Consider the following 63,691-nt stretch of genomic DNA (forward strand, 5'->3'; position numbering starts at 1 on the left):
TTGATTTTCCCTACAAATTGGCCGGACGGGACCTACATGTTGTATGCCGACTCCGAACGGCATCTGCAAGGCAGATGAGTTTTCACTGAGAGCTTTTCATGACAGAAATACACCCGGAGCGCTTGCCAAACACTGCCGAGGGGCGATCCCGCTTAGAAAAATTGTCTTCAAATTGAAAAACCTTATTTCTAAAATTTTGATGTTCCTTTGCCCGGGGTGTGAACCCAGGGCCTACGGTGTGGTAGGCGGAGCACGCTACCATCACACCACGGTGGCAACGGCGAAACATTTCTTTGCCTATGGGAAAAAATCCCTCCAATATTTATCTTCTGAGGAAGTTTTTCTGAGTGTTTATTTCCTATTTGGCACATTGGTAGCCACGACCGCTAGTGCTGAAACGTATTTTGCTCACGTGTGGTGAATTAAAATCTGGCTTAGATGTACAATGACAAGGTCTGTAGTACGAGCATTCCATAGAAAAGCGTTAATTTTCGCCGATTTTCGAACTGCTCTCCTTTATAATTTTTAATGGTAATATACATATTTTAATTATATCATATCAACGCGCCAAGAAGGAAAAGTTTTAAATTGGTATTAGCTTAAGAAAAAACAAGTTAAGAAAAAAATTGGTATGGAAAAATAAATTGAATAAAAAGATTATAAAAAAATTTTAAGGACATCAAATGGACCAAAAAATAAAAGGTAGTTTTTTTTTTTTTTGATAATTTTAAATCCCAAAATTCTTTTACAAGAGCTATTGTTAAAGTTTTTTAGTCAAAATTCAACAAAACTATATCTGTATTAAAGGAAAAATTGCCTTCTCTTTTTTGGTCCATTTATATAAAGGTAGTCCTTTAAATTTTTTTATCATCTTTTTATTTTCAATTTTTTAGTACTGCCTACAAAAAGGCAATTGCAACTTTGATTAGTAATTTAAGTAATTCCTAAGTGGAAATTCTTATCTTTATTTATTTGTTCAAAATAGCTACCCGTTATTTGGCGTGGCTCGGACGTACTACGTCTATATCTATATTCGGCTTAGGTGACTGTAGAAAGATGTATGTGTGCTACATATAAATCGGTGAGTTATTATAGCTGTTCGATGTTCTTGATATTGTTGGAGCGGGTGAGTTGGACAAAGAGGATGAATGTGATGAATCATCCTTGTTGGCTATTATTCGCATAATTGGCGAAGCCGGATAGTGCAACGCAATCGTTGTTGGGGAATATGCTCACAATTTTTGAGGAAGTAACTTCAACACAATTGATGATGTGGTGAATTTTCATTGCTTATGACTGTGCATCATAACAAGAGAATTCCACCTCGTTTTTCAGCTACTTAATTTGCACAGCTGAAAATCGTGGTGAAATTCGCATACGGCTGAAAGTCTAAAAGAGTCGTGGTGATAGTCGCGTACGACTCAAAGTATGCAATAACGTGCATTGAGTTGGGCCTTCAACGAGGTGGAATTCTACAACGCCTGCAACACTCAGGAGGCTAGCCATGAAGATATGGTCTAATTTTCTAAATAGGTCGACTTGTGCGTTGCGTAGCTAAAATTTTTTGGTCAAACATTGCACTGTCACCGAGTTTTAAACTATATTTCAGGTTTCAAGTCTCTAGATATCCAAAAAGTTAGTTAAAAATCGATTGCAAGATTCCCAATTTAAAACTAGTTTTCTCAATATATCGATCCATGAGTCGATCGCAAAATTTCCCCCATGTTTAAAGGATTTGCAGTTATATTGACTAGCGCACCACCTAGCGGAACTTTGTTTTCTATAAGTTGTATTGTCACCAGGCCTCTAACTAAGTGCCAAATTTCAAGTCTGTAGGTAACCAGGAATTTAGTTAAAAATGGATTGAAAGATTCCTAAATTAAAATTTGTTTTCTTACTATCTCGATCCTCGTGCCACCTAGCGAATTTTTTTTGATCAAATGTTGCACTGTTACCGAGTTCTGACCCACGGCCCAAGTTTCAAGTCTCTAGCTCACCGGCAAGTTACTCAAAAACCGATCGCAAGATTCTCCCCGTTTTTCAGGGATTTGTTGTTATCTCAATTAGCACGCCACCTAGCGGTACTTTGTTTTCTATAAATTATATTGTCACCGGGTTTCGAACTATGTGCTAAGCTACAAGTCTCTAGGTAACCGTGTAGTTATTAAAAATGGATTGAAAAATTCCCAAATTAAAATTAATTTTCCTAATATCTCGATCCATGCGCCACCTAGCGGCATTTTTTTGATAAATTATTGCATTGTCAACGGGTTCTGACTTACGGCTCAAATTTCATATCTCCAGCTCACCGGGAAGTTACTTAAAAATCGATCTCAAGGTTCTCTGCTTTTTTTAAGGAATTTTCGTTTATCCCGATTCGTCTGCCACCTGGCGGCATTTTGTTTTCCACGAATTGTAGTGCCATCGACTCGGAAACTATGTGCTAAGTTCAAAGTCTCTGGATCACCGAGAAGCTAGTTAAAGGTCGATCTCAAAATTTCCATTTTAAAATTAATTTTCTGTATATCTCGATCCGTGCGCCACCTAGCGGATTTTGTTTTCACTTGCATTGTAATGTCCCCAGATCTGAACTATGTTCTAAGTATCAAGTGTCTAGCTCAACGGGAGGTTACCGAAAAAGACTTTTCCGCGGGTCAAAAATTCGTGTGGAAATGAGGGGACAAACATGAAAGGGACTTAATATAAAGGTAGTAAAAATCAAATATTTCTCAAAAATTCCTTAGCAACCATTTATTTTTGAAGTCGATGCAAAGATTTTCAAAAGATTCTAGTGGCCTTGCTAGGCGTCGTTACGCGCTTTTTTCAAAATAGTTAAATACCATTTTTAAGTCACCCTTACGAATTTGGTAATATAAAATTATAGCAGTGTAGTTATAGGCGCTTTAAGCTAGACCTCCATGAACGTCCTTTTGGACTGTGTCGCTTACCGTGTTCAACCTCATCACAAGAATCAACAAACACCATATAGTTTTATTTTCCTTTTAACTAATTAATAGAGCCCTACTAAAACAAAAAAAGGTTTTTTTGGGTGGCCACTTTCTACTTAATCCGTGGTGGCCCCTAATTAAATCAACCGGAAAAATCGGTATTCTAAACCCAAAAACATGTTTATGTTAGCATTGCTTAGCCCTTCATTGGTCTATTCGTAAGCCTATTTGTCCGTGGGGTCATCGTCACACTTTTGTTACAATAACTGTCATTTAAGGAAATGTATTGTAATGTATATATATGTAATGAAATTCAATGCACTACTTCTTTTGGCCGCGACTCTTGTAAAAAAATAAATATTATTTCAAAATGAAATGTAACTATGTGATAATTCAATAGTTTACGAGATATTTCCATCATTTATAAAGCTCGTGAATAATGGTATACATATTTGCTCTAAGAATATATAATTTTCCTTTATTATTGTCTCTTAATGCCAACTCATTTTACTGTCTCTTAATTTCACCACCTAGTAAAGTCACTTTTAATAAATAAAATCATTTATGAGAATAAAGCGAAAAAATAAAATTGTTTATATTTAAGCGGTAATGTTGAACCCAAAAGCCACAGGTCCCGCTGGTCACGCATTAATATAAAACGAGTGTATTGCATATCTTAATAGTCATTTACTTGCACACACAAACAAAGTACAATGACGGAAATACAGACTGCAATTGAGCCTTCATTGATAAGTTCTTGTGTACACCCAATCAACAACAAACATTAAGTTTAAAAAATGGATGTAGTTATTGATCCGAAAAAAGAAAATGTTTGTTTCCCCCAGAACATTCTATAGTGAAGTAAAAAGAAAAATAAAAGACATTTCGGATTTATGTGCTAAATTTTACAAAAGTGTTTGTTAACAGTTCGGCCTGTTGTATTGTTTACCATTTGAAATTGAACCTTTTACCAAACTCTTCTCAAACATATATTGCAACATGAGGGTTTTTATTTTCCACGGAATTAAAGTTCATGCTTGACGTTTGTTTAAGAAAATAAGATTATCTACTTTGGAACTTAAAAAATTCCCGCAATATGTTGCTATATGTCAATAGAGCTGCCTATTGCTACTTTACATACACAGTTAAAAGTTTGAGCCAAATTGAGCGACTTTTTGTACCACATATACATATGACCAAACCAAAGGACGGATATGGTTCAATAAAATATTTTTTCTATACTGATAATTTTGATATATGGAAGTCTATATCTATCTCGATTTCTTTATACCTGTACAACCAACCGTTATCCAATCAAAGTTATAATACCCTGTGTACAAGTACAGCTGTGTATAAAAAAGAGGAATCTAGTGGGCGGTGGCCTGGTTTCGAACCGACGTGCCACATATTCTAGCAGCTTGCTCTACCTACTGAGCGAACCCATCTGTGTAAATAAAGTTATCATAACGCTTTATATGTATAAGGTAATGTTTCGAAAAAGAATCTATGACTTGCAGCATTTTTCACATTAAAATTTTTTAATTTTTAAATTTTCAGCACCAAGTTTAAACTCTTGGGGTTTTTTTCTTAAACGAGACGTGTTCACAAGTTCCTATTTTTAGATTTTTTGGAAATTTGTTGGTGTTTTTTAAAACAATTTTAAGATTTTAGACTCATTGTTCAAACAAGTTTTTAATTGAAACTGAATAAAATTTAAGAACTCATAATAAATTGAGAGGTTTCCAATTTAGTACAAAAAAAAGCTCAAATGGTTTAAAATTTAGGCATACATTTCTATCCCTGTATATATATCTAGGAACTACCAAAAGATATTCAACAATATCCGTAGTCATTAATTTGGAACTGTACAAAACCGTCTGCTGGGCTCTTTTTATGGGTGGTCAGAGTATAATAAGCCAAATTAAAAATTATATTTTAAACGACACGCAGATTGTCAGCTGAATATTTTTAATAAATTATTATGAAAACATTTAAGTTAAGCTTTGAATATTCTGTTATGACGTAAGTATTATAGGTATTTATGTCTGTACTTATATATTTTAATTATTAACGATATAAATGGAAAAAAATTGCCAGTTTCAATATTATCTGCATTTGAGTTTTTAAAAATGAGTATTCATATAACATCCTTAATTATTTGGACATTTTTGGATGCTATAAAGTTATTAGCATGCGGTGTTGTTATTAACCCATTGGATACTTGAAATTATACATTGAGAGCTGTTAATGAGATCGTAGTACGGAATGATGCGCTTGTTAAGGGGAGATTTCAAAGTGGCTGACTGCGAATCAAAATTTATTTTGATGCACGGGAAATTTCAAGAGAATGGTAATCTTGGTGCGGGAATAATTTTTTGTATAAAATTAGGAACCGTGTAGATAATAAATTTGGTAAAACCTCTAATACACCAAAATTATTAAGTAATATCCTTAAATGCTTAGTTAATCTTCACGTAACTGCTAGTCCACATTTGTAGTCAAATAAAATAATCCTAACCAACAGGCCTCAAGGTTTTCAGTTGCTTCTTAATCATAAATTCTAAGTGATTTTAGTGCATAAAATAATTCAATCAAATAAAAACTGACCCGATGAAAAAACACAACCTCTCAGCCGGTGGTTTGCATTTGTAGACATCATTCGAAATACGTGGAAAATTTCATCATATTGTTGGCTTCAACTTGTCGGAATATAATTTTTTTAAATGTCATTACTACTAGCTTTAGGGGACAATGTACGCTGTTCTGCCTAGGCCAGTGTGAGGTGGAAGAAAGTTCAGTCGGTAGAAACAAATATGTATAAATATCGAAATGTCACTAGATCGCTTCCTTTTTGTGACTGATGTACTAGCTTAACCTGGACTTTGGAAAGTAAATTTAAAACTAAGTAGCCAAAGTAGGCAAAGTTAAATATGTGGCACCTATACCTGTCTTTGATATTATACCACGATAGCCTTTCGAAAAATAAACGATAAACTTTCGATAACTCGCCGATAAACAACGGAAACTTATTGATAGCCTATGTTATTGAAAGCAAATATATAACAATTCGATAACAAATCTATAAGTCGCCTATACCTCTCCGATAATAAACCTATGACAAACCGATTGCTCGTCGATAAGAAAAGGATAATACGCCAATAACCGGTCGATAACAAACAGATAATCAATAACGAAAAGGTATTCGATAACAAATTGACAATCCCTTTCCAGCAAGTTAAGGCAATGCTGTCTGATTTCGGTCGATTATGTGCTTTGCTTTCCCATTAAGCTATAGAGTAGTTACTTACTTACGCTTACATTCCGTATTCTCCATATGGAATACCAATACAACACACCACGCCTTCTTATAAATTCTATATTCCTTCATACTTTCAAAGACTATGCTTACACTTTCTTACGCTTATATTTTCTATTCCAAAGATGTTTACACATCGAAAATATAATCAGTACTCAGAAAAAATAGGATAAAATAAGCTTTACTTTTCTTAAAAAAAAAAAAAATAAATGTAAGGCGCGATAACCTCCGAAGAGATCTAAGGCCGAGCTTCTCTTCCAATTTGCATCGTGCTCCTCTTGATTTTTCCCTACAAATTGGCCGGACGGGACCTACATGTTTTATGCCGACTCCGAACGGCATCTGCAAGGCAGATGAGTTTTCACTGAGAGCTTTTCATGGCAGAAATACAATCGGAGCGCTTGCCAGACACTGCCGAGGGGCGACCCCGCTTAGAAAAATTTTCTTCTAACTGAAAAATCTTATTTCTAAAATTTTGATGTTGCTTTGCCCGGGAGTTGAACCCAGGGCATACGGCGTGATAGGCGGAGCACGCTACCATCACACCACGGTGGCCGCTTTACTTTTCTAAGATCTATGCTTTTTCACTCCTGAACGTCTCGCGCACGGCCTTGACGACTAAGCCTTTATGTGAAATATATAAGAATTGTATATCTGGCCGTTTTCAAATATTTGCCCATCGGAAGTCCTGGCAGATATATGCCTATACCAGTATGTATATACATATGTATATATATCAACACGTTTTGTTTTATCTGCACCAACACAAACATATATAAACCATTTAAATTTCTTTGGTACATCAATTCACATGCAAACAGCGCAGCGCCACTTAATTCCTGTCACTAAACGGAAATTACATTACTCTGGTTTGATATTAATTGAATGGACAAAAGTTGCAAGCGATTATCAGTTGAGAAACCACCCAAATGAACCACAATATTTAATGTTTTTTGTATGATTAATTGTAATTAATTGCTGCAATTTGTTAAACGGGCATTTTTAAACTAATTTACTGTTAACTATTACGGGTTATATGCAGCTACGATATACGAATGCGTAAATATGTATTCAACATAAAATTATAATGAATTACTTGTATCTGTAAATGCATTTAATGTTTTCCTTTGTTTCCACTTAATGAAACAAAATACTTTGGTCTCCATACACAAATGAAAACAATAAAACTTGCTGTCTTTTAAATCCCAAAATACGTGGATTTTCCTTTTATTGAATTTAAAAGCAAAGATGTATGCATGTAAATAAATGAATAATGCACGATATACACATAATAATAATTTTAATGTTGATGCTATATACATATATACATACCTAGCTTATAAGTATTTAGGGCCGAGCTTCCTCTTCAGTTGATGTGGTGCTTATTTTCACTACAAATTCAATACAATGAGACTTCGATTTTAGGAGCACGCCGAACGGCATCTGTTAGGGCAAATATATTTTCTCTGAAATACACAACATATAATTTGAGGGTGATGCCAAAATGTTATGTTAATTGTTCAATGTAAGGGGTAAGGGTAAGTTGCCACCACTTTGTTCATTTGGTGAGTTTTTTGTGAATTTCGCTTATTAAATACAGAAATCAGTTCTTGTCACAAATATTGTCTCTAATGAGAAATCTGGAAGGGTAAGGAGGTATTAATATGGTGAGTATTCCCCAAAGAAACCTATATATGTATATCGGAGCTTATGTTTCAGAAACTAAGCATGGCTGGCCCTTTAACCTGAATATATTGGCCAAAGTAAGCATGTGAGTGACTTTCATTAAATAAATCCTATATCGGAAACTAACAATGTTAGAAGAATCAAGCCAGCAGGAGGATTTTGGGAATTTACCCGGGGCTATTATCATCATTTTTTATTGATTTAAGGAATACATTTTTTATACTCAGTTGAGCAGAGCTCACACAGTATATTAACTTTGATTGGATAACGGTTGGTTGTACATATATAAAGGAATCGAGATAGATATAGACTTCCATATATCAAAATCATCATTATCGAAAAAAAAATTTGATTGAGCCATGACCGTCCGTCCGTCCGTCCGTCCATTAACACGATAACTTGAGTAAATTTTGAGGTATCTTGATGAAATTTGGTATGTAGGTTCCTGGGCACCAATCTCAGATCGCTATTTAAAATGAACAATATCGGACTACAACCACACTCACCTTTTCGATATCGAAAATTTCGAAAAACCGAAAAAGTGCGATAATTCATTACCAAAGACGGATAAAGCGATGAAACTTGGTAGGTGAGTTGAATTTATAACGCAGAATAGAAAATAAGTAAAATTTTGGACAATGGGCATGGCACCGCCCACTTTTAAAAGAAGGTAATTTAAAAGTTTTGCAAGCTGTAATTTGGCAGTCGTTGAAGATGTCATGATAAAATTTGGCAGGAACGTTACTCCTATTAATATATGTATGCTTAATAAAAATTAGCAAAATCGGAGAACGACCACGCCTACTTTTAAAAATTTTTTTTTTTAAGTAAAATTTTTACAAAATATTTAATATCTTTACAGTATATAAGTAAATTATGTCAACATTCAACTCCAGTAATGATATGGTGCAACAAAATACAAAAATAAAAGAAAATTTCAAAATGGGCATGGCTCCGCCCTTTTTCATTTGATTTGTCTAGGATACATTTAATGCCATAAGTTGAACAAAAATCTACCAATCCTTGTGAAATTTGGTACCGGCTTAGATTCTAGGACGATAACTGTTTTCTGTGAAAAAGGGCGAAATCGGTTGAAGCCACGCCCAGTTTTTATACACAGTCGGCCGTCTGTCTTCCGCTCGGCCATTAACACGATAACTTGAGCAAAAATCGATATATCTTTACTAAACTCAGTTCACATAATTATCCGAACTCACTTTCTATTGGTATATGGCCGAAATTTGACTATGACCACGCCCACGATATCGAAAATTACGAAAAATGAAAAAAAATGCCATAATTCTATACCAAATACGAAAAAAGGGTTGAAACATGGTAATTGGATTGGTTTATTGACGCAAAATATAACGTAAGAAATAAACTTTGTAAATTAGGTGTGACACCTACCATATTAAGTAGAAGAAAATGAAAAAGTTCGAGCGAAATCTAAAGCCCTTGGAATTAGCGATACCCCACAGATGAAGTTCTGGGTCACCCTGGACCACATTTTGGTCGATATCCCGAAAACGCCTTCACATATACAACTACCACCACTCCCTTTTAAAATTCTTATTAATACCTTTAATTTGACACCCATATTATGCAAGCACATTATAGAGTCACCCCTGGTCCACGTTTATGGCGATATCTCTAAAAGGCGTCCACATATAGAACTAAGGCCCACTCCTTTTTAAAATACTCATTAACACCTTTAATTTGACACCCATATTATGCAAGCACATTATAGAGTCACCCCTGGTCCACGTTTATGGCGATATCTCGAAAAGGCATCCACCTATAGAACTAAGGCCCACACCCTATTAAAACACTCATTAAACCCTTTTATTTGGTACCCATATCGTACAAACTAATTCTAGAGTCACCCCTGGTCCACCTTTGTAACGATATCCCGAAAAGGCGTCCACCTAAAGAACTAAGGCCCACTCCCTTTTAAAATACTCATTCACATCTTTCATTTGATTCCCATGTCGTACAAACAAATTCTAGAGTCACCCATGGTCCACCTTTATGGCAATATCTCGAAAAGGCGTCAACCCATAGAACTAAGGCCCACTCCCTCTTAAAATACTCTTTAATACCTGCCATTTGATAGGCATGTCATACAAACACATTCCAGGGTTACCCTAGGTTCATTTTCCTACATGGTGATTTTCCCTTATTTTGTCTCCATAGCTCTCAACTGGGTATGTAATGTTCGGTTACACCCGAACTTAGCCTTCCTTACTTGTTTTATTATTTATTTAATAATTTGGGAAAAATTTAAACAACATGACATCAGGACGGACAAGGCGACAGCTGTTTCGATTATACCTTGTAAATCTCTTCAAAGCCTTTTCTCCCGGGATTGGGAGTCGAACCGCACTCTTACGATAGTTGTGTATACACTCAATTACATGAATGAAACTTTACAAAATTCTCAGTTCAAAATTCTAGTTCGCTAAATAAAATTCTATGCGTGCGTTTGTGTATCGCATTGTCATCATCACGTTTCGATAGCTAATGTGATTTGTCTGCCATTCGCATGTGGCAGCTATGTGCTTATGGATGATGTAGGTGCATAAGTACGTGTTCGTATTAAACTTACAGTTCCACTCGATTTCGTGTACATAAATAAGAACTTTGTAGATATGATGTGAAATCAGCTTGTTTGAAATTTTGGCGTATCAGTAAAAATTGCAATACATACCTACGCAAAGGATAAACTCTTGTATGTTTTTTTTGCATTAGCGATGTTACGGAACGACTCAAATTTAGAAAAGTCACAACTTCCTTTTGGGTTAGACCGGCTACATTGGTATCGCTATATTAATAATGAAATGCTATTTAATAGGCATTCCAACAAAGGCTGGAAATCATCTTATGTGGGTGAAGTATCCACAAGTGTGTTTATCAATTGGTCGAGGAAAATAATCCCCTTTTTTAATTATTCAGTACATTTAATTCCTTGAAACCCTGTTTTTATATTTGCCAGTCTCCAATTTATAATTTTCGTACCTTAAAACATATTTTAAAACCTCAATTCCGACTATGGTTACGGTATATTTACTTCGTCAAACTCACATTCGTAACATCCCTATTGAACTGTGTATGCTTTCTGTAAATCATATCACTGGCTGGCACGTTTCTTTTATTTTGTCATGAATTCTATTTGTAAGTCATTGAATGAGTATTATGAAAAGGATGAGATTTTGTTTGCCTGCATTGGCGCCTAATCAACACCGCTATCTCAACTGTGTGCACACCTTTTTTAGATGAAATTAGCAGCTGGATAATTGGATGATTAATTTTCACTTCACTCAATTTGTCATGAAATGAAAAAAACTCTGCAAAAAGAACAACATGCATTATACTCAACGAAAGTTGTCTATGAAAATTATGGCGGTGCTTCCAAATATCGTTACCTTAAGTCAAAAAGAACCCAACCAATAAATTTAAAATATATTATGTAAGCAACAAACATTAAAACTTATTTAGTAATTTGAGAAAAATTTAACCAACGTGGCATTAGGGCGGACAAGGTGACAGCTGTTTCGATTATACCTTCAACGTTTCCTTAAAGCCGTTTCTGCCGGCAGTGGTATTCGAACACGCACTCCTGCGATGATTGAATTGTTGACAAACACATTCAGCCAAAGCCGTGGTTTTGTTGTTTTGCAACTTTTCCAAATTGTCTTCATGGCAGGGATTTATTCTGTTCATTTTATGAACTGGTTTTGCTTCCTTCTATTTAAAGAAACAAAAAACGAACCAATGAATGTATATTTGTATTATTAAGCAGGAAAAGGCTTTGAAACGCTTTTCAACGTATAATCGAAACAGCTGTAGCCTTGATCGTCCAGATGTCATATTATTTAAATTTTTCCCTAAGTACTAAGTAAATTAAAATTTAATATATGCAGATTTATCTCTCATAAATACAGGCCAAATTCACCATTTTGCTCAGTCTACAAATCGACAAATCTGAACAAGTTTATGCAACAAAGTCTTAAGGGAAATCAATTTAATTTAACAAATAAATTTAGTTTTCTGTTGAAACATTAAGACAAAGTCAAAAAACTTTTCAGGTACATCGATGCGCGGATTTCATGTTTCGGCACTAAGATTAGGTCACAGATTTCAACAAAAGCATGGTAGGTGAGTGGCCAAAAGCATATCCATTTAAGAACGGATATCATATTGGTACATGGATCCGAGTAAACTACCTGAAAAAGCTCCAACGAAGGATCGGCAGCTCCCGAAATATGTAATCCTCGCAGAACTGTGTTTGAAAAAGTTGTTGACTAAATTGTGATTTTGCTACCCAAAAATGATATTGGATGGCACACTTCGAATTGCCTCTGGGGGAAGGACAATTTGCCAAAATCTTTAGTTTTATGAAGTCTCCAAACTAGAGGTGAATTTTTAGTGATTATGTTTTTATGGCAAAATTACGTTAGATTTCCGGGCGAAAATCTTTTTACAAAACTTTTCCTGTAGCATTTTCATATTTTTTGTGACTAAAACATATGTATATGTATATTAGAGCGGGTCAAATTGTATGGATGAATTTTTTTTCATCAGGAGTATAGCAAACACGTAATCTACAGATGATTCTAAGAAAAATTACTGAAGACACCATAGCTCTAAGTCCGATTTCGAGTCCCCCACAAATAGATATTTTGCCATATGAATTTAAGATTTGGCCAAAAAATCTTTATAGCTCCTGATAGGATTATAGGAAAAATATCATATTGGGCTTACTTTAAAGGTATTTTAGGTACATTTCAGAATCTGAATAAATATCTATAGTGTTTTTGAGTTTTAGTAGAGATATCATTCTTAAATTATGAGAAATTAGCCTAAAATGAACTTTTATTTTATTTATTTATTTATTACGAGACTAAGAGCCCAGCTTATACCATTGAAGATTGTATTAACAATAGGTACAGTAGTTTAAATATATATATGTAAATATATATATATATATATAAACGAGGAAATTTGTAATTTTAGAATTAGATATATAAATTAGGAATACGTATCACAAACCAGCTCAGATCTAAATATTTATTTTATCCTGATAGATTTGATGTAAGTGTATAACCTTTTTTTAAACAAGTTATTATCACTATTTTATATGTATTCAGGTAATTCATTGAAGCATTTTAACCCTTTGTAAAAAATACCATTCTGTTCATATTCTGTTTTATAGTTAGGTAATTTGAAATCATTTCTTTGTCTTGTATTTCTTCCATGGACATCATAATTAACTTTAATATTTGTTCTTAAGTATTCAGGTAAATGTCCGGTTTTTATATTGTATATAAACTTCATGGTAAAGAAGAATATTTGTTGCTTCACGCTCATTCAATTTAAACTAAGTAGCATATCTTTTATCGGGGTATCATAAAGTTTGTTTAAGATGAATCGCATAGCTTTATTCTGCAATTTATCGATTTGCGAATCTTTCATTACAAATAAAATTTTAGAACAATAAAAAAGTAAGGTTCAACAATAGATCGATATACTTTAGTTTTATAATAATTACTTAGGTTTTTAAATGTATGTTCTTTGCATAAACCATATTTTAGTTGCTATTTTATTTGTTATATAAGCGATATGTGCGTCGAATTTTAATTTACAATCTATTACGATACCAAGGTATTTAATAGTATCTACGTTTTCAATTTCTGAATTCTTTATTTTGAGAGTACCATTATCGGAAACATTCTTTCTAGTTATTAACATGCATTTAGTTTTTTCGATATTAAGTTTAAGTTTGGCGGCCACCGTGGTGTGATGGTAGCGCGCTCCGCCTATCACACCGTATGCCCTGGGTTCAACTCCCGGGCAAAGCAACATCAAAATTTTAGAAATAAGATTTTTCAATTAGAAGAAAATTTTTCTAAGCGGGGTCGCCCCTCGGCAGTGTCTGGCAAGCGCTCCGATTGTATTTCTGCCATGAAAAGCTCTCAGTGAAAACTCATCTGCCTTGCAGATGCCGTTCGGAGTCGGCATAAAACATGTTTGTAGGGGAAAATCAAGAGGAGCACGACGCAAATTGGAAGAGAAGCTCGGCCTTAGATCTCTTCGGAGGTTATCGCGCCTTACATTTATTTATTTTTTTAAGTTTAAGTTTGTTAGCACACAACCAAATATAAAGGGCATTTAAGTCACTTTGTAATTTATTTCTTAAATCATTTTCGTTTCTACCACTGATCGAAATTAGTGCATCGTCAGCAAACAATTTTATTTCACTAAATTTCAAAATTGAATTATTATCATTAATGTAAATGTTGAATAAAATTGGAGCGAGGACAGAGCCTTGTGGAAGCGCAACCTTAACATCCACTTCATCTGACAACGATGAGCCAATGATTGTTCTTTGCTTACGGTTGCTTAAAAAACTTTTAAACCAGTCTAGTTCTAAACCTTGAATGCCTATGTCTGATAATTTCAATGGTTTCAAAAGCTCTTTGAAGATCAACAAAAGAGAGATTGATGTACCTTCCTTTCCCATACTTATGGCCTGTTTTAGATATTTCCACATCATTTTGCTATCATTTCTATTTTTATTTATATTATATTCCATATAATTAACTTTTTTGATTTTTTTCCAACTGTTTGTATTTATTTTTTATATACCGGTATTCGTCCCAGTTTCCTCAGATTTGAGCCAGTTTAAAAAGTTCATATTTGAATTTTTTCATATTGGCTAGCTCGTTGTCATACCATTTATTATGTATTTTTAAATGCACTACTTTTTCTCTAGTAAGATTTTGCATGATATTTAAAATGCTATTATTAATCAGCAAAACTTTACTCTCCAAGTCAATTTGATTAAAATTACTGAAATTACACAGACGCAGTTGGTTAAAAAGTGATTCATTATTATAATACTCCCATGAGGTTATTTTTCTAATACTTCTCATTTTTAATTGTGGACTTCTTTTAATTTTAAATTGGATTGTTTCATGATCGGGTATTTGATGTTCATCTAACCTTTCGCAAACGATATCATTATTATGCGAAAATAGTAAATCAATTTCTGTTCTAGATATATCCGTTATACGATCAATTAGTTGTGTACTGTATATGACCCAGCATATGAAAAGGTGGCTTATGCCTCAAAAAAAAAAAACAAAAATAATGCAAAAAAAAAACTACTAAGAAACTGAAGAAATCCATTGGTTATCTTTAACAGCTGTTTATTTTTTGAGTCATAAGCCACCTTTTCATAGGCGGGTCTCATATGTTGATGTATTATTTAAATTAATATTAACATCGACTACAAGAATATTGTGTCCAGAATTTTCACAAGTAATACCTAAGACATTACGTAAATAGTTTATAAAATCTTAATCGCTTGTGCTAGGTGAGTGATAAACCACACCGGCTTGCATTTTTAGGTTAAAGTGCTTCAATTGGATAAAAATATACCACAAGTTTTTATCGATGTTTTTATTATGTTTAACGCAGTATTCAGCTGAATCATGTACATAAACAAAAACGCCACCAGTATGCCTACTATGGGAGTCACAACGTATTAATTTCTAGACTCTATTTTCAACTCTTGATTTGTTACGACATTCGCGGTACATGTTTCCGCGCAAAATACTATCGCTGGATTTTTAATTTCGATCAGTCTTCCGAAATCATTTTTATTACTTACAATACTATTTATATTAAGATAACGAAATTAGATTATTTAATTGCTTCTTTCTAGTTTTGGATTTGCTTTGAATATAACTTTTATGTGCTGGGCATTCCTTACTAAATGCAGCATGGTGTACAACAGTCTCTATCAATTTTTTCTGGACTAGCTCACAACAATTTATACAATTATATACATTTGAGAAACTGATAACTACTATATTATCATTTTTAACAAATTTCTTATGGAAACATGTTTTTTCCTTACAGCATTTTGTACTTAAATTTAAAATGGATGAACCAAATCCTTCTACAACATCTGAATCCACTTTATCACATATACTTGAACACGATATTATTGCATTTGGTTTATCAAGTGAATAAAATAATCTGAATTTGCCGTCTAGTTGTGACATTTTAAGATTTTTTTTAAGTGATCATGCTAAAACTCAAATTAAAATGTTTTCACATAAAAATGATAAATAGGTTGAAATTTAGAATAAATTGAATATTCAACTAATTTATGCACAGTATTCTAAGAAAACTAAATGTTTTAATTGAAAAATATCACGAAAGCATTAAACACAGAAAAAAAGTTCAGGAATTTACAGCATTCGTACTATGAACAAATGAATTATTTTACATTGGAAAATTTAAATGCAAGTTAAAAACAACAGAATGCTCATGTAGTTTAATACCAAACCATTTAAAAGAATTTATGATGGACCAACATAACGATAGAAAATTCACAATACCTGAATACATAGATGACGTTGTAGAAGAAAAACCTACAAACATGCCAACAGTTAGTGATGATCCAACATACGAACGACTTGGAACAAATATGGAAACAGGTGAAGCAAAAATTGCAAATGAAGCAGTTGCAGAAGTATATGTTACAATGAAACGAGGACATTATACTCAACGATACGATGCTATAAATTTTGCTATGATGTGTGACAGATTGGGTGTTTCAGATAGAGTTGCTTCATGTTTAGTAACAGCCCTTTTCGAAGATATAAATTTTCGAGATGTTCGTGGTGAACTTGTCATAATGGATAAATCTAAAGTTGCAAGAGAAAAAATTAAAGCTAGAGATGAAGTGCTTCGTAAACGATACATAGATTCCAACATAACTGCATTTTATTTCGATGGCAGAAAAAATTATTCATTAACTAGAGAGAAAATTAATGAGAAATTTCATACAAATATGGTAAAAGAACCCCATTTAGTTGTTCTAATAGAGCCTAATGCTGAATTACTTAGATATGATAATTTGGGTGAAAAAAATGTCTTCCCATTTCCTCTTACAATAAAACTTGATACGTGAAATACCATTGATTCAAAACAATTTTTTGCTAAGTTATAGCTTATTATTCTAGCCTACAACCCTTTCAAACATGTTTTATATCTAAGTTGCCGTGGTCTTTAACCGATCCCGTCCGTTTGTTCTAGAAATATTTTCAGATAGAAGTAAAATATGTGCACATTTCACTCATTACGATATGTTAATTTTTCTTCGAGTTATGGCTCCCGAAACATAGAAAATTGCTTAGTCATAAAAGGGAGGTGCCACACCCATTTTCAAAAATTTTAGTGTTTTCCAATTTAATGTTATAATTCAATTAAGAAAGTAAAATTCTATTGATACAAAGCTCTGTTTTGCTAAGATATAGCTTATTAATTGCATCTACGACCCTTTTAAAAATATTTTATATAAAAGTGGGCGTGGTTTCTAACCGTTCTCGTCCATTTTTTCTAGAAATATTTCCTGCTATAACTAAAATATGTGTTTTTTTGTTACGATATGTAAATTTTTCTTCAAGTTATGGCTCTCGAAACATAGAAAATTCCTTAGTCATAAAGGGGCGATGCCACGCCCATTTTTTTAATTTTAAGTTTTGCCTATTTATTGTTATAAATCCACTTGGCAAATGAAATCCCATTGATATACGGCTCTTGTTTGCAAAGATATATCTTATTTTATTCGTCCACGACCCTTTTAAAAATCTTTTATATAAAAGTGGGCGTGGTCCTTAAATGATTTCGTTAATTTTTCTTCAAAGCATTCCCTATAGTGAAGGTAACCTCTCTGCGGAATTTTGTTGCAATAGGTTTAAAGATTTTTGATTTATGATTAATAATATTTGTAAAATTTTTTTTATCACAAGTGGGCGGGTTTTGGGGGGTGTTTATCTGTTGGGTTTATTATTATTATTAACGTAATTACTATAACCTATTACATAGGAAGATATTTTCAAATGTATATTTCGTTCATTTTTGCTTCGTTAGTTAAGGCAGAGCATTGTCATCAAATCCCCTACTACGTAAGTACTAATACTAATATATATAACTATTATTTTTGTCCACCTAAAAGTCATAAAGCTGACATTATTTGTTTCCCTCGTATCGCCAATGAGGCTCTTGAGCTATTGACTGTAGATAATTTCATCATTATCGTACATCATCGTTGTCAGCAGCAACTTTAATTTTGTCCTTGTGAAGGCATTGTTGAGCCATTGCTTCATTATACATGCATAAGTCCTGTTGAACAACTTTGTTCTTTTAACTTATGTGAGACATTACCAACTTTTCGTTTGTTCGTTAATTTGTTTGCAGCTATACATCTGATAGTACTTATAAGGTGAAGCATTTACATCCGATTTAATTTGTTACTAAATATGAATAACCCTCACTCTACCGAATAGCCTACAATGTATCTGAGCTTAAGGGCATACAAATACGTATATGAAAGTGAGTTTGCATGTATAAGTAATACGTAAAATCCATTTTGATTTAGCTTCTATCTCTGATTGTTCTTTTTATTTAAATTGAAAATTAATTGGCAGTTTGATTCTTTATCACACTTGCTTAGATATTACAAAAACAAAGCGGATTTCATACTGCTGTTTTGGAAATGTAAATAATTATGCAAGAAGCCTTTTATTTTATAATTTATCAATATTAGGTTATATGATTCGACAGTTACTCGAACGTATCATTTCTAAATTATAAATCATGTCCTCGAATATATGTAAAATATGTGGTAAAAGTAAAATTTATCTTTTTCGTGTTACACACTCGAGATTATGTGCTAATCATTGAGTCGTAATTAAGACAAAGATAAATGGTTCATGGTGCTTTACGATTTCTCTATGCCTTTTCAAGGCATCACTGCTATTTGTGCTGGGAGTGAACATTTATCATCCAATAGCCAAAGCATTAAGGGTAACTGTTCTTCTGTTATACACAACTTTGCTCGCATAAAAATATAAATAACTCAGCACGCTTCCCGTTTACACTGCAATAATCCCAACGGCATAACGAAGCTATTCTATGTGAGTATAGATTCTAGCTCAAGGCATATGTAAATCTACAAATAAATTTTTGATGTACGCGTTGGATGTACGATGCACACGTCCTGGCTTAACCTCTCTAAGGGGACTGGGATTACTTTTGGTTGATGGTAACGTTACTGCTATATTCCAAACGTACAAATAACTGCTACACTTGCGTGCGGGTAACCTGCGCAAAAATCATTTTTAAATTCACAAAAATCTTTACATATTTTGAAACAGGAACTATGTATGTAATGTTCAAAAATAGTTGTTTGTTATTTGTGGCATGCCACCGGAGAAGATGAATCACCTGTAACTTAGCAAATGATAACATCGTCATCTACGAATAACACGTGAGTGTATTAACATACACAGGTATATACTAACGTGTAGCATAACGTATTCATATGCACGAGTATTAGTGCAGGTCAGATTGCAAGGGTAATTCTTTTATGTGAGCACCATACTGAAACAATATGTACAATCGTGAAATTTCCAGGGCGAAGAGAAGCTCATGGAAAAGTTTCTGTACGGACAAAGAGTGCTCCAGCGAAACAGCACGGCTGAGAAAAGTCTTAGCAAGGGGTAACATAGTCCAGGGACTTATAAATAAAGAGAACGGGGAATGGTCACGTAATAGTGAGCAATCCCTTGATGTGCTTCTCGATACACATTTCACATCGGGAGATGGTTCAGAAGAGCCAGCAGACAGTACTCACACTTCGATCACGGAGCGGGTAGTGCCGGGCTTGGTGACCGATACCAAGATCGAATGGGCAGTGAGGACGTTTTCTAAGTTTAAATCTAAAAGGTGTGCTATTACCTCTGCTGGTCATCAACAAACTGCTCAGGTGATTCGATGAGGGACCCGTAAAACTTACGGCTTACGCACATGACGTTGCAATTTTCATAAGTGGAAAGTGCTTTCCAACGACTAGCTCTTTGATGGATCGGGTGCTTCGGGATATTCATACCTGGGCATCTACTGTCGGGTTGAAAGTCAACGCGGAGAAGACGGATATGGTCTTATTTACAAAGAGGTACAAGGTCCCTATTTGAACCAGGCCTAAGTTAGGAGGGGTGATCCTACAGAGAAACCTTGCACAAAATACCTAGGAATCATCCTTGACAGTAAGCTGTCATGGAAGCTCAACGTGGGGGAGAGGGTGAAGAAGGCCTCAACGGCACTTTATGCATGTAAAGGAATGCTGGGGTGTACGTGGGGCCTATCGCCCTCTCTTCCTCATTGGATTTTTATAGCGATTGTAAGCCCTATTCTATACTACGGAGTACTTGTTTGGTGGAAAGCCACAAAAAAACCAACCTAGCTCAAAAAATTTGAGGGGATATGCAGACTATCAATGCTTAGCATTAGGGGAGCCCTGAAAACTACCCCGACGGCTGCCCATGCCATTCTGCACATCCGACCTGTAAACCTGGTAGCAAAGAACAAAGCGTTAACAACTGCAACCAGGCTCGGTGCCTCGGGCTCAACTTGAGCGCCGACCATACGGCCATAGTAGTATAGCGTCATCAATCACAAGACGAACAGACTACCTGTTTCCCTATCTGCGCTTCGAAGGAGTCCATAATAGAGATGGACGGTTGGCGCAAGAGTGCTCTAATGGCGGAAGAGGCGATACATGTGTACACAGATGGTTCCAAAGTATCGGAAGGAGTAGGGTCTGCGGTATACTGTGCTGATCCGGAAATCAACAGATCCTACAGGCTGCCGGATTACTGTAACATTTTCCAAGCGGAAACATTAGCCGTAACCAAAGCAGTAGAAACCCTGGAAGAGAATAGCTAAAGCTGTAACCGTGTTAACTTTTATATTGACAGTCAAGCAGCAATTAAGGCAATAATCTCGCATAGCACAGCATCTAAATGCGTGTTAGAGTGTAAGCAGTCTCTATAGAGAATCGATGCAGGGAGAAGCATACATCTATATTGGGCCCCAGGGCATATGGGAATAGATGGGAATGAAAAAGCGGATGAACTAGCTAAAAAGGGCGCATCCCTTGAAGCTTGCTCCGTAGACGTCCCAATTTTACTGGGCGAAATTAAGCGAAGCCGAAAGGTGCACATGACCGACCAAGCGGGAAAGGCGTGGGTTCAAGCGCGGGTCTGTAAAGTGTCGAAGATTATGTGTAGGTCTTACAACCTTAGACTAAATAAGTTGCTTTTATCATTAAAAAGAGAGGTTTGCAGACTCATGACGGGTATTCTGACCGGACTCTGCCTTCTGGCGTCAGATGCCTTTAAATTAGGCTTGGCTAGTGACAGCAGATGTAGGAAGTGCGTGTTGGAGGAGAAAACGGTAGAGCACATTCTGTGCTCGTGCCCTGCGGTTGCCAGGCTAAGAATCCAGCTACGTTATTTTGTAACATATGTAGGTCCTGGTTTTTGATAGGGTTTTTCAGTTGGGTCGTTAAAACAAACTTCTGGTAACACTACGGACTTTTTCAGTCAATGTAAGGTCCTCATGGACCGGCCAGTTCAACCTAACCCAACCTAACCATACTGAAACACTAATATCTCTCTAATGGGATGTACCGGAAAATAAAGGTGATAGAGGCATTGGTTCCACATTGCAATTTGAAAGGTGGTTAGTGTCATTTGGGGTAACGTATTGGGTATGTCGGAGTTGAGTATGGACAAGTAAGGGTTTAACCCATTACACTATCCAGATCGAAGTTGAGCAAGAGTGACTACTGGCGTAAATAGGTTTAAGAAAAAACTCTGACAGGAACAGGAAATGGAGTATTTTCCACACTCAGAAAAAGTGTAACAATACGTTTCAAGTTAAATCGAGCCCGTTCTTTTTCCGAAATATCTCATTTAAGCCTTCCTCATGCTCGACGAAAATATTAGTTCCTACACTTCTGTTTTCAGAAAAAGTGGGTTTGCTTTCGCTTTTCTTACTCGAATGCATCGATATTAAAAAATAAAATACAAAAACTATAACTCAATGGAATTACTTATTATTATTTCAGGCGCTACTTACAATGCCTTGTAAATTTTATGCAAATATGATATCACAAGATGGTTTCTTTGGAATTTTTCATGCTGAACACGAACCTTTTATTGGAAACCACTATAACTCTTTTTGATAAAATTGGATTTGTAACCATAAAACTTGTGTAATTTGAACATATTCGCATATATTAACCTGATTTCAGCCCTCTTAACCAGAGATTTTCGGGACTACTCACAGAAAAACTAATTGCAGTTTTGTTTAAAAAGCCTTATTTGTTTTTTAATAACACTTGATGAATATAGTCATCGCTGACTTCTACACTCGCTTCCACTCATCTTTCCCTTACCTTATCTTTTAACCTCTCTCCCTTTATGTTAATTTCTAACTCTTCTACTTCCTTTTTTCCCTCCTCCTTTCGCCCTCATAATTTTTTTACTCTTGCTCCCCTTTGCCCCCTCATATTCCCTAATCTTTTTCTCTGGCGTTTCTTCAAATCTTCTTTCTTCATTACCGCTTCCTTTCTGTCCCGCTCCCTTAACCTCTCCCCAATATGATTTTTGAACAGGTTGGTGCCTCACATAGTTGCCGGGAAAAAACATTAAGAGTTACCAGGGCAAAACATCTTGCAGAACGGCAAGTTGTCTTTTTACCGCAGAGTTAATTTAGAAATGTGTTAAAAATGTATGAGTTTAAGAACTCCTGTCACGCTAACTCTGAGTTCGCGCCATATATAAGAAGTTATAGCAAAGGTCCTATTCACGAAAAATTGCGTGAAGGAAATATGTATTAAGGACTTTGATTGCATTGCCACGCCCCTTATTTTTATATAATGATGCCTTTTCCCCGAAACAGGAAAAAATTTATGCATAGTGACACGACCCACCTGGTATAACTACATACATATGTAGATTTTTATATCGAACATTAATGTAGAAACGTATGTAGATACATGCGTGCGTGCTGTAGCCTCTTTTGATTTACTTCAGTTTGAAAGCTTGACTGCAAACATGCAAATGGGAAATAAATGACAATATCAACCAGCTGTACTTAAATAAATAAGAATATTTTTATTTTAACCGAAGTGCATTTTAACCCCTTGTTGACCAAACCAAGAAAAAAGGCTTTTATGTTATATGTTTTAGTATATTTTTATTCAAAGGCATGTAATATTAACAAAAAAAAAAATAAACAAAATATTTCAAGGACATTCTAGTATAAAAAAAGCATATGGTACTCAGAAGTACCGTCGGGCCTGAAGAGCTCATATTTTTATGCTTTAATGCCATGGTACTCGGAAAAACAGTTTTTTATGTCATAACAGAACAAAAATATTCTGCAGTGTTGACATTTCGAATGCGGTTTTGACTGATTTTTTTTTATACTGCACGTTTCACATCTTCCTCGACTTTCTCCAAATATTGGCCAATGTACTCCCAAATTACCTAATCGGACATCTTTTGATACTGACTCACCTTTTCCACGACGTTTTTTGCTTGAAGGTGTTGGTGTAAGACTCAATTTTTGTTTGTTGGTAACATCTTTTTGCGTCATTAAGCCTTGTGCAACGGATCGTCTATGCTCTAGGAGAGTCATTTTATCATGGCTTTGGCAATATACAATCTAGAAATTAGCGAAAGCTATTTCCAAGAGCCCCCAAAACAATCTATGCCACCATTTTGCCTTCCTATACCGTATGCACAACGCAATTGATCTGCATGATCTACGCCACCCATGAATGAATTTTAACCTTTAATTGCGGTTGGACATTGAACTTGTATTGCCTGACCTTTACCTTCTCTCCTCTGGACAGTACTTTTATCAGTGCCATGGAAGTTGGAAGCCACCAGTACGGGCTTGTTATCAATCCATTTAAAAAAGTTACGCCGTTCATAGTTGTTCGCGAATAGAGCTCGCCTCTTTTCATTTTCTTGTCCGCTTTCATGTTTGGAGGAAGTCATTTTCGATTTCCTCGTACTGTACTGCAAAACTTTCTGCGTTTGTAGAAATTCTAGTAGCTTGACAGATGTATAATAATTTTCAAAGTACACGTACTTATTTTTTCCCCCACTCCTCTTCTATGAGAGATAAAACTACTCTCTCCCAGGCCATATCCCTCGTACTTTTCTTCGACATCTTCGTCCTTTCCTTGGTATATAGAGAACTTTTTGATATATCCGCGTTGGTCCGCCAAGCACCATAATTTGTAACCACGCTTAATTGGTTTCATAGGACAATACTGTTTTATAGCACTTCTACCTTTGAAAAATAGATTCGTCAACTGATAGCTCCTTCGTTCCATGGTATACCTGAAGAAAACGTTGATTCAGACCTTCAATCATAGTCGATCCTTATTGTTTTCTGGAATTTTAGAATTATCATTTACGTGCAAAAAACGTAAGATTGAATCGAATCTGTTTCGGGACATGGTTTTTGATGCTATGGGCACAGCCAGATCTTCGCTGGTACTCCAATAATGAGATAACTTGGCAGTTGATGGTATCCCATAAAAAAAGTTTTTGCATATTGTCACGGATATTAGCATCACTAACCTATACCATCACTAAGGCGATGCTAAGGCCATGCCAAGCAGTATTTACGTCAATAATCAAATCATGTATACACATATATAAGGCAGCCAAAAGAGATGTCACACACAGATGCATTTACTTATGCGCCTATGTATACGCGAGAGACTGTAAACTGCAAACATTCACATCAATAATTCAATCATTATGAATCTACATAAACGAATAAATAATTGCGTCTACACATCTGTACGTATACGAGCAGCGGAAGCGGCAATGCACAAACACATGCATATATCTTATCTCAGTGGTCACAAGAGAGGGCAATAATTTGTGCACGTAGTTGTGGCTGGCGATTTTGTAGCCGAAACAACTAGTAACTTCTGGAAATCGAAGAGCCTAGAAGTATGCAGCGTAAACTATAAAAGCGGTGCAGGCGAGTAAGAAGTAATTCAGTTTGATTTGACTTGTCAAGCAGTTTGATTAAGACGATATCTAGCGAGCAATAGCAGTGTTATTTTGAATAGTAGAGTTTCATTGAGCTATCAATCAGTGTGGTTATTAAGCAAGCTATTCGTTGCACAGTTTGTTATTGTGAAGTACTTTAATAAAGGCCATTTTGCATTATTACAAATTGGAGTTATTTATTCAACAGTTTAGTGATTCGAACTTAGCAGAGGATTGCAAATAAGAGGATTTACAAGCAAATTCGTTACAATATAAATGCCCAAACCTCACTTTTTTGTAAATTCAAGATTTTGTTTTTTTGCACCGCATATAAATTCGAATGAAATATGATTTCTTCCACAATAGGCTCCATATAAGATAGGAAAAATTGTGTTGGCCTTTCCATATCGTCAAAAAAATCAAGTTACTGGTCCCTCTGTAGAGTCAAATTGTGAAACCACGGAGGTTTTATCAATTTTTCTCCATATTTGCAATGGTTCTTCGAAAACTGTGCTTCTCACGTTTCCTGGCAATATATTTGTCTCTTCATTTTCTTCTTCCTGAATTTGATTTAGGACTTCAATCAAAAACTGATCTCACTCCTTCGGTAAAGTCATCATCTCTTGATCTTCATCATCACTCTCGATGTCCGTATCTTGCTCATTATCGATTGGAATTTCCTCCAAAATGGAAGCAATTTCATTTTCTGACAAAAGTCTTCCGTGAACACCAGCCATTATCCACTAGTATCTGTAAAAAGCTGTGTATAAAAATCAGAAAATACAAGGACAACAGTGCCCGACGGTACTTACAAGTCTCCTTCGGAAAAGCAAAGATCACTGGTAAACAAAAAAAGTAAAGTTCTTTGTATCTTCAAAACTAAACACTAAATTCACAAAACTTACACTTTCTTTTTATTTAGAAGAGATATTTTAAGAATTTAGCAAGATATAATTAAAATAATACACCACTTCTAATTTGTGACCGCACCATGGAAAACACTTACTTGAAAGGAGTATAAAAAGCAAAGAATCCACAAATTTTATTAAAAATCCCGTTTGTAAGCTTCTATGTTTTTTATTTTAAAGTACCGTTGGTCTGCATAATGTAAGAAACTTACTGATTACTTTTAAAGTAGCAAAATCAGAAGTGGTACTGGAGAGTACCGTCAGACAACAAGGGGTTAACCAACATCCAAATAAACATATAACAACAAGTATGTAGTATGTATGTGTATGCAATTATGAGTGCGTGCTGAGAACTTTCCTGTAAAAAATCAAGATGCAATGCACGAAACCAATTTCCCCAAAGATATGTAAAGATTTATCGTTTATGTCATTGGATATCTGGGTATGCATGTTTGTACATTTGGGAGCTTTTAATTCTGACGTTGTGAGAAATTCCATTTTACTAACGAATTCTGATATCCCAGCTTAAGTACTACAAAGTTTACTTACTAGATCATGATTCCGAGCAAAATATATTATCCAACTTATCGTTTGTGATACCATTAACAAGTAAGGAAGTCTAAGTTCTGGCGAAACCAAATATTATAGGCCCACCGTGTGCTCTCACATGTATGTATATAAAGGATAATTTAGAAAGAAATATCACGAACATAAAATGATATGTAAGCTGGAATATAATACCTATACACATGCAAATATCGTCTTTGGTAAGAAGCTATAAAACCACTACTGTCACAGAAACAACGTTATTACCAAATATCGTTGCAATTGGTCGTCTTTTGTGCGAATATGTAATTAAAAGTTTTGCGAAGAACTTAATTGAAAGGGGCACTTAAACTTTTTTTTCTAATTTTTGGTATCTTGCACTTATGCGTCTATAATGGTAATGTATTTCCGTGTGATGAATATATTGCAAATTTGGTTATGGTTTATACTTTAAGCAACTTGTATTAGAATAAAGTAAAATGTTACCCAATCACTTTTACAGGAATGTCCTGAATATCTCGGTCCGTTTGTTACCTTATGAAATTTTTTTATCTCATGTCGGAGTTTTTTTTACATACATTGCCCTGTTACCAGGTATGCGTATGCTCGATCCCTAGCTTAATGTGAAGCTATTTAAAAATCGATTTCACATTTGTACGAAAAATAGGCGCTCATAAGTAATTTTTATTGGCTTTCGCGATACCGTCATGCTTATTATTATACTCCTGTTTTACTCTATGTTGAATGTTGTTGAATTTTATGATTTACGACTAATATTTCAATATTCAAACATACGTATTCGTATATATATTTGCAGGCGAAAAATTGCTAACAAAAAATTCCTAAATGACTTCAAGAAGCTCGCGGGTGTCGACAGTACTGTTCTTGGAAATTTACTTCACTCCTTCTGCTAACATCAATTGTCATAATCACTCACATGTACTGTAAGGATATACAAATACAAATGCATATTTATCTACAAAATTAAATTATTGGGTGATTAAGAAAGTGCTCTACCATTTCACGTGTACAATGTCAAAAAGTGACAAGCAAAACCTTTTCACTGGGTATTTGCTACAGATGTCGCAACTCTGGAAAATTAGTTGATAGCGCAGAATAAACATAAATAAGAAACAAACAAACAATCCGTGGATAAAGGGTCTAGCAAAGTTGCCTTGTCATAACCATATTCTTACTTAACCATATTTATTGGCGTCGGTTATTGGCGCCTTTATCTTAGAAATGTGAAAGTATCATAGAAAGAAGAATAAACAAGAATTTGCTAACAGATTTTGCAAATAATAAGCCATAAAGCGGAAACATATAAAAAAATTTATATATCCGAAAATTAAAAAAATTCACCAACTAAAATATTTCAAGATTATGGATGTAGCGAAAACCACGAACTAATTCGTTGGCTATGGTGTGGCTGTGGCAAGGGCGTTACGGTATGGTACAATTAACCAATTGATTTTCATAAGGTTGGTTCGATCAGCTGTTTTTTATGGATATGGCAAGTTTGCCACGAACTTAAGATAGCACATGATTGGCACGATGGGTGAAAACCAAAAAAATAGGCCAATAACTAATAAAATAAATTTACGCATTATCCGAATAAAAAGTCGAATTAACAATTTATTATTATTCACAAAATTAAAAATCGGGCACAAAAATAGCTTATCACAACATTGTACTGTTCTTAATAAATAGCAATTCATCAGTTCTTAATAAATGCCAAATCACTGCTGAGGGGGACCTCGCTTAGAAAATCTTATCTTGTAATTGAAAACACCTGTTTCTAAGCACGCCATGCCAGAGTACGCCACCACCACACCACGCCAGCCGCCTTCATGGAATGCAAATGCCTTTTTAATGGTCACAATTCCAAAAAGCGGAGATCCTGAAGAATCTCCTATTATAACTAAAACCCATCAATGTCAATATGTAAGAATTAAAGAAAAAAAAAATAAGTCTTATTATTATTAAATGAAAAAGGAATATATAAAATGTTGCGAGCAAGAAAGAGAAAAGGAATGACTCCGAAAATGCAAAGTTTAATAGTCTTTTCTTAGTTCTTCCCCTATCGATACTTGTAAATCGGGGCCAACATTTTCAAACACCCACTATAAAAAATGATTTGCTACAGACTTACCAAATGCGCATAAGAAAGTTATGATTTATTTGGAAAAAAGTTTCTTTTGCATTGAAGTTTAAGGAAGCAATCAAGCGGAGCTTATACAATGTGGCTTTTTCAGCAAAACCTGAACAAAAGTAATGAACTAAAAAAGTTCTTGAAATTATGTTTTTTTAAAATTTTCGCTATGCGCTTAGCTTGTATATCAAAAGTCCTGGGATACATTTCCGGTGAGGTAATGATATAACTGAGGATACTTCAGATAAGCTACTCACAGGGGTGACGACATCCTTGACAGTGTACAATATAGCGTATCAAAATAAAAATGAAAAACGATCGTTTCATTGATTTACATCAACACTCTGGTTGTTAGATGGAAAAGTAAAGGCTTGGCCCAAGATAGGCTTCAAAAACTTAAATTTTGAAGTCGCTGCGGCGTCTGAAATTTCCTTTTTTTCGTAAAGTTAGAAATATAGATTTAAATGTAATGGTAGCAATGACTAAAGTGGTTGAAAAAAAGAGAAATGTGGTTTCTTCAATAAAGTCAAGAGAGGAAAACAATGGAATACATGGTCTTCATTTCTTCAAAAGATGCGAATTTCCATCAACACCGCATCTTATATATGTAAATAGAACTTTTCCCAACTAAGTTATGCTTATAATTGGAGTGAACCAAAATTCCATAACATTTGTTTCACCGTGCGACGAGGACAATGAAGGAAGACCAAAAATTAAGACATATCTGTTGTTGCCACATGCTTTCCTATATTATTACTTCGATGGCAAGGAAAGTTGCAAAAGTTACCACTTAAATATTATTTTATATTTCTGTGGTCACAAGGCTTAACAGCACAAGTGCGTTTTTTGCGTTTTTCAGGAGAGCATTTTAAAGATTTAAATTATAATCTGGAAAAAGTTTTCGAGGGAATCGAACAAACTTTTTTTGCAATATTATATGCATCTTATGCTGGCAGGTAACCTACATAAAAACTATTAGTTTTCCAAATACGCTTAAAAATGTAATTCAAGTTATTTTATTTGACGCAAATAAGTCGTCTTGGTAAAATAACATATCTCTTATCATGTTTACAAATAATAGGAAATAAAGCATAGAACAAAGGCATAAGTTAAGTAATGATACGCATTGGAAGGAAAATATATTGAATAAAACTTTACAAGTATACTTATGTACGTTTTGGAACAACAAACTTATTATGGAATAAAAGCACAAGTTAGATATGCTATTTTTCCGCTGTTTGCCTTTTCTTAATATCTCGTTAACTATTGGAGTAATCTTCACAAAATTTTGACACAATATGAAATCGAATAAGGGGAACTCAACCATGATAATAACTCAATTTTGCCAAAAATGGACCTGTGCTGTTAAGCCTTGTGACCACAGATATAAGTAAGTACCTATGCATAAATACGCAAATATTTGTATGGCTGCTTCACATTTTTTTTAACCAAACTAATATAAAAAGCTTTAAATCTCATAACGCTAATTCGCCACTTACTCATAGCTGAAATGGCATGAATAAAAAAACTTACACATGTTCATACATAATTATTTTGCATTGCACTGTCAAGAGAGCAATATGCTTTGATGCTTTTCAAAGTGCACTTGTGGAAAATATTCGGTTAAATTTTCTTCTTCCCAAAAAAACAGTTCATTAATTTTTTAAGCTGAGAGATGTAACTATTTTGCATTTGCCGTTTTAATTAAAGAGCCGCATGTCACTCGGGGACTGATAACTTTTCCTAAGTGGGGCGATTGGCGCATAACTTGAAGCGCACAATTGCAAGGGCGTGACAAATCGGCCATATTCCGTTTTCCCATTTCAACGCCGATCATAAATAGTGTCAATGCAACAGGAGGACTGTTAGTTGCGTTTTAGATCTGAAAGTAGATTTGCAGGCGGAAGGGGAGGTGCACTTGACGTGGCCTCTTTGACCAACAAGTCGAAACGACTTACATGGACACACAAATGCATTCATAGCTATAAAACGTTAAAAAAAACCCGCTGCACTGTTTAGTGAAGCGAGATGGTGTAAATTTATGTACATATGTACATATCGCTCATTTTCTGCAACGTCGTCATAACTCAAAAAACATGACTGTTGAGATAATAACATATAAACGTACCCAATACCTTGATCTATGTTGTGTAAAAAAATTTTCGTGATCAGTTAAAAATTTAGCACGTGTTATAAAAATGAAAACATGTCTTTATATGCGCAACATATGACAGTTAAAATCTTTGAATAGCTCTCCTGAAAAATTGTGTTTTTTGAGTTATGAGGACGTTGCAGCAAATGAGCGAAATGTAGATGCTTTTACTAACTGCAAAAAAGTGTGTGGCATTTGGCGTTAGGCAAGTGAAATATGGCGATCTGCAGCAACGCATAACACAGACGTAACAGTTGGCGCTTACTAACAATTTCGAACTTTGCACTGTTTGCGACCGACTAAGCCATTACAAACAGTTACCAATGCATAGTTAAATTTGTTCACCCTACTTCTGGTTCACAAAAATCTACTCGCCTCTATCTCTATTCAGTCAATCATTAAGTACTTTCCAGTGTTCGGGCTGCAATGTATTTCGCCTAGCCGCACAACCTTGAGCAAAAACGTGTGTGCATTGCTTGCGGCGCAAATAAAAAAATGACGCTTACTCGCATTTTTTGCGTCAATTCAATTCACATCGAGCTAATGGGACTTTTTTGACTTTTCACCGCAATTTGTTGGTGGAGTTTGATAGAGAATTCCCTAGATTTATATATTTTCCACCCATCGCCCTTCAATAAAAACTAAAGCAGAATTGAGTGATAGAAAATGGCATGATTATTGAAAATATCCATTTATTGGTTGGACATGCATATTTATGTACATGTATATGTGCATATCTATCAAAAATGTGTGCCCTTTATACGTCGTTTCTCATTTGGCCAAAAGGCTAACGGCATCAGGCCTTAATTTTTGAAGAAATATTAGTTGTATGTATCAGGCATAAGGTTTATGTGAAAGATAATGCTGTGTAAGGTTATGACTCATATAAGATAAGGTTTACATTTAGTAGGATATAATATAGAAGATAAACATTGAGTAAAATTGCCTGATTATAGGATTTATAAACCAGGAAGAATAAAAAAATAGTTTGCCATCTTCAGCCAGCTCAAAAAACGTAGATATGCCATGAAAATATTCTCAATAAACTTCATATGCCATTCCCTGGATATAGGGTATAGTCGGCAAAAGGCGAATTCAGTACCAGGTGTTGTTATCCCAACAGCTGTTTACTTCTTCTCGATTATTTTCCATATAACGCCTGGTACTACAATATGTCAGTTAATCGAAATCAATGAACATTTCCTTCTGCCTTGACATTCTTCTGCACGGCGAGGTGGTTGAATTCACTTTGCCACCACTTGGTATGGATTCGCCTTGAGTCGGCATAAAACACACAATTTGTGGAAAAGATAAAAAATCACTACATCAAAAACTGGAAGAAAGCTCTTCAGAACGCGAGTAATTTAGAATTGACATCATTTGTGAATTCTTTAAAAGGACACAAAGTAGCTTTAATTTTTAAAATAAAAATAAAGTTAATTTTCCCGACTCGTTTAAAAAACTGAAAAGGCGGTGTTTCCTTAAAAATATTTCGAAAATTAATCGACTACACTTGAGTTTTATTTACCATTAATGCTGTTTAAGTTTTTTCCGTGCAAGATATAAAATACATAGTTCTATTTTGACTAAGTATTCTTTCAAAAGAGAAGCTCGGCCTTACATCTCTTCGGAGGTTATCGCGCCTTAAATTTATTTATTTATTCTTTCAAAAGTAGAAGTATTACTTACATTAAAACAGGCAAATTTTAAGTTAAATTACTCCAGTGGGAAAATACCGATTTGACGTTTTACTGTATTCGCGCTTTTGGTTATTCTCAATGTTTAAGAAATACAAACATTGTAAGGTCCTTCGGAAAGTGGAATAAAATGGCAAATTTTCATACAAAAGTAGCACATTTTGAAGTATTTTGTTATAAATACGAAAATTATGGTTTACTATACAGACCTACTAATTTTTATTATCCTTATGGATTAGGCTAATCTGTAGTGCAAATAAGGCAATTACGTACTATATTTACGTTATTACAAGATTTATCTATAAGGACTGAAATTAGTGTTCTTATTTCTCACAACCGCTTATGCCAGGTTTTGCTGGGTATGTTGGTACGTGTGTACATAAGTGGTATATATCAAAACTAATATAGCTTCATAATTTTCCGAATATATATGAGGTATTCCATCCCATTTCGACCAATTTTGAACCCGACCCCATTAGAATTGGCTGAAAGTTTTTCTTCTTTTTCTAGCTTACGAAAGACGTTTTTCAGAATTATAAAAATCGACCGTTTGGGTTTTTTTTTTTTAATTTGTTTTTAAATGTACTTTTCGGAAAAAATACAATAAAAATTTTAAAGTTTTTTTTTTGTAATTTTTCAGTTTTTCGAAATTTTTCGAATTTCGCCATTTTTTTTTTTTTTTCTCATAAAAAACTTCAATCAATTCTGCAATCATCCCTACTAATCCCGGAGTGGGCCGATATTTTTTTTTATTTAATTGAAAAAAAAACTTAAAAAATTTTTCGGTATTTTTTCCGAAAAGTACATTTAAAAACAAATTAAAAAAAAAAAGATCCCAAAAGGTAAATACTTTCTTAACCGGAGCGTCATCTTTCATTCGCATGACACGGCCTAGTCAACATATCCGCCGCTTTTTATTTCGCTGGACTAGGGTCATGTCTGCGTAAGCTCACACATCTCATCATTAAATTTTCTTCGGTACTCGCCGTCGTAAACACGTAGAGGTCAGTACCTCTTTCGAAGATATTTTCTCTCGAATACTCCCAGAGCAGGTCAATGCTTGTGCAACATATAGCAGGACAAATATGATAAGTAAGTTGTATAGCATGATTTTCCTGTGCCGATAGTGGACTTTACTTTTCAATTGCCTACCTAGTCCAAAGCAGCATTTATTGGCAATAGTGATTATTCGCTGGATTTTAGAGCTGATGTTGTTGCTTGTATCATTGCTGGTTCCCAAATAAACGAAGTCTTTTACTATTTCTAAATTAGTGCTGCCAACCGTAGAGTGGTTGATAAGGCGCAAATGCGCTGACTCTTTTCTCGATGGTAGCAGGTACTTCGTTTTGTCCTCATTCACCATCAAACCGATTTTTTCCGCTTATTTTTCCAGTTTGGAGTATGCAGAACTTACGTTGCGGGTATTCAGGCCGATAATATCAATGTCAGCAGCATACGCCAGTACGCTTTTTTTTTTTAACCAATAAGCCGATTCACGGCGGGCTTTAACCTTTCGCACAATACAGTTGACAGCACCTTATTTGTGGTATTAAGGAGGCTGATTCTGCGATAGTTGGCGCAGTTTGCAGGATTCCTCTTCGTCTGGACTGGGCAAAAAAGAGTAAGATTCCAATCGTCGGGCATGCACTCGTCCGATTATATTTTGCAAAGAAGTTGATGCATGGGCCTTCATCATGTTAACCATCATCTTAACTGTTTTTTATACGCATACGGAATAGCATGTAATTAGGGTCAATGATGATTTGAAGCTCTAATTAACAACAAAAGTGTTATAACTTCTTAGCAACAATATCATGAATCTGGAAGTACTTTCATCAATTAGCTGACCTAATCATGTGAAAACGAGTTCATTGCTCAAAGGGACTTTTAAAGCAAATATGTAGATTCCCAACACCAAAATTTTGACTTATTAATTACAAAAATTGGATGTCAAATAACCAAGTTACAATAAAAATATTTCGAGGATGAATAAAAAATTAGAATTTTTTCCGAAACCCTTTCAACATAAGCTTGAAATTTAGGGGTGGACTTTGAAATTTTTTTTATGGGGATGCACCTAGTCTAGTGCTCATGCATACCATATCTCATAAAGTTAATTTTCAAATCTCCTTTTTAAGGCAATGTTATCAACTCATAAGCATACACAAGCATTATACGCTCTTGGAATAGATTGCACCATCTCGCTTTGATATCTTAAAAGAATTATCTCCTTAAGAATCAAGTTATATAAATGACGACTCCCTATCGCCTTGTCTAAAGCCCCGTTTGGTTTCGAATGGCTCTGGTTTTTGAGCCAGGGTGGAAAATTTAACTACAACCTTTCCTCTATACAAGTGATATTTACCTTAAATAACGATATAAAGAGACATATATACATATATCTGGCGGTATGAACTTTCAGAAGTTATGTATCCATAAATTGTACCAACTTATCAAATATGGTATGCAATATTAGAGGGCGCAACTCTGAAATTGAAGGAAATTCCTCCAAATAGATGAAAATATGTGAGTATATATGAACGGCCGGCATTAAAAAAATGCACTTATTTTAAAAGGCAATAAAAGAAAAACTTGTAAACATATCCATAAAAACATACCTCATTGAAACCTTATATTAAATTTTCTGAATCTTTTTTTTTGTATTTCGTTTTAATAGATATTTTTATAAGTTCTTCTTTTATATACTTTTATAAAGACGGGAAAAAATATTGTTACGAATGTTGGCGGCACTAAGGGGTACTGCCATCTCTAGGCCGATGCTAAGCAGTGACGTGAATTCACATCAATAATTCAATCATTATGCCTACACATACGCGTGCACGCGGCGGAGAAGCAACGAACAAGCACATGCAGATATATTATCTGAAATGCTCCTAAAGGTATGCAATTGTGATTGTGGAAGTGTCGCTCACACATACAAGCGCATGGGGTATGAGATAATCTATAAAAATTATACATCTGTAGTTGTAGCTGTGAAATTTATAACTAACTAAAACGCCAAATACACGATACGAACATTTCCGCGAACATTCCGCAATCTTGTTCGCAGCTTTGGCCATACACCATACGAACTTTTGCCCGAACATTAGTTCTCTTTCAGACAGCGATGAATACGGACAACAATTGTGCTGCAGCAATATTGCTCGCTGTGGAAATTAAGCGTAAACAAAAGAGAGAAGATCGCAAAAAAAGAATTTGGTGCACAGAATGGTTACAAAAACGAGCAGTTCTTGGACAAAGTGAGCTTATTAAAGAACTGGAATTCACGTCACAAAATGATTTTAAAAATTACGTTCGTATGAGCAAGGCAACATTTGACCAACTTTTACAAAAAATTTTGCCACTCATAACTGTATCCTTTGTGGCATCAGGATCTATTTCTTTTAATTTTTCGATTAAAGTCGCATTATCATTATTCTTTTTAATTCTATTACAATAATATTTGCTTTTTACTTGCCACAATGATGGCAAAGATTTATACATTTCAATAAATTCACTCGGAAATTTTGTATTGTCCATTTTACTTTTCCGCGCACGTCTGCTCCGTTCAGAAATTACTACGATTATGAGCTGTTTCGCCATACACGAACGAACAGTTCGCGCAAATGTTCGCCAAAAATTAAAATATTTTGATTTTTAGCGAACATTTGCGCGAACTGGCAAACACCACCATACACGACAGAAAAGGTCGCAGAAACATGACATAATGGGAATGTTCGCGGAAATTTTCGTGTCGTGTATTTGGCGCTTAAGTAAATTCTGGAAGCGCCTAGAAGATGCCACGAGGAAATCACGGAGTATAAAAGCACCAGCGGTAGAGGCGATATAATCAGTTTTTGATTAAGCACGCAATATGTCGGGCAATAGTCAGTTTCATTTGGGCTATCAATCAGTTTGGTTATTAAGCAAGCTATTCGTTGCAAAATCTAAGGGTTATTGTGAAGTACTTTAATAAAGGCCATTTTTCCATTATTCAATATTGGAGTTATTTATTCAACAGATTAGCGATACGAACGTTGGCAGAAGATTGCAAATAAGCGGAATTGCAGTAAAATTCGTTACAATATGATAAAGCTCATATATTTACTCCGAATTTGTAGAAGCATACGTCATCGCACCATGACATCACATCAAGAGGAGAAATCATTACTTGTCATAACACTCTTTAGAATGTTTGCACCATGGTTCAATTATGTACAGGTTGGCTCATCTCATCAGCTGATTTTATTTATGTCATTGCATGGTCGAAGGGATTGTCAAAAGGAGATGGCAAACTCAAAATGAAACCAACACATTCGCAACATTTTACTTACACATACAAAAACTGCTAAGTTTTATGTTTCCATTCCATACCATTCGCACCAACCCCAATACACAGATTTTGACAATTTGAACAGACATATTTTGTTGCTTTACAGATGAGCCAACCTGTATATAGTTGAACCATGGTATGCACACTACGGCGCATGCTTGACCTGAATCCGAAATTCACAAACAGCTAAAAGTACATACGAAATGAGCTTTTTACCACAATTTGCCAACTGCAACTTTGAGGCAGGTTGAGCAGAGATATTCGACCAAGTTTACTGCTAAGCTTTTTAGGTGGAATCGTAACATTTTGCGCTTTTGTTGTTAAAGCTCTTTCGCTGTTATTTACTACGAAATGTATAACTTTTGAACATTTAATTGGACCAGCTTTTGTATTTAAGCTGTTAAACTGTATCTTAAATATTTGAATTTTTTTAAGTATTTATTGATATTTTTCTAATTAAATTTTGGCTTAAACTAGTTTGTCACAAGGCGAACACAATCACGTAATTTAATTATAATATTTTTAAACGTTTTTGTTATTGTATTATTTTGTAAACATAAATAAATAAATAATTTGTTTAACCTAAAATAAAAACATATGCAAATTCATATGTATTTTGTTTATTCTATGTATGTATGCGATCGTGTGTATATGTGTGTGTGTGTGTGAACGTCTTCTCTACTACACTCTCAATTTGTTTGCCATTGCTGACGTTCCAAAAAATGTTCCAGTCATTTTAGTGCCAGCAGTAATTCTTAAGCCAGTTGTCCGCCCCTCTTAAACCTCATTACATTCAAGATACAGCTGATTACAATCATAGCCGGAACGACCTCTTCGACCAGCATCGTACAAATGTTCGAACTGGACATCACTGGTACGGTCCAGGAAGTAACTGGTCGCATAGCTGTTTAGATAAATACAAATAATAAGCAGTTATTATTGATGTTGATAACTTGCTCATTTCACTAATAATAACAGTACTTACGATCCTAATTGACAGAATATACTGGCCCCACCAATTTCGCGCACACACTCCGTATTCGCCTCGCACATATAACGTTGCATACATTTGTCGTCCGCATTACGATAGGTGCGCACATAACCCTTTAATAGCGAGAGTCCGGCAACGGTGGCATCACTCACCGAATCACGTTTACCCATCGAACGAGCGGTCAACGAACGATGAGAGAATGATGTCTTCAGCGCATCAAGTAGATTCATCACGATCTGAATAAACTATAAGTTGAAATGCAGTTCACGAAGAAAATGCAATAAAAACAAGAAAGATAAGAGAAAAATAGAAAATTGCTTTAGTTAATGGAATATTTTTATGACGTTTTCTTCAAAAGTAAAGGTTTTGAATGTGTGCGTGTGATGTTACAACTACAAATATATTTCTTTGAATAAACTAATTACAATGAGTGAATTAGCCGTGGATGAAGCAAATGAATTTACGTTAGTCTAGAAAGTTGGCATAGAATAAAAATGAGAAAAAATTAGTTGATGTGCAGTTAATAACTTGTGTTGTTTGATATGTATTTGTGTTAACGGAAGTTTTTGTTTCACTGTTATCAATTTAGTTTTTTCACAATATCATTTATACTATACATACATTTATTTGTTATTATATATCTAATCTATATATGTACATTTGTTTAGTTTGTACGTTTTTGATTTCGTTTCGTTCATCAATTTTATCGTTTTACCTCTCCAGCTTGTTTCGCCATCGAATTGACTTGATCGGGATCTCTGGTACCAAGCACTGATGATAGCACCGCAGCTAAGATGTTCTGTTGCAAGCGAGAAACCACACAAAACCAATAATTCCACACACCATTCAGATTGAGATTTTTTATATCAATTATTTATGTTTCAATTGGTATGTATAGTACAAGAGCAACAAAAACATTGGTAAGATAACAAAAAAAGAAGAGGATTTTCGATTAAAAACTTTTGTGAAAACGTATTACTTTGGTTTAGTTAAAAGTTTGGGGAAATAAAATTTTTATCGAACAAAATTCGGATACGCTTTTATACACAAAAGATTTATGCCAGCTGATTTCGAAGATACAGCTTTTTTTAGATAAACAAAAATGTAAAAAAAAAAACATTGCAGAAAGATTTTACGAATATTTGTAAATTTAAAGCGAGCATTTTCATAGGAATATTTTAAGATTCTCCTATAAATTTGCGAATCATATAGTCCAAAGCTAGAGGAGAGGATTTTAACAGACTTATATTTGATTTTGTGTATATATGTATGAATATGTTTTGTTTTTATATAAAGATCAAGAACGAATACGAAATACAATTCCCAAACAACTAAATATACGTCGCTGCTAATGTGAAAAATAATTTTTTTTTATCCTAACTTCAGCCGTATTCCAGTAATCTACATCGGATGAATGTCAAAAAGCTAAAACAAATGAACTCTCTTATGTCTGGTTTTTCAGTGCGAGCTTAAGCGACCGAAGTGGCCTGGTAAAACTCTAGTCAACTTTAACTGGAGTTTAAACTCGCACTGAAAAGCCATGCCTTAATGTTGAAATATCTCGTTTGAATTGGATTGTGATAGTAAGTTGTATGTTCGCTGTCGAAATTAAGTTTATTTGCAGAATAAGAATTTGCTTGTTCGTCCAAAATAGCGTTCCCAAAGTATTTCATTGGAATATATAAAGTTATGAGTTGTTCTATTGAATATGAATATAATTAAGTTAATGTCAATTATTTACTTTACAGATCATAAATAAAAAAATTACCAAAAGCGAGATTTGTAACATCAAAAGAAAACAAATTAACAAAATTATAGTATAAAAACTTTAAGGCTCTGACTGCAGAGTCTGGAAACTATACAATTGAAAGCTTATCCACACACTATTTTTTGAGAGATGTAGTGAGAGAGTAGTCTAACCGCAACACTATATCGATGAAATTATAGAAAAAATTAAATTAAAACTTATACTCCTGTGGCAGTAGTATTTACTAGACCGACCCACTAAATTATCTTTTATTTTTGGTGCTAGGGCCCCAAAGAAATCCTCTAAAATTGAATAACCAAATGTCAATAGCAACATTCCGTTTATTGGGACTGATAGAATTCTACGAAATGAACAGAATTTTGAGTTTTAAAAAATTTTAAATGTTTTTGAGGTCGCAGATAGGATTATAAAAATTTTCAAGAAAAACCGTGGCAAAATTCTCTCTGTCCAGGAAGCGGAGTAAACGTGGAATATTACCTTTTCCTTACAAAATATACAACACCCAGAGAACGAACTCCTTATGCAATAAATTTTCTTTCGATCTGAACCTGCAGTTAGCGGCAAAAATTAAATAAAAATTAATATTTTATCCATTCAAAAAGTTAACAAAGCTGCCGCGCACAAAATTTTTTTGTTTATTTTCAAAACTAAAAATTCAGTTTCAACATTTTTGTCACAGTTATATTTTTTCTATTAAAATATATGTATGTACATATAGAAATTGTGGAAACCATAGAAAATTTTTCACAAATGAGTTACATTGTTGTATGCAGAAAACTTTTGACAGTAAAATGGAATACTTTCTACGCTCATATTGAATACCCTCAGTTGAGAAAAGTTTCACGTGGCCCAAAGTAATCACCCAACTGGAAAATACTTTAGCTTTTACAAATCACGAATTCACTTTTAAGATGGTAAAAATCGCAGCCGTCGTGGTGTGATGGTAGCGTGCTCCGCCTACCACATCGAAGATCCTGGGTTCAATGCCCGCTCAAAGCAACATCAAAATTTTAGAAAATTTTATAATTTATTTAATAATTTGGGAAAAATTTAAACAACATGACATCAGGACGGACAAGGCGACAGCTGTTTCGATTATACCTTGTAAATCTCGAACCCGCACTCCTACGATAGTTGAAATGGTTATAAACGCATTCAGCTAGTTCATGCCTTAGTTGTTGTAAATAAATATAAATTTTTCTCAAAATATTAAATAAATTATAAAATTGCTTGAAATAAATGTTTTCATACATTTAAAGCGATACCGGCAATCCCCGGTTAACTCATATATTTAGAAAATTTTTTTTGCAATTAGAAGAATATTTGTCTAAACGGGGTCGCCCCTCGGCAGTGTTTGGCAAGCAATCCGAGTGTATTTCTGCGATGAAAAGCTTCTCAGTGAAATCTCATCTGCCTTAAAGAGGCCGTTCGGAGTCGGCATAAAACATGAAGGTCGCGTCCTGCCAATTTTTAGGAAAAATTAAAAAGGAGCACGACGCAAATTGGAAGAGAAGCTCGGCCTTAAATCTCTTCGGAGTTTATCGCGCCTTACATTTATTTGTGGCGTTAACCGGAGATAGTAAAAACGATGCTTATATGATAGAGACTAAGCGTAAATGATATCCGGAATACGGCTACTGGAGTTACGTTCTCCCTTGCTTCGTTATTTTTCTTTCGTTTCCTTTATTATTGAAGTTCCTCTTTGTATATATGAAATATCTTATTTTGGGTGGCAAAAGCGTTTGAAAGCACTACAATTAGTTGAATTAAAACTAAAAGCTAAGAAAATATTTACACCAAAACATTAATATATATATGAACTATAGGATTGGATAAGGTGCACGCTAAATTGCTACTACAACAAAAAGAATTGAAGTTGAGATTAAAAAGATAAAAACAATCGATCCATACCTGCATTGGTGAGCCGCCATTATCCACCTTGTCAATGCCATCACTTGGTGCTCCACCGCCCAACAAAGTGTTAATGATTTTTAAACCTGAAATTAAAACGAAGATAGCAGATTAGTCATTGGTTTATATATTACGACAATTCAATTTTCTTTTCAGGCACTTGACAAAAAATTTGCGCACTACAAAATAAATACCAGCACTTTTTACTCACCTATTGAAATAACATTGGCCCATGGTGAGCCACCAAAACTAACAGAGTTATCCACATCATCAGATTTCGTGGGGGAGTTTGCCGCACCTTGGAAGAACATTGTCAATACCGTGGATAGCATATTGGACCATGAAAAACCGGTGGGTGTTTCGCTTATCTGATTGACCACATCTCCTTCCTCTTCAACATCATCCAATGCCACCTTTTTGGACGCATTTGGCTTCACTGCATATTTACGTCCGGTAGACTCAGCAGCCGATCTATAAATAGGTGACCGCTGAGTTTGAGATTGCTCTGCTTGCTGGAGTTGTTGACGTTGGTAGACTTCATTTTGCGGGTAAGCATAAGTAAGAAGCAGACAATTGGTGGTAACTATAGAGAGCAGCAGGTAGGCGTGTAATTTGCGTTGATTGAACATACTAAAATCCATAAATAAAAAGGAAGACATATGGTTCAAGTCACAGACTAAGTGATAATAGAATTGGACACTTTTTACTAACTAAATGTTTGAGTTTTCCTAGCGAGTTTGTGTCTTAATCTTTCGAATAATTAAAAAAAATTGGTTTATGCATTTTTATTTCCCTATATTGACATATTTACAATTTAGTGGGTTTCAAAAACTCTTGGCATATTAGCATATTGGACAACAAACCATCATCCACATTTTACAAATGTCAATCACTCACATATTTGGAATTCAGTTTGTGTTTTCTTGTCTTGGATTACCTACAATTATGCGCCAATTTACTTAATTCCGCAAGCGTTTTACGAAGAAACGAATTAAATAATCGATGTAAGTATTCGTTATTTATGCCAGGTGTAAAATATTACCAGCAAGTGCGCTCAATAGCACTTCCGATATGTCATCGCAAATCACGACACTTTTTTGGCATCTCATTTTAATCCATCATAATTCTCGTTTAATCACTCCAATTATTGCTCTCTTTTAGCACTTATAATTTTATTCGAACCCACCGGCCAAGATGCATTCACCTGACAAGAAAATGTAAAACAAGTAAAACTAGAAGACGGAGGTTAATACATGAAATTACTGAAGAACGACATGCAACCACCAGCAATGAGCAGAACAATAAATTGGCCAATAACATAACAAAAAGTACACATCTACATCATAATTACTAACTGGAAGTGGAATATGTAATTTCGTTTAATAAGAATGTTTTACTTAGCTCATTTTTGCATTTAAATTAATAATGGAGAAACAAAAAATTTGTCTCGTGGATTGACTGAATTCCTTATTTCAAACTAGCAGACCCGGCAGACGTTGTTCTGCCCTAACTTTGGTATATCTGCATAATTTTTAAGAAGTTTTTACCTCACACTCTGCCTCCACCTCTCTCCCCCTTTTCTTTATCCTTTAATTCACTCATCCTTCTGCCTTTTTCATACTCTGCGTCCCTTTCAACCTCCGTCTTTTCCTCATTTATTCTCTTTATCTTCCTCTAACTCTATCTCCTTCTCAGTCTCTTTCTCCTTCCCTCTTTTCTCTTCTCTATAGTTACTTTTATACTTCTTCACCTTTTATTCCGAGTCATAGTCCCAGCTCCAGTCCCAGTCCCAGCCCGAGTCCCGTTCCCGGTCCCAGCCCCAGAAATAAACAACACTTTAAGCGACACCAAAAGATAATTGCTGATAAAAGCAACACGGAGTTAATGCATTTGAGCACGGACATTTCATTTCGGACTTATGTACATATGTATGTAAGTATTATCAATTCATGTCTTTATTTCGACTTCGCATACCCTGCAAAAATTGTTGGATTACGTGTTCCATTTTCTTCATGTTGGAGTACTCCAACAATACTCCTTTGCAATGCTTTTGCGGACCACCATCACCCGATCATTGCTCGTTATTTAACGACCGTGATCACAACACGATGACGATCGAACAGAGTTGCCAAAAGTAAAATATTGCATACAAATACCTGATAATAAAATTTTACTTTGGCAGCTCTGATAAAATGCAACAGCGTATTGGTTTTATGTATACATACTATAGTATAGAGAAATATTAGTTTCTTTATTCACGCAAATGTTAAATAACATAAGAATATTCGTAGTATAAAATATAAAAGTTGTATTGCCCCTCTTCATTTTCTTTCAGTTTAAATTAAATTCACTCCGATAATTCTTTCCGACAACACAATTCCTCTTTGGTACTTTGGCATATGATCCTCTGTGGGTGCTCCACGGAGTACTACAGTGAAAGTACTTTGGAATGTACTCTCACGTATGTACTCTATGGAATACTCACAAACAAAGCGAGAGTGGGATCACCTACTCCTCTCCTAGGACATCACAATGTTAATTGGAGCACATTTTTTGTATGAATACAGATTAGATTTGGAGCAGTCCTATACTCCCAAAGGAGTATTCCGTACATTATTTATAGAGTACTCGCGTTTTTTGAAGGGTACATATTTATCAGTTTTGCCAGGTTGACGCAACTAAACCGAATATCACCACAAAAATTAGCTTACTTTAAAGCGCTCATCAACAGTTTTCATTTGATATTCATAGTAAAACACATTATTGGGGTGCCCGGGTCCACACTTTAGCCCACATCTTGAGACCCTAGTTACCAGAGGTAACTCAAGACCCTAGCCACCTAGCAATATAAAAGTATGCCTAGGAACTTCCGTGGAGGAAACTACATAAGCATGTGAATTGTTACATTATTCCGTTGTATAGTTTAGGCGCCATTACGTAACAACGTACAGACATTCGCATTTATATATGTATATATTATTTAGTTTTCTCGCGTTTTTGTTTAAACGTTTCATTTAGCTTGACTTGACGGTCGTTGTGAACGAATTTTGTAATTGAAATTTAAGTAACTTCCCGATAAGCTACAAGCTTGAAACTTGGAATATAGTTCAGAACCCGATGACAATGCAATAATAAAAAAAAAATTTCACGCGCCCAACGCTTTTATTTAATTGTCTGACCAACGTCCTACATTGATGAGGAGTGTGATGACTAGTACCTAGGACCTACTTAATTATTTTCTAGCTTTTACTTTTATTATTACTTCATGTAAGTATTGTTTTCAATAAAACCTTTTATAAAATTTTTTTTTAAATTATTTTATTAGAAATTATGGTTTCAAAGGCAATTTTTCGAATAACAAGAAATCAAACTTTACCGTTATTGAAACAACAATTTGCTACTTTATTTTATAGCTTAAAGATTATTAGAGGAATGCTTCTCTCAACGACAATGTAACGCAAACTTTTTTTGTACTCCTTTTTTCTCTTATAAGATAGAATCGGCTCGTGATATGGCAGGCGAGGTCGTTTTTTGCAATTTAACACAATAATATTTCATAAAGCCGAACCAGTTTGGCATTTCTGACTCAAGTTGAATGTTCTGCGCAAAATGCAGTTAGCAAAAACCTTGCCGAAGATTTTAAAATTTTTTTGTTTTTTCTTCGCCAGTGCTATGCTTCTTTTGGGGATATTTGGGAAACAAGTTTTAAATTATTTAAATGAATATTAACTAAAATAGTATATTCAACAACATCGGGATTAAAGTCCAATAATCGCGGGATTTAAGTGACTTAAAAAAGTTCGGGATCCGTGGATCCCGGGATCGTTATCCCTAGTATGTACGTAGACTATTTATGCTTATAATCAAGTTTGGTTCATATGCATACATACACACATATACAGTTTCATTTAATGCAAAAGAGAAAAGCAAACAATAATAACAACAACAGTTTTTAGACACATGTAGCCCAAATAGCTGTATTTTACCACTTTCAACAACGTGCTTTAGCCAATAAACGGTATGTAAAGCCAATGGCTTTCTTTACCACATATCAGTTGGTCATTTTATTCGCCTTTCCGGTTCAGAAAACGGTAAACTTCTACATACTTCTTCTTTAATTAACACTTCACCGATTGAAACTAGATGGTTAGTTTTTTTTTAGTTTTGTTGTATTGTGGCACAATTCATGGTTATGCAAATTGTTGTTGGGTGCATTTCAATATGCGCATACCAAAAACGTTTTTTTGGGTTATCACCAAGACAAATTATTAATATCTTGGGAATTATGAAAGCTTAGACATGTTTTTTTCTAACGCATAAGGCCCTAGGTTAGGGTAGGCACATCCGTGAGGACCTCTTATAGACTGAATGGGTCCGTGGTAATAATAGACGTTTGCTCAACGACCAAACTCGAAAATCATATCAGAAACCAGGACCTATGTTATAAAATAACTCCGTCCTCTTGGCAAATACTAAAAGCTTTCTAGGACTCATGTCACTTGTTACTTCCAGATCTGACAGCCATGCCACTCCTAATAGCTGAGCCTTAGACTTCCGGGAGCAAGGAACGACACGTAATGATATAGATTGTTTCCTCCTTCAACCCACACTTCCCACATCTACTAACACGGACAATGCCTAATTGTTAAGAATATGACGCCAGTAGGCAGAGTCCAGTCAGAATACCCATCATCAGCCTAATCTATTTTCAATGATAACAGTAACTTTATTAGTATAAGGTTGTAAGACCTGCACATGATCTTTGGCACTTTGCTGCCCCGCGCTTGGCTCCACGCCTTTTCTATTTGGTCGATCATGTGCAGATCTTGCTTTCTGTTGATCTCGCTTGATCTGATTGAAATGTTTACGTTACTAGCTTCAAGCGATCCGCTCTGTTTAGCTAGCTCATATACTTCCTTCTTTTTCCATAAGCCCTAAGACCCAGCTCCCTATCCTAATTCTTCCAAGGGACTGCTTATACTCTAACACACTTTTAGATATTGTGAACTGAGGGACTATAGCTCTTATTGCTGCTTGGCTGTCAATGTTAAAACTTACTGCTTTTTAAGCTATTTTCCCCGAATGTTTCTATTGTTTCAGCCACTACTCCAGCCTGAAAAGCACTACAGTGATTTGACATGTTGTAGCATTTGTTTAGTTCCTCATCTGCGTATTAAACCACAGATCCTACTCCTGGAATTACTTTGGAGGAATAGGTGTACAAATATATCGCCTTGTCCGCCCTCCCTTACTCCCTTGCGCCAGATTTCCACCTCTACTGTGGCTCTTAGAAACCTTTCGAAGCTCAGGTAGTAAACTGGTAGTCTTTTTAGGTAGGTACTACTATGGCCGTATTGTTTGCACTCAAGCAGTCCATGGCATTGAGTCTCATTGCTATTGTTAATGTTATGTGCTTCGCCACCAATTCTACAGTTGGAATGTGTAAAATGGCTTACAGTGCAGCCGTTTGTATTACTTTCAGCGCTCCCGTTATGTTAAGCAGTGAGAGCCTACATACCACACTAATTTTTTGAGGTATGTTCTTTTTTAATGTTCCGTTCATCAAGCAAGGACTGCATGTGGTTTTAAAATCGCTGTAAATATCCAATGGTTTCTCCAGCAGTGTCCCACCTCCTAGCCTAGGCTTAGACCAACTACGGACCTTATACCTCCTAGTAAACATGACCATATCCGTCTTCGTCGCTTTGGCGCTCAACCCGTCATCAAGTGGTAAGTTCAGTATATCACGAAACGCTCGATCCATCAAAAAGATAGTTGTTGGAAAGCACTTTCCCGTTATGAAAACTGAAACATCATCTGCATACTCCTTAAATTCGACGAGTCGCAAATCGAGCAACCCAGTGTTCACAGCAGAGGTGGCAGTATCCCGTTCTGCGGCGTGTTCTTGTCCACCGATTTTGTGACCTCTCCAAGTTAGCTCAAAGGCCACCTAAAAGTTATTCATTTGTTATAGATCTCATTGGCAATTTTTCGAACAATTTTCACCACTTAGCATAAGGGGTTTTAACCACTTGAATCGAACCGGTTCGCTAGTTTAGATGTACCCAAAAACAGGTTCAACTTTTAGTAAAGTGGTTCGAGCTACTGAAATTTGCCGTTTTTCTCTTATGCATGGGTGGTGACCGCTTCTAAGACAGAAGTGTTCTGTTTTATGTGTACTGAATAATTTGTAGAGTACATTTTACTTATACATATCGTTAGCTTAATGTGAAAATGTGCTAAGTCACTTTTTACGAATTTTACAGGATTCGAAAAAAAATTTATAATTTTTGAAATAACCTCTTTTTTTCAAAACTGTGAATGAGGATACCTTAGTTGCAATACTTTTGAGTGTAGAAGCTTTGAAAAAGATAAATAAAAATCATATATGCTAACCCAGCAGCTATTTTATGACTTAGCACAATTTCCGCACTCAAAATAAATTTTTTCTCCCGGCTTAGCACTTTTTACTCAATATGTTTCCCCATCACTCCTCCCAATTAATGATTGAAATATAACAGTAAAACTATATATTTCACAAAAAATACTATTTATTTTTCAAACCTTTCCTAACGGTTCTGATCTGGACTCTTTTGCAGGATGGTCCGCAGACAATCATTTATTTTTAAATTCAAACAAATGCTGTGCTGAGTCTTATTCCATAAATATAACTGTCACATACTTTATCTACAAACTAAATGCCAAATCTCTTAATCGTTATCAAGAGACTAAAGACTTGGGTGTAATTATTGACTCCAAACTATCTTTGTCCAGTCACATTGACTCAATTGTTTCAAAATTTGTTGCAATGGTTGCGTTCAGTAGACCTAATAACAGTGACGTTGAAGGCACTTTATATATCCTTGGTCAGAAGTCGTCTTGAATATTGCTCAATAATATGGAGTCCTTTCTATGAATCTAACTAATTGAGAAAGTTCAAAAATTTTTACAAAAATTGCTTTACGTATGCTGCACTGGCCGGACGACCTCCAAATTGCTTGGTCTTCAGGCTTTGCATGACAGAAGAACTTTTATCTTACTCATGCCTGCCTATAATTTAATAAACTTCAGCACGAATTGCTCTGATTTATCTACTTTGTTCATTCCACATATTCCACTACGTAAACTTCGGCAAAATAAATTATATATCGAAATAACTCATAAAACGATGAGCGGCTTTTTAATTTATCATTTCTTTAATGAATTATTTTTTTTCTTAAACAAGTTGAGAGAATATTCCATTTCGAGTAAAAAAAGTACTGGTTGATCAAATTCGGTTGAGAATTGTTGAAATGACAACACTTTTTGTGAACACGAAAATTTTGCTCTCATCGTAGAATCGATATCGCGCCATGTCAGGATTGAATGTATGATTTCAGTATATCGCTGCCATCGTATTGAACATTCTTATCGTTTATTTTATTCCACCCATTATTTTTTGTTATAATAAAATTTCAATTATTGACTTTAATTATTTAAACAATTTCGATATTTTTTATTTATCTACATATATCATCTCTCGAGTAATTTTATTTCGCTCCTATGTTGGAGAGAAAAAATAAAGAAATAAATAGTTGCAAATATATTTACATAAAATTTTGTTTCATAATATGTACTTAATACAAAAAAAAAACTTCGAATTTCGATAGCTGTTAAAAATGTTTGCTAGATCTTTTGCGTTTATAAGCCACATCGTCAGTATCGCGTTTTAGAGACCAGCAATAATTTGCCAGCATTCTGATCTGACTTTTTCCGACAAAGCGTTTTTCAATCTCTAATAGTTCCTGATGGAACCGTTCTCCCTGTTCGTCACTGAATTGTCCAAGATTTTCAGGGAAGAAATAGGCTATATGAAACAATTTGTTAAACAACTTCAAAAAGACGGTGAAGCTTTTTCACACTTGAAAACAGTTTTCCCAAGAGTGAGTGATGCGAAGATCAAAGAAAGTATAGAAAATTCCTATAAGAATCTGTAATTTACAGCAATTTTCTCATTATTGTCAACTTTACAGGTATTTTTGTTGGCCCACAAATACGAAACATTTTTTCCGATACGGAATTTTTCAAAAAATTGAATAACGTAGAGCAACAATTTTTTGGGGAATAACAGAAGTGCCAACTACGTAGAAAGTCCATTTTCTGCATTCACATTTGGATTTCTTCCCTGAAAATCTTGGACAATTCAGTGACGAGCAGGGAGAACGGTTCCATCAGGAACTATTAGAGATTGAAAAACGCTTTGTCGGAAAAATTCAGATCAGAATGCTGGCAAATTATTGCTGGCCTCTAAAACGCGATACTGACGATGTGGCTTATAAACGCAAAATATCTAGCAAAAATTTTTAACAGCTTATGAAATTCGAAGTTTTTTTTTTGTATTAAGTACATAATATAAAACAAAATTTTATGTAAATATATTTGCAACTATTTATTTCTTTATTTTTTCTCTCCAACATAGGAGCGAAATAAAATTACTCGAGAGATGATATATGTAGATAAATAAAAAATATCGAAATTGTTTAAATAATTAAAGTCAATAATTGAAATTTTGTTATAACAAAAAATAATGGGTGTAATAAAAGAAACGATAAGAATGTTCAATACGATGGCAGCGATATACTGAAATCATACATTCAATCCTGACATGGCGCGATATCGATTCTACGACGAGAGCAAAATTTTCTTGTTCACAAAATGTGTTGTCATTTCAACAATTCTCAACCGAATTTGATCAACCAGTACTTTTTTTACTCCAAATAGAATGTTCTCTCGACCTTTTTAAGAAAAAAATAATTCATTAAAGAAATGATAAATTAAAAAGCCGTCAAAATTTGAAAAATTAAAAAAAAAAAACGAAAAAAAATCTCAAAAATTTGCTATAAAAAGTGTAGAGAAATATACATATTTTTAAAGCCCTATCTTTCAGCTTTCCAAAACTGTTAAGCAATCAAAAAGTGATGGAAAAATGACGGAGTAACGAATTTTTGAATGCGCGAGGTACAAGAAAAACAGTTTTTCAACAATAACTTGAAAATTTCGGGGAGATAGAAAATTTTGAAACACAGCATCTTGATCTACTCATCAAGACCTACAACGGACACTAGGTCGCTATTAAAGTTCTTGAGATATTTTTTTTGTGTAGCACTGTGTAATTTTTGTCGTTTAAGCAATGAATTTTTAATTGTATGTCTGGCATTTTAGCGCCAACAATCATTTGCTCATACACAAATGTCTGCTTAGCAGCATTAAAAAAAAAAAAAAAAAAAAAAAAAAAAAACAAAAACAAAAAAACTTTCAGTACTTAATGCATCATTGTTTGCGATAATTTGCGTTTCTCAGCAGCAAAGTCATCGCAGCGAAAGTGAAATTTTGTTGGTTTTTTTTTTGCTTTTGAAATATCGCACGCTATAACTTCACTTTTTCATGTAACTATGATTATAGATTTTTGTTTTTCTTTGAGAAGATATTTGTGGTATTTAATGTTAACTTATGTTAAGCTGAGCGCATTTATATTTAATTAAGCAGAAATTTTGTTGCTGTAACTTTTCGTTAATTTCGTTTTTATGAAGGCCACGTGAGGATGAAGCCAAAGCGACACGATATCTTCTTTTTCACTTTCATCGCATTAACGCAGATGAACAGAGAAATGATTGTCAGACGACTATGAGTGTAGCATCGAAAGTTGAAATTACAGCGTGGATGAAGAAGTAGGTGGAGTAAAGGTAAGCGAACAAAGTAGTGTGGGAAATGAGTCAAAAGTTTATTGACCGTTTGTGTGGTGAGCGCCTTCGCTGTCGCTTTTTATTCAATTTTGGCCAACAACTCAGACACGAAAAAGAGAAAGCGCAATCGCGCATTTGCAGACTTGAATGGAAGGTTACGCTTGAGTAGGATCTTTTAATTTTATTTCTACGTATTTTTGTATTTGTTAAACAAAATAAATACTAGATTTGTCTTAACACAATTCAAAAATTCTTATTTAGCGCTAAATCAGAGGTGAAATAAATACTGATTTTCGATTAAATAAAAACAAAAAATGTTTGTTGTAGACAAATTTAAATGCAATTTGTTTAGGTCGCATTTCATTAAATTTTGACAAAATGTTGTTCACTTGCGTTCGTTTCCACTGTCTTTTGATTGCCTATAACGTTCAATGAACCGTTATGAACAGGCTACCACGAATTAATAAAACATTTTGAGTAACGACTTGCTGTGATAAAACAAATTCATTTAAGCGCGAGTATTCAAATTTTTCATTGATTATATAACACTTTGGCGGTTTTGCATAATACCAAACCAGTAAAAATTTGCCAAGCTACGCAAATCAGCTTTGTGTTTTCGAAGTATATAAAAGTGATATAACAGCATGAATTTAAATTTCAACTCACGTTAAGTTTACGTATGGAAATTATATCCGATTTAAAATGAACGCTGTACAGCATAAAATGCATATGATACAATAAAATTTTTAATTAAACTCCACTATTAGAATATATCTACAAAGATATATTTGCTATTTTGAAATCATAAACCTTATTTTTTTAAACCAAACGATAGATACGTACTATAGTATAAGTTTAGTCCACTAAGGTACTATAACATACTTGAGCACCTGGCAGACGTTGTTCTTCTCTAACTTTGGTTTTTATCACCTTTTCTTTAACAGGGATTAAACCTCTTACTCCCCCTTCTACCTCCACCCCTCTGTCTCATCATCCTGTCCCATTTCTTCTACATTTTCCTCGCTCTCCATCGATTTTTCCAAATTCCCACTCTCCCTCCCTCCCTCCATCTCTCTATCTGCACCTACCTCTATGCCGTCATTACCTCTATCAAAATTTCTAGCAAACAGCTTCCGAAAAACATAAGCGAAAGTTAACGAATTTCAAAAAATCGCACCATAAACTTTTTCGCAAAGTTCGATCAGTGTTCTACCACCTGTATACTCGGTCCTGGTTCCACTTCCCTGAGGAAGTTTAACATGAACTCTTTCTCTGAGTGTTTTATGCAGCTGTCTTGGAAATTTCAACGAAATCAGAGAATTTATATTTAACTTTGTCTTTTTCGCCAAATTTTTAAATTCGCTACGTGACAACGTTGTACTAAAATATTATGCAAATAACAAAATTTAGTTCTGACAGAAGTCTTATGGAGAAATTAGGGCTTTTCTGGAATTAAGTAAGGCTTCATAAAAATGGATCCTTGATTTTCTTTCGTTTTCAAGGTGAGTCGCCCCTCGGCAGTTATTTGGCAGTGATTCTGTCAAGAAAACCTCTCAGTGAAATTTCTTCTGCCTTGCAGAAGACGTTCGGAGTCGGCATAAAACAATTTGGCTCGTCCCGTCAATTTGTAGGAAAAACTAAAAAGGAGCATGACGCAAATTGGAAGAGAAGCTCGGCCTAAAATCTCTTCGGAGGTTATCGCGCCTTATATTTATTTATATTTCTTTAATTAGTATTTCGCAACTTTATTTTAAAATATAAGTAAAATATACATACACACAAGTGAAACATGTATATATGTGTATTTACATTTACTCATAATTTGACTGATACAAAATTTAAAAAGTGTTGAAAAGCTAAAACGTCCGCCTCAAGAACCGAAAGTAAAGGGGGTCAAAACAAAATATTTAATCGAATGAAACTTTCTTTGGATAATTAAGTTGTAATTAAATGGGCATTTAGCAAACAGCTAGTAGATTTTTACAAACCAATGTATTTGTTTTTGGAAGGGATGGGAAGTGATGGGAAGGGAATGTAAAGGAAGGTACGGAAGGGGAGGGAAGGAAAATGAAATGAACGAAATGAAAATGAAATGTATTTGCCATGAATATTTTATATGGACACAATTTTAATATTGGATTATCAGTAGGGCATGGAAAGTATGTCATAAATCAAATAAACGCAACAATTCAGAGCTCTCGCGTGGTTACTCTAAATAAGACAACCAAGAGCTATAAACAAAAAAAAAAAAAAAAAAAAGGGAACACATATATGTTAAAATTGAAAAAGCTCCTATCAGGCTAAACAATTACACAAATATGTTAAAATTGAAAAATCTCCTATCAGGCTAAACAATTACTTTGCTAATACATGTGTATATAATTATAAACATTTAACAATGACAAAATATGTGAAGTCAACAGAAAAACTTTCTCCACTCAAGCAACATACAACTGCCAAACAATCAGCATATGGAACGACAATAAAAAACACAACTGAAAAGAGAAAAAACAGTCATTGGAAATAAAGGCAAATAAAATTATGTACATTAGGGTGTCTTATCTTCGAAAATTCGATTGGCTTTATTTATTTTATTGGGTTCAAAATATGAACATTGGGTACATCATGTATACTGCCGACCATAGAAAAAATGCAGTAAAGTGATAAAAGTAAAAACAGAGATATATGAAGTACCAGTTTAAGCTTCTTTTAACTAAATAAATAGTTTTATTTGCTACAAAAAAAAAAGCTAATGAATATTGAACTATCAAATTACTTTATGGAGGGCCTGAAATAAGGCGCGAACTGCCTTTATGACTTGTAAATTCGAAATAGTAAATTGAAACTTACTGCTTTTTAATTGTTTTTTTTTTTTTTGCATAGAATAGTGTGACTTACGCAGCTTTTTTCTTCTTTCTATTTTAACCAAATTTCAAAGACTAAAAGCAGTCATATTTGTTTTATTCTGCTTTCTTTACTTGGAAAATTTACTTACTGCTTTTCTGATTGTGAAATTTTAGATCTTCGAAACATAACACCAATTTTAAATCTTGTTTTATCTGTAAGTTTGAGTTTCTAGAGATTAATTTTATAGTTTGTTAATAAATTTAAATCGTAGAAATTTATTGGCATACAATTTTTGAAAAGGCTTTACCGCGTTTTAGCTATGGAAGGCAGTATAGTAGTATACATATATTGCTTTAACAATATGCTTGCAATATGCTTGAGTTTGGAAATCATAATCAATGAAATGATTGCGGCAGTGTAATTGAGTAGTGTGCCAAGAAATAATTGCAATTTAAGTATATTCGCAGCTTAAAAAAAGAAACAAAGAGCGTGGTTGCCGAAGAGGTATTTATTGATTCAATTTTGTTGTACTTTGTTTTTTTTTTAAATTCCGAAATAAGAGAACTAAAATTTTCGTGTAATTTTTTTCGATCTCTAAGGCATAGATTCTATTAAATTTTAGCGGGAATAAACCTTTCGTGCGCTGTTCCATAACATAATAATTTTAAAATATGTATCATTTTGAAATACTCAATTTTTATTCAGTAATTTAAATTAGAAAGTATTTCGAGAACCGAGAAAAATATTGCTTAAAAATTTCCCCGGAGTCTAATGTCCCTTTTATTATGAATTTTGCAAGGTAAATATATAAATAATTGATTGCACCTACACACAAAACCAAAAAGTTAAATCTGAGGTTTGGTGTAGCTCAAACATCAAACAAATTTTGTTTAAATTGCTAAAAATCATTAAAAATTCCTTAAAATTGTGGGAGTGTATCAAGTTAAATACACCTCAGGGTTATGCTCAACACGAGGAATAGACGCGTGTACATTTCGCGCTCATACGTATGTGGCATCTGCACTATGCGGGATTTATAAGCAGCCGTTGTTTTATAATAAAATATTTCAATGGCCTTTTACTGCATTGCTCTATTTCCACGGAAATTCCAAGAAAAACCGTACAATTTGGCCGATTTTCAAATTGCTCTCCTTATTACTTTTAAATGCCAATCTATCATAAATAACTTACAGCTGAACGTACAGTGAAATAAAATTATTAATTAGTATAGACATAAAAAAAAAATATCAGTATTTAAAAAAAATTTAAAACTCAAATAAGCACCCTTCTTTCAATAGCCACTACATTTTTATTACTTCTAAGCCTAAACGTGGAATATTTAATTTCTTCTGATGGAAGGAAATGGGAGTAAATTTAAAGATATAGTGAATGCTTTAGATAACCTCCGAATTATATTTTCAATGTGTGATATGAAAAAATTTAAATTTAAATACCGAATTACGTACATACGTGTCCTGAACAAATAAAAATGATCCGTACCAACAATTTAATTTATTCGCTATAATTTTCAATAAATTTTTTTTTTATTATTTTAACAAATCTGGAAACAAGTACTACCTAATGTGTATTATATTTATTCAATTTATTAATTATTATTATTATTATTTTTTTTTTTTTTAATATTAGTGTCGCAGAAATTCCACTTAACTCACTGCAACCATGGAATTCGGTGATTCTTCGTTGTTTCGAGCCAATATCCAAAACGAAAAACCTCATTTCACAAACCTAACAACAATTGTTAATGAAATCAAATGTGTATTGTATTATCTTGGATATTTGCATATTATAGCTAATAACTCATTCCAACTTTTTTCCGAGAAAAAATTTCCTTCAATCTAGATACATATATGTACATCAGAGATCTGCTTTGAGTACTAATAAAATTAGTGCACTTAGTCATGAGCCAAAAAATTGTGTCTAAATGTGTACTTAGTCAAGTACAGAAAAATACTATGAGTGACTAGCATATAAAATAGAAAATACATACGAGTGCCCCGCAACACATATGTCCCATACATATAATACATATGTATATGACATTGTTGAGTATAAACTGAAATCATAGTCGCTTTAACTCAGTAGCACGTTTGTTTCGTGTGTAATACACTGTATACTTCGTTTATTATCGGTTTTTCTTTAGCGCTGTATTCAGTTTAGTTTCGTGTACATCGTTGTGTTGCTATCGTCAGAATACTGATATAACTATATTCATTTTATTGCACTGTTAGTCTTATTTATTCCAATTAGTGTTTTCGTATAACACAGTTGACTTTCTTGCTCAATAAGATAATTGAGTACTGAACTGCTTCGTGGCTTATGAGCGGTTATTCATTTTACGAAGCATGACTATGTAAATGTGTTTTAAGTGCTTGATATTCTTGGTTTGTGTACGCACTAATACTCATTTTTTGGTTAGTCCACTAATAACCTTAAAAGATGAATAAGTGCAGCTCACTGATGTACATACATAAATGTATTTGTGTAGAATGTTGGCAGCAGACACAGCTCCTACACGGTTGAGTATGTAGCCACTACAAGACTTCGCCAGTTGCAAAATTTGAGTTATTGTTTATTCCCTCTTTCTCTGTTTGTTGTTTGTTGACAGCCAATTGACATGCAACTCATCGTGTCAATTAAATTTTTGAGGCAGCATAACAAACGTATCAACGTCTGTCCTCTATTCTGAACAAATTTAAATGAACATACAAACATGCGTATATACATACATACATATGTACAATATTTTTATGCAGTATTCCACAGAAGGTGTGGAAATGAAAATGAAATTCTTTTGAGAAAGCTTGTGAAGTGTGTTTTTGTTATTTTTTTGCTTTTTTGTTTCACCCGAAATCGATGAGCAAACCGCAGAATGGAATGTGACCTACACAGGTATAGTAATAAATGGGAGAAAATATAAACGAAATGGAGTATTGAATAAATATCTGAATGTGTGTACAGGCAAACAACGAAAAGCTAAAATTTTGCATACAAAGAAATAATAACAAATGGGAACTGGGTTAGTGGAATCAATGCATGAATGATTTGCGTTAACCCATTGTAGTATGTGCTTTCATAATTGGTGTTGATTTAATTTATTTGCATGATGTGATATATTTCATGCGTCACATTTTAGCGAAATAAAATTGAAAGAATGGAGTGATGAGTGGAGTTGACATGCAGGTGCTCTTTTTATAATTGTCACGGCATCATATTTGCTTAATTAATAAAATATAGGCATATTATCGGATTCACTCGGCGATTTTCTAATATAAATATAAAAATTTAAGTATTTTGTCCCAGTAATAATTCAAAGAATACGGCGTGTGCAATTACATACATACAGATGTATGTAATGCAAAATTTTAAGCAATATTAGGAGGACAATTTAATCTTATAAATGCCTTATTAAGTGTGTAACCGTATTAATTTATCTAGTGCGTAAACGAGCTGTCAATTTTTGTATGAAAAATCATTTGCGCAATTCGTATAAATTTACGCGCCATTTCATGGCGTAAACGCACTAACACAAAGGAATGGAAGTTTGCAAACAACTGCCGAAACTTTCATCAGAAATCTCCAACATCATCAAGTTATTTACAAGAATATCTCGGTAACTTTGATTTTTCACCTTATCTGGCACTTTTTAATTTGTATAATAATCACAAGGCTTTTTTTTTTTTGACAATAATGCAGCTGATCGACAATTAATTTTATCAAGAATATTACTAGGTGGGTTCATATAACAACGTGTGTAAATGGATATAATTTTAAACCTTATAAATTTGTATGCTTTAGTGAGTCCCCCCATTATTATTCAGCAAATCTTAATTAGCTTTTGTCATTAATGCATACATTGGTCCCAACTGCTAAGTGCCTCTCAAAATAGTGAATCGATTTCTCATCCAAGATTCTGGTTACTCAATTCACTTACTTCTGCCTCAGTTGATTATTCTGATTTCTATATTTTGCTTACCTGCGCTGTATACATTCTACAATTCGATTATGATTGGCATCTTGACCTACATCAAAACTTCTGTTTGACTTTCTTGTTTCTTGACTTCTTGTTTGAGTGAGTGTTAATTTTTAGACCTGATATAGCCAGCTTATGACTAATTGTCTACCAATTAACGAGCTTATTTTTTATTCTTTTTATTCATTCCCAATAATTTGATTTAAATATCTGAATATAAAATATTAGAAAATAGGGCACTTCAATATGTACTTTCTAATTATGAGCCCTAAATGTAATTAGGAATTTGATGCTAATGAGATTAATCTTGTAAAAACAAAAACCAAAAAATATGTAAGTATATACAGAAAGTTTAGAAGTGAAAGTAAATGGAGACTGTTTCGGTTTGAGCATACGAAATCATCAATTTACTGTTGAAATAAAAGTGACAGTGAAGCTGTTCCAGTTCTTTGCCAGGAATACTCTCTGACCATACATACCCAAACGTTCTGAGGCACCGTCCATGCGATATTTTCTATGGACGTTATTCCGTCGCAAGACTGCAAATCCGATGCAGGTGCTTGATCTTTTATAACATGGACTTTCTCTGTAATCTTTCCAGTTAAACGTTGGGATTTGAATTTCAAAATGTTGCGATGGGAAAATGGAGGAAACTTTCGACACTTTGAGGTTCGAAGAAGGGTGAGTTCGCCTTGGTGGTATACAGCTACGGTCAGCTATCGTAGGCCTGAGACTGGGAAACCTAATATAGGTGCAAAGGTAACCAGTGCTGTTGGGTGTGTGGCTTGGCAGTATCCACAGGGAGTTTCGAGTTGTTAAGTCACGAACATGGGGGAAAGTGCCATCGTGGGCAGATGTAGCAAACGAAGTTGATAACGCTGACCTACACGCGTGCTGGTGCCGGGAAGGTTGGGTTTGGTTGAACTGGCCGGTCAATAAAGGCCTCACACTTTCTGATGAAATACTGTATGAGATTATTACCTTAAAGGCCGCGTGAGTGTCAATATATATAATGACGCGACTGCAGCCTAAGCACACTTCCTCCAGAATTCCTTCTGCTTTCTTCACGGCAAAAACTTCCGCCTGAAATACACTACAGTGATTTACTTCTTTCTGGATCGACATAATAAACCGAACTCTCCCGGTGTATAGTATGTTCTATCATTTGCTCACCCTTTTGCCAACCCTTCGACTCTTCTCTGGCTCAAGGTTTACTTTCAAAAAGGGAACAAAAACGGGAGCATAGACTATTGCTTTGCATTGCTCCTAACTATACTGCTTGATAAAAGTTATGGGAAGCGGCCTTCGCTACAGAAGTAAGCACAGCGAAGACAGCAATACGACAAAACAAAGACTTGAAAAAAGTGAGGAGGGGCATTTGTACCTCTCTTTCGATGAAACCATCCTTTGCATGGGACACTCTGGCAAGAGTTACCGTTAATTTTAGATAATCCACCTTCTTCGGCCAGAATTAGGTTGGAAACCTTCCCACATTATGGTTACATATAGAACTTACTAGAATAAAAACCTGCTGTCATTGAAGTGATTACATGTGCCTATAGCTGAAACAGCTAATCAATAAACTTCCTTCGATACTCGCTGTTGACGTCACAGAAATGAACACACATCTTTCGAGGGACTTTTCTTTCGAATACTCCAAGGGCGATTTTGTGCTCTTACTGCCCATGATTTTTTCTAACTTTTGGCAAGTACGATTATTTATTGGCTTTCTAGGCTAACATTGTTTATGCTGTTAACATTTTGCGCTTTTTTATTCGGCAATAATTTTATTAATGTATAATTTCTTTTTTTTTGACGGCAAGTGCTGGAACATTTCATTCAATTTTTAAATAAAATTGTATGTTATTTGTAAATATTACAATCAGAACCCGCTTCCATTATATTTGTTAAAACATCTTTTAGACCCATACAATTTTTGGTTTACGATCATAAGCATAGCTAAGAACTCACCTGTTTCTGTTAAAAAAATTTCTTCGCTTCGTTAGTTTTGTAAATTAGCAACTCTCAAGTAGTTTCTTGTAATTTTTGTTGCTGCTGCTTCACCGTGGCTGCTGGTAGCAACTTTTGCAGCGGAGATCACTACCACGTTTGTACCTCTGAATATTTATTTATTCACACTGGTTAGCACTTTAAATGGATCACTTTAGAAACGTTCAAGTATAATTGAGAAAATAAATAATAAATTCACCGAAAATAACTTCCACCACACTTAAGTTGACCTTCTACGTTTATAAGATAATAATTAAGATTAATATATAAACGTTTGTTCGTATGTATTTGCTAACACTCCTCTTCACTTAAGTAGCTTTCAACTTTCTGCTTTCTTCCACTTGTTACTGATATAGCATGTTGTCGCTGCAAGCGATAGCATTCGTCTGAAACTGCGATCGCCTTGAACTTGGCTTTATATAAGCTGACCCACATTCCAAAGCGAAAGAAGCATTCAAACGAACAATAAGTAAGTGGAGTATTGAAGAAGAAATTTTCGCCAGCAACACCAGCACTACTAGCAACAAGTTGCACCACAAGCTTATATTGTTGTTTTTTGTTTGAGCAGTTATTGTTGTAGCACCGTTTAAGGTGTAGCTAACAAATGTAGAAATTCCAGCTGCACACAGCTTTTGCTGCTTATTGGAGTTTCGTATGCGCATATGATTTTTTAAAATGCGAACTTGATTGTCGGCCTTACTGTTTGAGTGCAATAAAAAATTTGAGTGCAACGAAGAAAGCAAAGAAAAAATATATAATACCCAGATGCATTATGTACATAAAAGTAAGGGCGGGGATGTCTTCTACTGTATCGACAACTTTTAACCCTGCATAAATATAAGTGAACTACAATATGAATAATAATTTGAACTTTTAAATAATAAGTTGTTCAGTACATCGAAGAAGATTTAATGATGATGTGTACAAGCTTTATGCAGACAACTATTTAAAACACGGAGGCTACGCTGGTTGTTATGCGAATGAAATATGATGATTAAGCTACTTCGTTGGAAGGATCAGGTGGAATACGATTTACGTTCCCTTGGAGCTCCCAATTGACGTCAGTTGGCCCAACAAAGAAAAGAGTCGGGAGGTTAAGCATCCTTTAAGCAAGTAAATAAATAATTTGCTCTGAGAACGTAAACTACCATAAAGAAAAAATCAGTTATTTTAAAGAGTATCACCCTTGCTCCTATCTCAGACGGATTTATTACAACTTTCAGGAACAATTTTAAAGCAGACGTTCTACTGAGTGCTAATGCGGAAATGAGCGAAATCTGAAAAATTAGTTTTATGTAATTTATATGTCTACAGCTCATCCAAATGATCGGTCCTATACTGAAATTTTTAAACTTTTAGATATTAAAATTAAACGAAATTCATAATAGTTTCACCGAGATTTGAACCGCGTATCACACGATGAAACCGCAGAAGCCTTATCCACTAGGCTATCCTGTTTGTATTTGTTTTCTTGCTTATTTCATTTTGTCTCATTTTTACACTAACAATACAGTTGAAACCATGTTATATCTTTATATTAATTTGTGTGTTATGTAGATTTGTTTTCCGTGAAGTTCCTTTTTCATTGTGAATTAGAAGCTTTTTGTAAACTCCGGCTCAGTTTTACGTATTTATGTTTGTACGTTTAATGGTGTGTTAAATTTTTATTTAATATTATTCAAAATGCATGAGCTTATATATATATTTCACCAATCCTTGTGATTTTTTCACGTATTACTTATTCGTTTACAAATCTGGAAATTTCAAGTATGTACCTATTTCGGTATATCCATACATGAAAAAAATAAAATTTTAATCAGAAAACAGTTTTTATAAGCTCGGTCGCAATGGCTTGGCAAACATTCCGAGTGTCATGAAAAGCTTATCAGTGAAAATCATCTGCTTTAAAGCTGCCTTTCGGCCTCGGCATATAAAATGTAGGACATAGCCCCCAATCTTTAGGAAAAGTTAAAAAGTAGCACGACTCTAATTTAAAGGCAAACTCGGCCTAAATCTCCTCGGAGGTAAATCACGCCAAGTATTCTTATTTTTCTTTTATTTTCTTTTTTGGGGTCTTAGAAAAGTTAATATTAAATTTGATGCGCATAAATGGTATAAGAAGACGGAAGAGCAAAAGAAAGTTTACATAAGTTGAACGTTGCGAGTGCATTCGCCCAATGAAAATAGCTACAAAACCGCACCTCCTAAAATGCATTACCCACTTAGAGATTATTTATTCGAATCAAAATATGTGCCAATATGTAGAACGCAAATGATGCTATGCGCTCTTCCTTCCACTGTCGCAAATTATCTTCTTCAGCCACAATTCCCAAGTGGGGTGCTTAAAGCTCATAAATATGTTTTGTTTTAAGCATGCCGATAACACTAATTTTTGAAAAGTAGAGAATTATTAGTTCCGTTAGTTTAATCTATTAAGACTAAACTAAAAGAAACAAATAAAATATGGACCCTGTTGTTTGTTTATTTTAATATGGTTTCCAGAATTTTGCCAATTTCAACTCTTCTAACTAACGGAAAAATTAAAGTTTACACTAAATTCACGTTGTTAACAATTTAAGTTGACATCCTAGTTTACGCGAGCCAATACATCGGTTGCGTACAACCTACCCGAAGCTAATAAGATTAATAGAGTCAACTGTGATAGTTAACGGTCTTAACTTGTCGCCATCCAGAAAAATAAATTCCGTGTCAGGACGAATGTTGGCCGATTCGCAATGAATACGTTTGCACTTTAAAGGATAAATATTTAGGAAGCAACCAATAAAAGCAGTCAGGCAGCTTGGTCAAATTAAAGAAATCGGGCGATATACCATCGCCCTAAAACCCCATTAACATAACAAAGATATCCTTCCCAATTCTTCCCATATAGGATACTTCTTTTTATGCCATCGAAAACGGCACATCATTTACGTTTCACAATCAGTGACAAAAAATCAATTAGACTCAAACAATTGCTACTAACTGTCAAGCTATTTCTCCAAATTATAATAAGTTATGGATCTAACGAGCACTTTTTTAATGCTTGTTAGCAGGTGTCATTTGTCTGATCCACCATTTCAGAACTATTGTGATTAAAAAAATGTGTTTCGATCACCGATCGTAAAATGTAGTTGTGGCCCAGTTTTAGCTTCTGTTTCGAGCAGTAAACACCTCATTGACGAATTCTATGCTAAAACATTCTCCACGTAAAGACATACTATCACAAAAAATTTGCATTTGTATTCGAAGCTTTGCACCATCCTGCAAACATGCGATTAATCTAGGATGAATCCGGGATGAGTCGAAAGGAATATGCGACTGTAGCCAGTTCTGATCTCTTTATATGAATAGCAGTGATCCCTTTTGTTTGAGCATGTCCTATGGAGAGACCAATTGTACCTGTTTATGCCTGAACGGGTAGTGTCGAACTGGTCCTCTTTATACCCTTTACGGATACTGTCGAACAGACCATTTTTGTACAGTTCGACACTTCTTCTTTATACCCCTTTGGGTACTGTTCGACATGCCTTCTTTGTGCCCCTACGGGCATTGTCGGACAGATCCTTTTCCACTCTCCGTTATTCCCTTACAAGTACTGTTCGTCGCGTCCTCTTTGTACCCCTGCGGATACTGTTGAACATATTCTCTTTTTCTTACGAATTTTATAATTTTTTAAACTTTAATACAATATGCTTGATTTTTTTTTTCGTATTAGTGTTGTAGAATAATAAAAACAAAACAAATATTACGATAATGGAACATATGGTCCT

At 34.5% G+C, this 63,691-nt stretch overlaps 1 protein-coding gene across 3 annotated transcripts; it reads right to left on the reverse strand.

The window, feature by feature from the left end:
* Positions 1 to 37,093: 37,093 nt before the first annotated feature.
* Positions 37,094 to 60,317, reverse strand: LOC137246187 (uncharacterized). 3 transcript variants are annotated; one of them, XM_067777272.1, is made up of 6 exons: positions 59,883 to 60,317; positions 41,563 to 41,981; positions 41,352 to 41,437; positions 38,388 to 38,471; positions 37,667 to 37,917; positions 37,094 to 37,585 (listed from the first exon to the last, which is right to left on the reverse strand). In XM_067777272.1, exons 2-6 carry the CDS (start codon positions 41,978 to 41,980, stop codon positions 37,459 to 37,461), a joined length of 966 nt encoding a protein of 321 aa, XP_067633373.1. In that variant the 5' UTR covers position 41,981; positions 59,883 to 60,317; the 3' UTR covers positions 37,094 to 37,458. The 3 variants fall into 3 exon arrangements, with proteins under 3 accessions (XP_067633373.1, XP_067633381.1, XP_067633388.1); XM_067777280.1 differs by lacking the exon at positions 59,883 to 60,317 and adding an exon at positions 42,311 to 42,579; XM_067777287.1 differs by lacking the exon at positions 38,388 to 38,471 and having other exon boundaries at positions 37,096 to 37,585.
* Between the last annotated feature and the right edge of the window lie 3,374 nt (positions 60,318 to 63,691).

The sequence above is a fragment of the Eurosta solidaginis genome, chromosome 1 (genome assembly GCF_040869045.1).
Source record: "Eurosta solidaginis isolate ZX-2024a chromosome 1, ASM4086904v1, whole genome shotgun sequence".
Lineage (NCBI taxonomy): Eukaryota > Metazoa > Arthropoda > Insecta > Diptera > Tephritidae > Eurosta > Eurosta solidaginis.

Excerpts from the sequence above, each read along its gene's own strand:
- LOC137246187 (XM_067777272.1), bottom strand. The coding sequence starts at position 41,980 with ATGTTCAATCAACGCAAATTACACGCCTACCTGCTGCTCTCTATAGTT. Across the intron at positions 37,918-38,387 it reads TGGCGAAACAAGCTGGAGAG|TTTATTCAGATCGTGATGAA; the intron begins GTAAAACGATAA and ends TTCAACTTATAG. Across the intron at positions 37,586-37,666 it reads ATATTCTGTCAATTAGGATC|CTATGCGACCAGTTACTTCC; the intron begins GTAAGTACTGTT and ends TTATCTAAACAG.